The following is a 72089-nucleotide window of genomic DNA, read 5'->3' as shown; positions in this document are numbered from 1 at the left end:
AAGAAAGGAATGCAAGTCCCTAGGCAAGGTAAAACATTTTCAGATCGAAGGATACATTGAACCTAGTCAAGTTTGAAGATCTAATGGCTAAGATTGATCATGGGAAATGTGATCAAGGAGATTAAGCGGTTAGAATTGTTTATAAATAAGGAATTATTGATAAACAATGCATGTGGGCAAGTGTAAGCATAGGGATGCTACATAGTGATTGCCAAGCACAAAAGCTTGAAGACCTGTTTTGAATAACAGAGTAAGGAGCCCAACAGAGGGACAAGATAAGTTCTATGACAAGATTGTTTTGAGCAAATAAGAATTTGCTTTAGCATTTTAGATGTGAAGTTGTAGATATATATTATTACTATTGTTTATTTTGTAAGTGATGGGAAATCTCTTAACCGAGTGGACCTAACAATCTTATTTGTAAATCCTCTAGCATGGTGACATTCTAGTTTAGTGTTTGAAATCCTTTAACAAGGTCACTTCTAACAAAGTGAAGATTCTAACAGATCTGAGGGAAATCCCTTAACCGGGTCACATCTAGCAATGTGTTTGTAATCTTTAACATGATTTGCTTTTAACCGAGCATACTCTAGAAGAGTATATTTCTTAGTGGGTCCAAAATCCCACAGTGGTTTTTCCCTATTTGGGTTTCCATGTTAAATCTAGTGTTATATGTGTTATGATGATTATGTGTTTATGAGTTAGCATGTTTAGCAATTTTTGGTTATATTGTTGAAGTATAAGTTACCGAGGTTGAATCTGTTGATTTTAAGGAGGATTAAGTTTGTATGATTCACCCCCCCCTCTCATCTTCTTAGTCTTTGGCATCAGAACTTTACAATTGGTATCAGAGCTTTGGACTTCGGAAGAAAAGTTTAAAGGTACTTGAGGCAAAGATCCGAAGATGTATAAAAGGGATGCACCAAAGCTGAACAAGTCAAGCTTCTCCACATGGCAGAAAGGGATGAAGCTTCTTTTATCAGGAATTGGAGAATATGCAACATATTATTTGGAGAATGATTACATACCACCAAGAACCAACCCGATGACCTTGGAAGAGATAATTGCAAAGCAAGAACATATTCAAGCTATGATTGAAATAACATCAGCATTGACCGACTCGGAGTTTAATGATCTAGAAGGCTGTAATGATGCAAAAGCAATGTGGACTAAGCTCATATCTGTGTATGGCGGTGATGAATAGTTCAAAGGAGCAATTAGCAGACATCTTCACAAAGCCATTGCCAAGGGACACTTTTGAGTATCTCAGAAGCAAGTTAGGGGTCCTACCCCTATCTTCTACTCACTGACATAGTTCGGTGAAAGCATCAATTTGATGAATCTAAATAATATTATGTGTGGATTGATGTTGATTTACGTACTTTAGGAGGTCGCCTAAAGTTGTACAGGAAATAGTGAATAGAGACAAGTTGCTCTGACCGAGACTGAAATGATACGTGTGTAACATAGCAAGGCAAATCACTTCACAGGGGAAGAAATCATGATTTAGTTCTTTTACTTTTCGGCATTGTTGTCAATGGGGGAGAAGACTAAATGGTTGATTGAATGGTAAAGCCCTAAATGACAAAAATAACAGAAGACTAATGATAGGGGGAGAAGATTACAAAAAGGAGAAGACTTCAGAAGATTTTAACAGCTCAGAAGACTCAAGGATAACAAGAGAAGTCTAACAGCAATCTGAATCCAAATCAATTTGAATATCTTGTTGGTATTACCATTTAATTGTTGGTTTTGCCATCAATGCCAAAGGGGGAGATTGTTGGCATTTCAATAGAAGGAGATTGTTGATATTCATTAAGTATATTGAGAAGGTTGTTGGAGATTATTTGATATAACTGAAAAAGGATGATAACTATCTTTATAACATTATTTTGTCATTGATGTCAAGAAATTGACTTTGTGATTCGGTATGATGTTGACATATCTTGAGAAGATTGATTTGAAGAGAATTAAGATGTTGGTAAGTGACACGGAAAGAATGTGATGAATAAGGGGAGAAATTAGTTATTCAATGGGCAACTATTACCGAGTTAGACAATGATGAGATCATGATGTTTAGATTGTTTTGATATCCTACATATGTTGTTGATTGAAAGGTTAATACTATACTATGTCACCGAGCAAAGAACCTAGTCGGTAAACCCTAAGGTTATTGATATCGGTTAATGAAGGCAGAATGTCTACCGAGTAAAGTTCAGTATTTACCGATTTGCAACCGAGTTATGACAGATCACATTGGATGGATAAAAGCATTATTTAATGAAGGATGATGATGAGATGGAGTTGTATAAATGATTGGTATGCCGTGCATAATTTTGTTAAGGATCTACGGCAATGGAAGATCGGGAGGAAGATCTACAACTCAGATTGAACTGCAATAACCTTGTGCAAGTTCCAAGAAAGGAATGCAAGTCCCTAGGAAAGGTAAAACATTTTCAGATTGAAAGATACATTGAACCTGGTCAAGTTTGAAGATCTGATGGCTAAGATTGATCATGGGAAATGTGATCAAGGAGATTAAGCGGTTAGAATTGTTTATAAATAAGGAATTGTTGATAAACAATGCATGCAGGCAAGTGTAAGCACATGGATGCTACATAGTGATTACCGAGCATAGAAGCTTGAAGACTTGTTTTGAATAACAGAGTAAGGAGCCCAACAAAGGGACAAGATAAGTCCTATGACAAGAATGTTTTGAGCAAATAAGAATCTGCTTTAGCATTTTAGATGTGAAGTTGCAGATATATATTATTACTGTTGTTTATTTTGTAAGTGACAAGAAATCTCTTAATCGAGTGGACCTAACAGTCTTACTTGTAAATCCTCTAGCAAGGTGACATTCAAGTTGAGTGTTTGAAATCCTTTAACAAGGTCACTTCTAACAAAGTGAAGATTCTAATAGATCTGAGGGAAATCCCTTAACCGGGTCACATCTAGCAATGTGTTTGTAATCTTTAACAGGATTTGCTTTTAAACGAGCATACTCTAGAAGAGTATATTTCTTAGTGGGTCCAAAATCCCACAGTGGTTTTTCCCTATTTGGGTTTCCACGTTAAATCTAGTGTTATATGTGTTATGATGATTATGTGTTTATGAGTTAGCATGTTTAGCAGTTTTTGGTTATATTGTTGAAGTATAAGTTACCGAGGTTGAATCTATTGATTTTAAGGAGGATTAAGTTTGTATGATTCACCGCCCCCCCCTCTCATCTTGTTAGTCTTTGGCATCAGAAATTTACAAAGGACATGGTGTGTAAATTGCATAAAGCACTATATGGTCTAAAGAAGACACTAAGAGCATGGTATGAGAGATTACATGCACATTTGATCAAAACTGGATTCCAACGTACTAGTGAGGACAACAACATTTATTTGAAGACTGATTGAGACCAGATGCTGATAGCAGAAGTGTTTGTAGATGACATAATTTTTGGTGGAAATGATGATATGTGTATGGATATTGTTGATATAGTGAAAAAGAAATTTGAAATGTCTCTAATCGGTGAAATAAAGTTCTTTATTGGGTTATAGGTCCAACAATTGGATGATGGAATCTTTATTTATCAGAGCAAGTATATCAAAAAGGTGTTGAAGACTTTTGGTATGGAAGACTGCAAACCGGTAGGAACACTGGTGGTAACAGGCTGCAAGTTATCAAAGCAAGATGATTCCCCTAATGTTAGTGAAAAAGAGTACATATCTATGATTGGAAAGTTGCACTATGTTTTTCATAGCAGATTGGACATTGCTCATGTTGTTGGATTAGGGGCTATATTTCAAAAAGAGCCTAAGGAGAGTCACATGGTTGCTATGAAGAGAATTTTTTAGTATCTCAAAGGCACATTAGACTATGGTTTATGGTATCTTTATAAAAGAGATTTTACTCTGGATGTCTTTACTGATGTTGATTGGGCAAGTAATGTGGATGATTGAAAAAGTACAACCGGTGGAGCTTTTCTACTTGGTGGAAGATTAGTGGCATAGACAAGCAAGAAAAAAAATGTGTTTCTCAATCTACAGCTGAAGCAGAGTATGTAGCTGCATCCATGAATTGCACGCAGGCAATATGGATGAGACATGTGCTTGAAGGATTCAAGATAGATATGTCTGAACTGGTAACTATCTATTGTGATAATACAAGTGCAATAAATATTTATAAGAATCATGTCCTTCATGCTATTACCAAGAACATTGAATTGAAGTATCATTTCCTAAGGGAAAGATTTCAAGAAAAACAGATCAAAATGGAATATGTGAGGAGTAAAGATCAGTTAGCTGATATCTTTACTAGGCCCTTACCAAAGGCTACCTTTGAGTTTCTTAGAGGTAAACTAGGGGTTAGACCCCTACACCAGAAGAAATAGAATGATGAAGATGCATCAATCCTATGGATTTCATGTTTATCTTTCATTAAGGATTGATGAAGGTGCAGGATACTCCTTTGGGGGAGCAAGTTTGATGTAAAGCTCTGATTTAATTTTTCTGATTTGATTAGCAGCGATGATGGAAGAGGGAGAAACAAAATTGAAGACAAGTGATACATTTACACCTTTGGATTGTTGTCAAAGGGGGAGAAGAAAATAAATCAAACATGGGAGAAGTTGAAGATCGGATTGAGATAAGCATTGGTTAAATGGGAGAAGACAAAAGAAGGAGAATCGTCAGATAATGTGATACCGACAAGCAAGTTGTAGATGATGATGTTACTCTGATTGTATATTTGATTGGTGTTGCCATCAATGCCCAAGGGGGAGAATGTTGACATTTAGCATAATTTATGTAGAATGAGATGATGTAGGCGATGTAGTTGAAGATGGATTACTGGACCGATAGAGGATAGAAGACTATTTGTGATGAAGAGATTGAGATTTTTAATCCTACGAGGATCCGATTAATACTGAGAGGAGAGTGAATCAATATTAACACCATTTACAAGATTAAATCTAAATCAAATTTATATCAGATATGAAATCATTTATCAAAATATCTCTTCTTTTATCAGATGTAATAACCTCTTTATCAGATTTGCAAACACATTAATCAAATCATTTGCCACATCTATCAGTTCTTCACCACTTAAGCAATCATATAAATTTGATCATTTACCAACTCATTATCCTCATCTATTAGATCAAACACTTTCTCTACCAATTCTTATCAGTACCAGTAACCTTTGATAAAATTCTAATAAAACATCATAACCAGTGTACTCAGAAATAGTGCATGAAATGTAACATAAACAAGAACATCACATGAAAAGCATTCCACAAATGAGCACTATAATTTTCAACCTTGTGAGAGGATTTACCACTCTTTTTGAGAGTTTCCCTATTATGGGACTTAAATGCTTAAGGCCTGTTAGGACCTACCTAGTTAAGGGATTTAACCTACCACAACTATTAGGGAACAACAGTGAAAAAGTGATATGTTACTTGCACTTCTCAGCTTGCTAGATCAGATCCAGTTATGTTCAACACTCTACAACTCTCAAGAATATCTCACACTACTCTTGGATGGCTCAGCACATTCTCTTAAGACCACTGACACTATAAACATCAACTGTGCCATCCTAAATAGCCACCTCAACTAGGTCGGCCACTAAACCCTAATTACATTATGAAATTATAATACAAATCATAAGAGATTATATCAGATCAATATACAATTCATTACATCAAATTACAATGCAATATCAATTGTTGGTTGATGGAAACCCATCACGAAAATCCAATCTGTACCAAAGTCAAAACCTCAAAAGACTCCACTAAGCATTTCATTGTTTACCAAGAAATTCTTCCATGAATCGTGCCAAACCAGCAATCAAACATTTCACATGGGTTGTGTCATGTTACCACCTTCATGTAGACTCACTTTCGATCACCACCATAACAAAAGTCATTACCGGTTTGATGATTTCTTCACCGGTCCTTAAACCCTACTAAAACCCTAGCAAAACTTCATCATAAATTTGAAACAAGCCTTTTGGTAGTCATCACAAGTTCTAGTTTCGATCATATACTCCTTTCCATTATACAAGATCACATTCCAAACTACAAAACACAAATTATCGTCGATCACCCAATTCAACAAAAACATCTTTGCTTTACCGGTTAAAGACATATTTCACAGACTTATGCTCTTTGCCGGTAAACCCTGTCTTCCAGTAAACCAAATCACTTAGATGACAAAACAAAATATCAAGAACATCAGTAATCATCTTTTGACATCAGTTGCCATCAATGACAACATAAATAACTGATCAAGTCATCTAATCACAAAATCTCAATCTCTTCATCACAAATAGTCTTCTATTCTCTAACGGTTTAGTCATCCATCTTCAACTGCATCACCTGCATCATCTCATTCTGCATCAGTTAATCCTATGAGGATCTAGTTAATACTGAGAGGGGGGGGGGGAATCCGTATTAACACCAATTTATAAGACTAAATCTAAATCAATCTTATATCGGATCTGAAATCATTTATCAAAATATCTCAACTTCTTTTATCAGATCTAACAACCTCTTTATCAGATTTGAAAACAAATTAATCAAATCATTTACCACATCTATCAGTGCTTTCACCACTTAAGTAATCATATAAATTTGATCATTTACCAACTCATTATCCTCATCTATTAGATAAAACACTTTCTCTACCAATTCTTATCAGTACCAGTAACCTTTGATAAAATTCTAATAAAACATCATAACCAGTGTACTCAGAAATAGTGCATGAAATGTAACATAAACAAGAACATCACATGAAAATCATTCCACACATGAACACCATAATTTTTTGATGTGGAAACCCAAATAGGGAAAAACCATGGTGTGAGTTGGCACCCACAAATATTTGTACTCTTTTGAAGTATGCCCTGTTAGGAGCTTACAATATGCCCTGTTAGGAGCTTACAGTATGCCTTGTTAGGAGTCACCCGGTTAAGGGATTTCCCTAGCAAACCGGTTAGGAGCTTGATGATTTGTTAGGATCAACCTCGTGAGAGGTCGTGAGAGGATTTACCAATATTTTTTAGAGCTGCCCTGTTACGGGACTTAAATGCTTAAGGCTTGTTAGGACCTACCTGATTAATGGATTTAACTTGTCGCAATTGTTAGGGAACAACAGTGAAAAAGTGATCTGTTACTTCAACTTCTCAGCTTGCCAGATTAGATAAAGTTATGCTCAACACTCTGCAACTGTCAAGAAGATCTCACACTACTCTTGGATGGCTCAACACATTCTCTTAAGACCATCGATGTACTATAAACATCAACTGTGCCATCCTAAATAGCCATCTCAACTAGGTTGGCCACTAAACCCTAATTACATCATGAAATTATAATAAAAATCATAAGAGATCATATTAGATCAATATACAGTTCATTACATCAAATTACAATGCAATATCAACTGTTGGTTGATTGAAACACATCACGAAAATTTGATATGTACCAAAGTCAAAACCTCAAAACACTCCACTAAGCGTTTTGTTGTTTCTCAAGAAATTCTTCCATGAATTGCGCCAAACTAGCAATCAAACATTTCACGTGGGTTGTGTCATGTTACCACCTTCATGTAGACTCACTGTCGATCACTGCCATAACAAAAATCATTACCAGTTTGATGATTTCTTCACCGGTCCTTAAACCCTACTAAAACCCTAGCAACACTTCATCAGAAATTTGAAACAAGCCTTCTGGTAGTCATCACAAGTTCTAGTTCCGATCATATACTCCTTTCCATGATACAATCTCACATTCCAAACTGCAAAACACAAATCATCGTTGATCGCCCAATTCAACCAGAACATCTTTGCTTTACTGGTTAAAGTCCTATTTCACAGACTTATGTTCTTTGTCGGTAAACCCTGTCTTCTGATAAACCAAATCACTTAGATGACAAAATAAAACATCAGGAAAACCAGTAATCATCTTTTGACATTAGTTGCCATCAATGACAACATGAGTAACTGATCAAGTCATCTAATCACAAAATCTCAATCTCTTCATCACAAATAGTCTTATATCCTCTACCGGTTCAGTCATCCATCTTCAACTACATCACCCACATAATCTCATTCTGCATCAATTATGCCAAATGCCAACATTCTCCCCCTTTGGCATTGATGGAAACACCAATCAGATATACAATCAGAGTAACATCATCATCTGCAAATTGCTTACCGGTATCACATCATCTGACGGTTCTCCTCCTTTTGTCTTCTCCCCCTTAACTAATGTTTCTCTCAATCAGATCTTCAACTTCTCCCATATCTGATTTATTTTCTTGTCCCCCTTTGACAGGAATGGCAAAGGTGTAAATGCATCACTTGTCTTCAATTTTGTTGCTTCCTCTTCCATCATCTCTGCTAAGCAAATTAGAAAAATTATATCAGAGCATTAAATCATATCTTTATATCAGACTTGCTCCCCCAAAGGAGTAGCCTGCACCTTCATCAATCCTTAGTGAAAGATAAACATGAAATCCACAGGATTGATGCATCTTCATCATTCTAGTTCTTCCAGTGTAGGGATCTAACCCCTAGTTTACGTCTAAGAAAATCAAAGGTAGCCTTCGGTAAGGTCCTAGTAAAGATATCAACTAAGTGATCTTTACTCTTCACATATTCCATTTTAATCTATTTTTCTTGAACTCTTTCCTTTAGGAAATGATACTTCAATTCAATGTGCTTGGTTCTAGCATGAAGTACATGATTCTTAGAAATATTTATTGTACTTGTATTATCACAATAGCTAGTCATTGGTTCAAACATATCTATCTTGAATCCTTCTAGCACACATCTCATCCATATTGTCTGTGTACAATTCCTGGATGTAGCTACATACTCTGCTTCAACTGTAGATTGAGAAACACATGTTTGTTTCTTTCTCGTCCATGCCACTAATCTTCCACCAAGCAGAAAAGCTCCACCAATTGTGCTTTTCCAATCATCCACATTACCTGCTCAATCAGCATTAGTAAAGACATCCAAAGTAAAATCTCCTTTATAGGGATACCATAAACCATAGTCTATTGTTCCTTTGAGATACCAACAAATTCTCTTCACAACCACCATGTGACTCTCCTTAGGCTCTTTTTGAAATCTAGCCATTAATCCAACATCATGAGCAATGTCTGGTCTGCTATGAACAACATAGTGTAGCTTGCCAATCATAGATCTGTACTCTTTTTTCACTAACATCGAGGGAATCATCTTGCTTTGATAACTTGCAGCCTGTTACCATCGGTGTTCCTACCGGCTTGCAGTCTCCCATACCGAAAGTCTTCAACACCTATTTGATATACTCACTCTAACAAATAAAGATACAACCATCAAGTGGCCGGACCTGTAATCCAATAAAGAACTTTATTTCACCAATTAGAGACATTTCAAATTTCTTTTTCATTATATCAGAAAAATCCATACACATATCATCATTTCCACCAAAAATTATGTCATCTACAAACAATTCTTCTATCAACATCTGTCTCCATTAGTCTTCAAATAAATGTTGTTGTCCTCACTGGTATGTTGGAATCCAATTTTGATCAAATGTGCATGTAATCTCTCATACCATGCTTTTGGTGCCTACTTTATGCAATTTACACACCATGTCCTTATCACCAGTCAAGGAAAATCCATCCAATTGTTCAATGTATACTTCTTCCTCTATAATTCCATTTAAAAAAGGTTGATTTGACATCCATTTGATAAACTTTGAATCCCTTATATGCAGCAAATTCCAGCAGCATCCTTACTCCTAATCTTGCAACTGGTGTAAATGTTTCACCATAATCCTCACCTTCTTCTTGAGCATACCCTTTGCAAACTAACCTCGCCTTTTTTCTTACAATTTTTCCTTATTCATCCAATTTATTCCTAAAAACCCATTTTGTTCCAATTACATTCTTATCCTTTGGTCTAGGAACAAGTGACCATGTCTGATTCTTCTCAATTTGATCTAATTCTTCATTCATTGCATTCACCCAATCATCATCCTTTAGTGCTTCCTTAATTGTCTTGGGTTATATTGTAGAAATCAAATATGAGTTCTCTCGGATCTTTCTCCTGATTCACACACCTGCATTCTTATCACCAATTATCTTCTCTTGTGAATGTCTAACATATCTAGGTATTTCCTGTGTCGGTTCTGCATCTTCAGCATCAGGTTCTTCATTTTCGTCCTCACTGTCATCGCTTACCGGTTGAGCATCTAGTTCTGCATTTGTCGGTTCTTCATTATTCTTTGCCTCTGGTTCAATGATCACAAGTTTTCCCTCATTATCATCATTTTCAGGTTCTGATCTACTTGTACCTTCAAAATTATTAGATAGATCATCAACTTTTACATTAGCACTTTCAACAATTTTCTTAGTTCTTTTATTGTAACATTTATATGCCTTACTCTTAGAAGAGTAACCAAGAAAAATTCCTTCATCAGATTTTGCATCAAATTTCTCAGTGTAGTTATCTCTCTTAATAAAACATTGACTTCCAAATATTTTAAAATAACTTACACAAGGATTTTTTCCATACCATAGTTCATAGGGTGTCTTATTGTTACCTCTCTTCACTAGTACCCAGTTTAAAGTGTATACAACAATACTGACTGCTTCTCTCCAAAACATTTTGGATAGATCACCCTATAATAGAATGGTTCTTGCAGCTTCAACTATTGTTCTATTCATCCTTTCTGCTATGCCATTTTGTTGTGGTGTCCTCAGAGAATACATCTGTCTCTTGATACCCTATTCATCACAATACTTAACAAATTCATCATATGTGAATTCGCATCCCCAATCTGGTATTAAACACTTCAGGTTCTTACCAGTTTCATTCTCAACCAGAGCTTTAAATGATTTAAATTTACTAAATGCTTCTAATTTTTCCTTCAAAAATGTCACCCACATCATTTTAGTATAGTCATTAGTGAAAATCATGAAATACCTATCACCGTAATAACTCTTTGTTCTCGTAGGGCCACAAAGATCAGTATGTACCAAATCTAAAATATTCTCAGAAGTAAAATTCTTTCTCTTGAAAGAAATAGAGGTCATCTTACCGATTTGACAATATTTGCATATCACATTATCCGGTTTGACAATTTGTGGCAATCCTCTTACAACACTTGAATTTCTTATCTTAACCAAATTATCAAAATCAACATGACAACATATTTTATGCCATAGCCAATTGTCTTCCATTGTTGCAACTAGAAAATTGTTAATATTACTATTCAAATGGAATAAGTTACCTCTAGTTTGATTCCCAGTAGCAATCAACTCTCCATTACCTCCAAGAATTTTGTAGACTCCACTTTTAAACTCAAGCAAATAACCTTTATCATTGAGCTGACCAACACTTAAAATGATTCCTTAGACCATCAACCCAAAATACATCATCAATATTACTCTTCCCATTTAGATAAATTGAACCTTTACCTTTCACCATGCATGGAGAGTTATTTCCAAATCTATCAACACCTCCATTAAATTCATCAAGGGTTATGAACTTAATTTTGTCTCTGGTCATGTGGTGTGAGGAGCCATTGTCTATAATCCATTCATCACTATTCTCCATATGAGATACTAGTGCCTTTTGATCTATCAGTTCCTCCTTCATGGCTACAAACACAATTTCCTCATTGTCATCTTCACCTTCAGACTCCTCATCAGTCACAACTTCATCTACTACAACATAACAATATTTCTTGCTCTTTCATTTGAATCTCCTAAACTTCTCTTTCTTATCAGTGTTAGGGTAGCTAGAAACAATATGACCAATTTTACTACAAGAGAAACACTTCAAAGGTAGCTTTCCTTTATACTTACCGGTGCCTCTTGGAAATATTTTTGCTAACAACACCTTAAGTTCCATCACTTGATCTTCATTGTCTTCATTTCCCTGGTAACTTCCATGACTTGACCTGCACTCATGATTTTGACATATATATTTTCCTTTTCTAGCAGATGAATTGGTAACAAAAGCTTTAAAGGCAGATTCAGTAGATTATGTCACACTATTGTCAAAACTATTTAACTCAAAAATTTTGATCTTAGCAATCAATGAATCAACAGTTACCTTATCCTTTGAATTAGATCTAAGTTCTTGGATTGCAGATACTCTTATAGCATACCGAGGTTGAAGAGTTCTAAGAATTTTACTTACTATTGCATCATCATCCATTTTACCTCCAACACTCTTTATGCCACCAACAACTTCTTTGATTCTCTAACCATACTGTGTAATATTTTATCCTTCAAGCATTCTCATATCATAGAACTTTCCTCTCAAGCTTTCTTCTTTGGCTCTTTGAACATACTCATCTGCTCCATATATTATATCTAACTTTTCCCAAACCCCGCCTGTAGTTTCCAATCCTTGAACATCAATATATTCTGAATCAGCTAAAGTACTAACAATAGCTTCTAAGGCTTGCATGTTATCTTGTTGTTCTTTGAGTTCATCTGGTTTTAAGGGAGTAGTAATAGGAGTAACATATTTTGTTTCAAGTTGCTTCCAATATTATGCACCAAGACCTTTGATGTAGATCTTCATTCTGTCTTTCCAAATCTTGTTGTTATCCTTGTTGAACTTAGGACCCTCTTTCTTCATCATCTTAACTTCCTCAGAATATTTTCCTCAAGTGGTTAGGCTTTCTGCACACAAAGGAGCAAATCTTTGATACCAATTGTTAATCCTATGAGGATCCGGTTAATACTGAGAGGGGGGGCAAATCAGTATTAACACCAATTTACAAGATTAAATCTAAATTAAACTTATATCAAATCTGAAATCATTTATCAAAATATCTCAACTTATTTTATCAGATCTAACAACCTATTTATCAGATTTGCAAACACATTAATCAAATCATTTACCACATCTATCAGTTCTTTCACCACTCAAGGAATCATATAAATTTGATCATTTACCAGCTCATTATCCTCATCTATCAGATCAAATACTTTCTCTACCAATTCTTATTAGTATCGGTAACCTTTGATAAACTTATGATAAAACATCATAACTGATGTTCTTAGAAATAGTGCATGAAATGTAACATAAACAAGAAAATCACATGAAAAGCATTCCACGCATGAACACCATAATTTTTTGACGTGGAAATCCAAATAGGGAAAAACCATAGTGGGAGTTGGAACTCACAAATATTTGTTCTCTTTTGAAGTACGCCTTGTTAGGATCTTACAATATGCTCTATTAGGAGTCACTCGGTTAAGGGATTTTCCTAGCAGCCCAGTTAGGAGCTTGAGGATCTGTTAGGATCAACCTCGTGAGAGGATTTAACACTCTTTTTGAGAGTTTCTCTCTTAGGGGACTTAAATGCTTAAGGTCTGTTAGGACCTACCCGATTAAGGGATTTAACCTACCACAATTGTTAGGGAATAACAGTGAAAAAGTGATATGTTACTTGCACTTCTCAGCTTGCTAGATTAGATCCAGTTATGCTCAACACTCTACAACTCTCAGGAAGATCTCACAGTACTCTCGGATGGCTCAACACATTTTCTTAAGACCACTGACACTATAAACATCAACTGTGCCATTCTAAATAGCCATCTCAACTAGGTCGGCCACTAAACCCTAATTACATCATGAAATTACAATACAAATGATAAGAGATCATCTCAGATCAATATATAGATCATTACATCAAATTACAATGCAATATCAAATCTTGGTTGATCGAAACCTATCACGAAAATCCGATCTGTACCAAAGTCAAAACCTTAAAACACTTCACTAAGCGTTTCACAGTTTGCCAAGAAATTCTTCCTTGAATCACACCAACACAACAATCAAACATTTCACGTGGGTTGTGCCATGTTACCACCTTCATGTAGACTCATCGTGGATCACTGCCATAAAAAAAATCATTACCGGTTTGATGATTTCTTCATCGGTCATTAAACCCTTATAAAACCCTAGCAAAACTTCATCGGGAATTTGAAACAAGCCTTCTGGTAGTCATCACAAGTTCAAGTTCTGGTCAAATACTCTTTTCCATGATACAAGCTCACATTCCAAACCGCAAAACACCAATCATCGCCGATCACCTAATTCATCCAAATTTTTTTTTGCTTTACCGGTTAAAGTCCTATTTCACAGACTTTTGTTCTTTGTCGGTAAACCCTATCTTTCGGTAAACCAAATCACTTAGATGACAAAACAAAACATCATGAACATCAGTAATCATCTTTTGACATCAGTTGCCATCAATGAAAACACTAATAATTGATCAAGTCATCTAATCACAAAATATCAATCTCTTCATCACAAATAGTCTTCTGTCCTCTACCAGTTCAGTCATCCATCTTCAACTGCATCAGTTATGCCAAATGCCAACAGATGATACTAACCCTACTTCATGATGATGATTTTATAAGATGTGTTTTTATTGGGTGATTGCCTTCATGAAAGGGATGATGCCTTATCACTCATCGTGAGCATGATAAGGTGTTGCGATTCTCTTTCACTTGCTTGCTACTATGATCTTGGATATATATGTTCTTTTGTATTTATCGGTGGATGTGGGATTGTAGGTACCGGACATCAACTTCACCTAGTCTCACAGGTCTGAGCGTGTCCTAATACCAATGGCAGTTGTTGGAGATGACTTGGTTTTCCCTCACCTACTCATGGTCTAGTATGTTCACCTTGTCAGTCATGTCAGGTGTAAGTGTTGTCTAGTCTTGAGTCGGTATCTTGTCCTATCTTTGTGTGGTTGGTTGTGTGTGTGTGTATGATTTATCATGGATTTGATTAATTATCCTATGTTTGGATAATGTTTATTTATTTAATTAATTAATATTGAGTAATAGTTATTAAAGTTATAATTAATCAATTAATTAATGGATATTTAGTTTATTATTATTGAATTTATTAATGTTTGATTTATTAATTAATTGGTTTTATTTTGGATTTAATTGATTTGTTGACTATTATTTTATTTAATTAATTTTATTCTTTGATTTTATTTATTGTTGATTGATTTATTTTAATTTATTTTAAATAGAGTTGTTAAGTTGATTTTGATTAATTAATAATTATAAATTTATAAAGCCTATTTCTATTTCTACACTCTTAAAAAGTAATAATATTACTATATTGTTTTTTTTTTAATCGGTAATAGGTTTAATATTTGTATTGATTGAAAGGACAAAATTACATGCCTTCAGCTGCTTTGCAACTTTTCCACTATCATAAGACTATATGGGGTCTCGCCCCTACAAAACTCAAAATGAAACCTGAGACAAAAAAACAACACTAGCTCTGCCAACCACTAAGGTTACATTCCTTACATCAGTGAAAAACCACCAAAAAGACCAATGACCTACTAACAGAAAATTCCTCATGAAACCATCCTATCAGAGCCATCCAAGGGCCTCCTCCTTGGAGAAATTAGGGATGGCATGACTGGGTCCTGCATTAGACTGCACCATCCCAACACTGGTCATGGTTCCTGGCCATCCTCCTCGCAACTCGTTGTGTTCCACGATCTTCGTAATCTTCTATGGGATTTGATGTCGCACCATCGGCTGCCCATCCTCATCAATCAGAGCCTGTGACTTCACCAGGGTCTTCTTGCCATTCAGTTTCGACTGCTTCGTCAGACCCATCTTCCGCACAAAGTCCAGCAGATCCCTCCACCCTTTCCTTGCATCCTTCAACTGGGTTTCAACTGAGGGAGAGGCCGACCACACCACCAAATGCTACACTGCATCATTCTGCCCGCCTAAGAGCCTCCACAACCCTTGCTCCATTCGCAAACCCACACCAATCTCCGCACGTTCCACCAACTCTGCCAGGCCAACCAATCATTTTGGTCTCAGAAGGAGAGACGCCACCCATGTCACCTCCTTCCTTGAACTTCCCACCATCAGCGCCAGTGCCACAAACATTGATGATACAACCAAATTAGTTCGTGGGCAACAATCAGTGTTCAGGAATTCATCTCCAAACATCAAACGAACAACCTTCCAAAATTCTTCCTCGTCCACCCTAAATACATGCTTTAGATGATGGCTTGAAATAGGGCCTCGAAAGGTAGGAATTTATCCCAGAGTGAACAACAAGAAATTCGCTTCCATCGTTCCCTTGCCACATAGCCTAGAAACAACACTCGCAAAGGAAATTGCAATCCCTCTTTGAAATGCCAAAAACCGAGGACCATAATGTCACAAAACGTTGCCACCCCTTCTATTTATTACTCCACATGCACCACTTCACACCGCACATCGCCAGCAAAACCAAAGTACCATTCCCTACCATAATTGCACCTACGCCGCCATTTTCTCTACTTGCTGCCATTGCAGTGTACTCAATCCACATAAGCCTTCCCCACCCCTCAACATGCATATCTAAAATGGGTTCACCTTTCATACTCAGTGTTTCTTATACAAATTCTAAGGGATCCAAATCCCTTAAGTCTTCAAAGAAATTAAAATGTTCAACCAAGGAACCATTTGCACCTACATTCGAGAGCACATTAGCTTTTGCGTTCACTTACCTTAGAACATGCGATACTTTAAAGTCCTTGAACCCAATTAGAAGGTCATGTATTCTTCTAATATGTTTATCCAGGTGCCAAGCATCCATCCTACCCCTAGCGATACCATTCACCACTATCTGGGAGTCCCCTTAAAGGTGTAGTTTTTTCACCTCCAATTTTTTCACCGTAAGAATTGCTTCAATTGTTGCCTGACACTCAGCTTCATTGTTAGTGCCATCCACCAATCTCTTTGCTCCAAATACTAAAATACTACATTTCTCATCTCGAGCAATGATCCATGCACCAGAGGTCCCGAGATTCCCCTTGGATGCCCCATCAAAGATAATTTTGATCCATCCCCTATCTGGCGGCATCCACACATGACTTTTTTCAACAACCCTAGGAGGATAATCCCTCAAAATCCCATTAGCAGACCTGTACTATATTGCTTTTACTATGCATGGGAGGTGTACAAATAAAATAAAGTTAATTTTACCTACCCTCCTAATTGATTGGGTGAGTTGGAATAATAGGTAAGAAATATAATAAAATATTCTTACCTTGGAACTATACAACATAGGTAAGAAATATTGATTTTTGGATTATTTTTTATTGGCTGGGATTTTTGCATAGTTTGTTGTGTATTTTTTATTTATTTAAAATTTATGGATGGTTGTCGGGTTACCAGTTAGCAAGATTTTGTTTGAAGCTTTGAGATTTTGGCTTGGATCTTGGTTTGCATTTAGATTTTGGAAGATTGGATTGTGGAAGCTCTTCTTCACTTTTCATCCTTGGATTTGCAATCTCTAGGTTGGAGTTCTTCTTTCATTTTTAGATTTTCTAAAATTTTGTCTTCCTGTGAAAATGATTTGTTTGTGATTGTTGAATGGATGGGGAAAGAAAGACATTGTAGTTTAAATCCTTTGGAATTAAATGAATGAAATGGGGAAATTGCAGATTGCTCCTTATGTTTGAGTGAGATTTTTGAGTTGATTTGTTTGTGTAAGTGAATAGTGGATAAATGCATATATGCATTTACATTTTCTGTGTGTTTGTAGAATGTTCTCATTGTTATTTATTGTTCATTTGGGTATTATACTCCTTGTAAACTCCTGGTTATAATAGGGGTGGTTTTTATAAGTCTTGTGTGCTTCTGTGACTATGTAAGAGCTCATGAAGCTCCCTGTGACTGTCTGTGGCATGTTTCAGTCTATTGTAATCATGTTGAAAGTGTGTTTGGGTGTTTGGAGTTGCATTTGTTAAGTCCATTTGGTCTATGCAGAGTTAGAGTTATCTCCCATGCACCTAGACTCCCAAAATGCAGTTTTGGCCAAGGTGCTTATCCACTAAGTTAAAAATTCATTCCTGTGAGTTTTATTTGATGCATAAACCATGTGTATACCCTTTTTGATGCTTATACAACCTCTTGGTCATGCCCTTGAGTTCATTTTTGCCTCATGAGTCAATCTGGGCAGTCACCTTACCTTCAGGATCCTTCAAACTTGAGATATTGCACACTTTACCAGAAACAACACCAAAACTACCAGGAATGTCACCATACTAACCATGAATACTACCATATCAACCAATAATTCCACTATGCATACCAAAAACGTGATAGTTCAGACCTAGAGAGGTGACAAACTAACCAGGAGAGCTAACCTTCAGACTGAGAAAGCTGACCTAGAAGCCCAAAACGCTAACCAATGGACCCAAAACGTTGTGCAATCAACAAAAATACTATGCAATGTTCCAAAAATGCTACCCTACCAACCAAAAACACTAACCTGCATACCAAGAGAGCTAAACTGCTCTAGAAGGCACAAAAAGGTCAATTTTAGTGTTGTAAAGTCCTAGTTTGGATTGTGTGATGTTCCTATAGGCATGTGAAGTTTGTGTTGAGAAATTTCAAGTGATTAATGATATTATATGATGTTTCATGATGTATTTTTTTCTCTGGTAAGTGGGATTATGCCCTACCATTCAGGAGTTTTCTTATGCAGAAGTTGCTCCAGCAAGAGGTTATTGCCTTGCTGTTTGAGGATTGCTTCTAAGGCTCCTGTGGGATGTTTTGTACCCCGTTGTTGAGGATTTTAAGTAGTTTATTATGTGGTTATGTTTCATGTTCTTGCATTGGTACTATACCTATGAGGAATTGGTGAAGGCCATATGCTTGTAATGGTTCATATGCATGCTCTATGTGCAGTATTTTCTCGGTGATGTTATGTGATTGTGAAAGTCTTTGGCGAGCATTATTTATGTGTTGTTATATCATTTTATGTGATACCCTATGGCTTGGAATATGATTAGGGGGAGTGGGCTTCCTTGTAATGACCAGGGTCATGTGAGTTAGGTTGTGTGGTACCCAGACCGCCAGGGCACAATGAAAGTTTTCCTTTTTATAAATCAATGATAACATTTAATAATTGATTGGGTTGGGTTTCACCTAATAAGATAATTCTATTTGGTTGGTCCATATGAGATGGCAAGTCAATCTCCCTTCTATTCACATAGGTTGATATGGCTCCACATGTCTGTTGAGGGATTGTTTTCACGAGGGTAGCTTGTATGACTATTAGGAGTATGAATTGTTATTCTTTGTGAGAATAGCATACATGTCTACTATGGGTGCATATTTACCTTCTTTGTGAGGCTAGCACATAGGAGCGTGACTAGTAAGGATGGCCATATTCCCTTTTATATGAGGACAACATGTGATGACACTCCATTCCTACATGTGACCATGTTCATATGCCATGATTTATTGCATGCCTTTGGAAGAGTTTATTGTTGACTTTTAGCCTTGTGTTATCATGTGATTATTGTTGGGTTGAGTTCATTATGTGATATGTTGAGTCCCATGGTCGTTAGGTATCAACCTAGGTCTTGAGTGAGTGTTGGAACCCCATGTCATCTCCTAGCATGAGGGTGGTTCCTATTTGGTTCCACATTGTCGGGTGGTTTGATGCCTTCTCTCATTGGGATAGTCTTCATTGTATGTTGTGTGCGTGGACTTGGATTTCTATTAACTCTTCATTTGGATGTATATTAGAACATAATCTATGTAATTATGATTGATATCATGCGGTATGTAACTCAAAAGGATGCAATTGTAAAGAAAGCCATGTAACCAATATCTTGGAATATGTGTAATGAGACTTGTAGAAGGTTGATTTCAAAATGAGATATATAGGATAAGATTATTGTAAATGGATATTCATGATGAATGTAATTTCTAGCTAGCAGGAGTTAAATGATTGCAATGATTGTGTATATCTTGTGGATGGTAGTGAATATAACAATGATCATGTATGCCTTGATTTGAAGGATGTTAATCCTTAGTGTCATTTACTCTTGGGATATGCAAATGAATGAGTAGTTATAGATTTGTATGGATTCAATTATTCTCTATTATGTGCTTGAGTTATGGAGCTGATTGCTATCCATTAGGGTTGATATTGTATGATGTTGATTTGATAAATGTGGATACAAAATATGTTCTCTTGTGATTCATCATATTTTGTAATATGATGTTGAAATATTATGACCTTTGAATGTATTAAGATAATGTCATGCCATGTGATCTATATTGTGGAAGTGTTCATTAGGAATGGGTTTGAGTTAGACTATTTATGTGTTAAGAAGAGTTATTACTTGTTGTTATGATTTGTGTATGATCATGTGGTTAGTAATCTTGATGTGATGATATGTACCTTTAATAAATGATCTAGTTTCACTTATGGAGTTGGATATGCGGTTTCATTCTAAGTTAGATGACTCTTGTAATATTGTGAATGAGAAGCATTGTTAGTGTCATAAATGATCTTAGAGATTGAAGTAGAATGGAAATTGTAATAGTGTGTTGTTGACATTTCATATGGTATGTGTTAAGGGATGCTATTGTGTATGGATTGGATGGAATTGATATAGGTATCTTAGGTGGCATCATGCAACTAGAATAGTTAAGCATTGATGTTATACTTCATGTACCTGCATAAGTTAGTAATCCTATTGTTAGGCATTGTGAATCTTAGATTATGATCTAGTACTATATTATGAAGGGATATGCGTTTAGATTCATAATGAACATAATGGATGTGTAATGATGGGGACTTGGAATGTTTGAATTGGTGCTCTAAAATGAACTTAGTTTATAGGATGTTACTCTTAAAAGTAGTGACATTGAGATACCCTAGGAGAAATAATGATATGATGTTTTATTCCGCTTGGGTAGTTGTGTTAAAATGTTCCATGCTTTGTTGTAATTAGCAAAAGATGTAATTTGTAATGATGCATTTAGTGGATGATGTATTTTATATGCATTAGATGGATGTTATAGATGTATGTGTTGTTTAGTATATGAGCTTTAATTTTTTTTTATCTCTATTTGTAGTTAAATTAGGTGTATTTCTCTAGGGTATTTTGGCGGGCATTACACTTATTCTTACTATCAATTGAAATATTACCTTTGCCACAAATAGGTGCATCTTTCTCACCTACAAATTTTATTGGTCCACTATCATACTTCTCAAAATTAATGAAATTTCCTTTATCACTTGTCATATGATTGAACATTTGGAGTCAATTATTCATGCCTTAGGCTATACATTTGCATGTAGTGTAGTCTTCACATTCACTAGGTTTTCACTATTCTTTAGATATTTTGGTTACTGGACCTTTCATCACTCTTCTCCTCTATGGCTAAAAACAACGATTCTTCATTTGAGTCATCACCATTTTCTTCTTTAAATGAATGGGTCTCTAGTGAATATAAATTCTTCTTAGGTTTGTCTTTGTCATCTATTCTCTTATTTCTATTATTCCTTCTGTGATTATCTCTTCCCTTGTTATCATCATAATGTTTTTTACCATAATATTCCCTATAAGTACATCTAGAAGCATAATGACCAATTCTTCCACAATTGAAACACTTGAAGGGTAACTTACCTTTGTATTTTTCAGATCCTTTCTTCAATCTTCTCACAAAGTTTGATTCTATCTCATCCATGTCATTGCTTGCTTCAAGTTCATCTTTAGTCTTCTTGGTAATTTTGAATGTTTTCTCTTTCTCTTTCTTCTCTTTCCACAAATCATGTAGCTCAACAGTCTCAAAGGTAAAGAGCAAGCCACACAACTGATCCAAGGTGTATCTGTCCATATCATGGCTTTCTTAAATAACATACTTCTTATGTTTGTATAATTTAGGTAATGTCAACGTCACCTTTCTCACAACTTCACTTTCTTCTAATTTACCATCAATACCTCTAATTGCACCCACAATTTCATTTACTCGATGTAGAAATATTTCAATGTTATCATCGTCAGATATTCTTGGATTCACAAACTTATGCTTCAAATTTGTCAACTTTGCTTGAGCTTTGTCTTCTGATCACCTTCATATACACTACTCAACTTCTCCTAGATCTCTATAGATAACTTCAACCCTATAACTTTAGAAAAAACTAAATCACTTAAATAGGTGATAATTGCAACTTTAGCATTCACATTGTTCTCATGTGCCTTAACCTCCTCCAAAGTCTAAGAACCCTTTGTTGGAGTAGTATACCCCTTTTGGATACTCTCCCATATTCCAATTGGTAGGGTTTCCAAATGGAATTCCATTCTTTCCTTCCAATAAGAGTAACTTGTGCCATCAAAGTTCAATGCTTTGTAATTTACTTCATGTCTTATTTCAGGTCTTCCTCAAGCGGTTAAGATTCTCTAAGAGGAACCAAGCTTTGATAGCAATTTTTAAACACACCACAAGACTAAAAGGGGGGGTGAATCAGTTTAGACCTTATAATACCTTATTTATGATCAATTAAACTTCAAACCATAATTAACTTATTATTGCAATTATGAAATATGAAAGCACAAATCCCAACAAACACACAAACACCAAATTTACATGGAAAACCCTGAATAGGAAAAAAACACAATGAGAATAACACTCACAATATGAATAATTGATTACAATGTTTACAATGAAGGATAAGGAGCTCATTGGCCCTAAAAGGACTTGCAAGACTAAGGCACAAAACCTTAGGGCAAGATACAAAGGAATTGCAGTACTGAGAATCATTGTCTCAGGGCAAGATACAAATGAATGCACTAACCTCCAAAAGGAGCACAACTTCTTTAGGAAGGTGTAGAGGATTAATAAACTGAAATGAACAACATCTCTTGATCATAAAATTGTCCTTGAAGCACTGTGTCAAGCGACCAATATCATGGCAAACACATCCGACCTTCAACATTGTCTCAAAGCTCTTCACAAACTATCTTTCGCACTTCTGCTATACCAAATCTTCTTGTGCATCATTCATATCAACTTCACATAAATTCACATACATACAATTCTCAAATCAGATATTTTCAATCTAAAATATATACAAGATAATTCATTAAAACTCTAGTTGAGGGTCGACCACAAACATAATAAACACCATTACATAAATTTAGCCACCCAGACCTATAACATCCATTGTGGTCCACTCCAGGAGATTAAAGGGACCCAAACACATCATTCCCAAATGATTCCAATGAACTGCACATGCTAACACATCCTCCAAGATTGACATCAAATGAAATGCATAGAAGTACAATGTATCACACCAACCAATCGACCCAAAAATTTTCTCCAATGCACAAAACACAATGCAAATCTACACACACTGTGGTGAGACCCACATCAACATCCAAAATCAACCACCGAAGCATATCTAGACCAAAAGGGCATGGTCCATATGGGATACACCACCTCACTCAATCAAAAACCAACCTAGCTAATAATACAAAACTTAGAACATCATAACTTCAATTGCCAATCAAACCATCACTAGAAAGTTGAATTGGAACACTGCAAAAACCAAATGAACATGTCCTCCAAGATGCAACATGGAAAACCACATATTAGACAACCGCCAAGCATTCTTCAAACTAATTATGATAGACACTCCATTGTTGAAAACAAAAACAACTAACTCCACCGTCTGAGCAATAGAGGACCTGCAAACTTCATAGTACAACATACACATATCATAAATATTGTATCCATAATTGCACTCCATAATCTTCAAATAGAAAAGGAATGCAAAACATTCTTCCACTTGAAGATTAAAAACTCTTTCTTGCATATATAGTATTTCCTGCATATTGAAACTTTCACTACACCAACCTTCCCAAAAAACCTCAAACTTACTCAATATCATTAATAGACCACAAAATAAAATCAAAACCTTCACTTCTGGACCAACCACAACATCTATTCAACATAGAGTGACATCAATGAGAAAACCAAATAGGTTGACATCAGTGACAACACAACACAACAACTCAAGTTTCCAACAAGAAATATAATATGAAATAAATTCATGTTAGAATGAAGAACACCTACATTTTTATCTAAAATGGGAAGAAGCATATCTTGATACCTTTGGAGGAGTGCAAGAGTGAAATATGCAATAATGCTAGAATCTATTTGGTGGAAGGATAATTTTTGGATGGAAAGAGATGAAAATATGCATTTTTCATTAATTTGAAGAGAGTATGAAAATCAAAGTGTCCTTAAGAAATTTCACCATAAAGAAAGAGGGTCCACCATATAAGGAAGTATCTAAACTTCTGATAGAGTACTGATATATTGTATTAGAGAATGTGCTAGAAGGATTGCCACCAATATGGAGTATTAGTAATCAAATATACCCAATACTTGGAGCTAGTTTTCCAAAAAATCGGTACATAGGATGACACCAATAGAGAACATTAAGCTAAATAGACAAGTGCAAGAGTTGCTGAGAACAACCTGTTGATCTAGGAAAGTCTAATCCCATGTATGATACCAACAATGTTAGCACCAAATAAAGATATAGAATGAAGGATGTGCAAAGCTTGTCGAGCTATCAACAAGATCATTATCATGTATATATTTTTATTGCCAAGGATGGATTCCATCATGGCTTATTTGAGTGGGGTGAAGTACTTCATGAATATAAACATAAAGATCACTGAATATAACCAAATTAGAAATAGATAGGGAGATGAGTAGAAGATCACATTCAAGATAAATGTGTGGCTGAATTAACTTGTTTAGTCATGACTTTTTTATTAATGAGTTCACACCAATCACTTTCATGTGGTTGATAAAAAAAGTCTTGAAAGAATTCTTGGGTATATTTTTTATTGTTTAATTGGATGATATTTTGATTTTCAATACAACAAAAGAACATTTGTGGCATGTTTAGATAAAAAATTAGAAATTGAGAGGAGAAGTTGTTGATAAACATCAATAAGTATAACTTTATGAGAATAAGGTTTTTATATTTATGATTTGCTATTTTTGTACAAGGATTAAAAATGGACCCTGAGAAAGTAAGGGTAATTATATAGTGGCGATATCTTTTGATAAAGTATTTGAAGTTTATTGTTATGCTACTAGAAATACAATTGGTACAATATTAAGTTAAGAAGGTAGACCAATAACATATTTCAATGAGAATTTGAATGATGTTAGAAGGAGATACTTGGTCTATGATAAAAAATTCTACACTACAATTAAAAAGCCTTGAAGAAGTGGAGACATTAAATTTGTTTCCAATAAATTTTATGTTGTATATTGACCATCAAGTCTGAAAATATTTGAATATACAAGGTAAGTTGAACTAGAGAAACATGAGGTGACTAGAATTCATGTGGAACTATACATTTGTATTGAAAAATTGGAGTGGAAAGTCATATAAGGTAGTGGATGCATTGAGTAGAAGAAGAAACTTTTTGACATAGATGAAGATAATAGTAATAGGATTTGAAGAACTGAAACACTTGTATGAAGATTACCTAGATTTTGTAGAAGCCTAGAAAGTAAGTAAAGAGCCAATAGTGATATATAAAAGCACGTGGTTCGATTATTTTATCTAGGATGATATGTTATACAAGGGAAAATAATTATGCATTATCATTATTTGAATGTAGGATTTTTTGATCGAGGATAAATATAATAGTGGATTAGTAGCACACTTTTGCATAGATACGACAACAAATTTGGTAGGTGAATATTATTTTGGCCTTAAATTTATAAGGATGTACTAAAGACTCTACCTTCTAGGGGATTCTAATACTACTCCCTCTCCTTAAGATCAAGATAAAGTAGACCAGTTAATGAGGAATCCCCTCCATAGGTGAACATGTAAGGTGAGGATGGAGAAAAAGAGAAACATGAAGAAGTGTTGCAACAACAAGAGGAAGTGCATCTTGGGGGTTCTTGAGATTCGGAAAAAAAAAGGATACCTTCTCCACATTGGTTTCCTACACAAAAACAACAACAATGTAACAAATTGACTTTATAGTAGTTATAGTTTCTCCTTCTTCTCCTTCAAAAGCTTCAAAGAGTGACACTTCTAGCCTCCTAGTGTGGCTCAACCACACTGTATAGAAAAGGAAGAAGACATATGTCCAAAATAAGGAATATGATTTTGTAATTCTGTTGAAGAATTTCAAGGCTTCAAATAGAACGAGGAAAAGAGCAAGGAGACTATCGACTATGATGGTAGATCAATGAGGAAATCAAATTTCATGTGGTAATTTCTACTATTGATAGACTAGAAGTAGATATGCAGCTGGAGGATTACCAAATCCAACAAGTGGATTTGGCCAAAACAGGGTAGAAGAGAAACAATCCCTACAAAAAGTTGTAACAACAATTTTGAGCATAATGTAAAAGGGCAAAATATACAAAGGAAGAGCTAAAAGAACAAGTCACATAACTCATGTCATATGCCAATAATTTAGTTAGACCAATTGATTATAGTACTCCTTTAATTTACAAGCAACTCTAAATAAGGATGCTCAACATCCAGAATTAGAAGGCCTCATTTAACTTATGCAAGAATGGAGGGGGAGTCTACAAGCTTTGGGAAGTTGTGTTATCAGAAAAGCAATAAAGTATTATCACTTAATTAGCGATGGAGTAATCCTAAATCATCAAATGGAATTAGAGATAGATGAAGAAATGGTGACATGGGAAGATTACATGCTAATTTTGTAGAAGAATTGTTACCAAGTTTTGATGAGTCAAGTGCTCAAGGCAAAAATGTTTGAGCAAGAGGATTTTGATATACCAAAGGAGTGGTTACAAGCTAGTCAACTCAGAATAAAAGCTTTGAAGAAAATTATAGATAAACTTATTAAAAATAACAACTCAATTGATCAAGCATTAACTAATATCTAGAAATTTGTTGAAAACCTATCTTTAACATTTTGGAAAACGCCCTCTTTGGTTAGATCTCTATCGAAAGTAATAAAAAAGTTTTCAAGCTACCTACATATAGAGGAAATCATAGATGAAATAATGGATAACAAGTTGAAGATACAAGCCTTTTAGGATGAGTTGACCAATTTTGAAGAGTTATAGGTGTGGCTAGCAAAGTCCATATTTTCACAAGGAATCAAGTCCTAAATTGAGTGATCTCCTTAACATGATCAAGGCCTTCACCAATACTTGCATTAGTTTTAGAGATATTAGCTTTTGTAATAAATCAATTTAAACTTGATAATTTTGTGAAGTTGACTAAAACTAACAATCACTTCTAGTTCTCTTTTTTTTATCACCTTATTTTAGCCTTAGTTCAAGACATTCAAGATCCATAATTCATGGGGTTGTAAATTCTATTTATTTTTCTTTCAATGACAATTTTAAGGGTTAGAAATGATTTTGGTTGTGACAGACAAACAATTTTATGCAAATTTTGTTAGGGTAAATAGGGACTTTATCAGACTAGTTAGCTATAAGCATACCTCAAGATAGTCCTATTCACATTGCTTAAGTTGACTGTTAGAGACTTTTAGGCTTTTGTTTCACCCCATCTAGTTGAGACATGTGTACTCACTTTGTGAGACACCTCTTCATACACACTTGCCACTCACTAGAATATTTGCCAAGTGAGTTAATAAGTATCTCATCCTTGGAAGGATAGTCATGTCTGACTCGCCTACCTCCACTAGCTTGCCTATATATGTAAGCTTACTTTGTACGTTCAAATTAACTCTTTGATATTATTAATTTAGTTTGCTTTTGTGTGCTCATAATTTATGGAAGTTTGGTTGTTGCTTGTTGATTTTCAAAATCCCAACATGATATCAAGCCATGGTAGCGAAACCCTTCCAAATCCCACACCTAACCTAGTCAAGAGTTCCTCAAAGAACTATGGTTACATTTAAATGCTGATTTGATTTTTTCTCCCCATTTTGTCAATTTGGATAAAAATCCATATTTGGAGGTAAATTGTTGGCCTATTCGGAAGCTTTTTCAATTGTGTTTGCAGGTGATACTGTGACCCATTCGACCTCTTTGCTAGTTTGGGGGCATCTCTCATGTTCAGTAGTCAAATTTGTCTTTGTTGGATAGTGAGTAAATTCAGCACAAGTATATGCATGCACGACCCCTATTGTTATTTTTGCATGGCAAATATACTACAACTTTTCTAGCAACGTCACATGTGGACAGCAAACCATTTCCAATCAAGGCATCTATTCACTCCTTTTGAATCGGTCAGTTTTATTTGTAATGCTTACTTCGATGCTAACATATTTTTGTTGTAATAACAAATGATTGAGTGTCATATTTACTGTGAACAGCTAACGGTTAGTCAACCATGAAGATTGTGTTAACCATCAAGCTTATTTAAATGCTTGTAGAAGGAAGCTTGTTTCATTTTGTCATAATTTCATCTACAAAGACAAAATTTGATAAATTCATAGTCACCGGAAAGTATTTTTTGCGTCAATTTTAAAAGTTTGATTTCATCTTAGATCATGTTTTCTAGATTCAAGCAAAAATCTATAAAAAATAAACCTTTTATGGAAAATGAATTATTAATAGATTTTGATCGGTAGCTTGAAATTGATCAACTGTTTTTTTGAAAAATTTAATGTTTTGACATTCCTTATACAAAGGACTTTGATGGATTGTAAAATGTACTAAGTTATAAAGTGCCAAAAATATCGGGGGGGGGGGGGGGGGGGGGGTAGGGGGAGGGAGTGGAGGTGGGAGGAGGTCACCTAATATTGAATCAAGGAGGGTGTCTTGAATCATTCTTCTGGGCACTTGTGTGAGTCATTGTCATGAACACTTCCACATTTCTCTTACTTTTATTCCTCTTGTAAGGTTGTCTTGAGATGTCTTTTTGTCCACTTCCATGAAGTTGTGCCTTTGAACATTGTCACACCTCCTTAAACATTATATAAAAATGAACAATGTTGTTATTTGGCATGCATTGCAATCTCATTACTTATTGCTACATATGAATCTAGAAATGCTTCATAGAAATCATTTGTGATTCCTCACAAGAAGCTAAGAATACTAGATTTCAACACTATAGATTTGGAAACCAATATGACGACATTCAATCTTTGGATCATGTACAAACTTTAGAGACATTCATATCACTTCCTACACATCTAGAATGGCAAGTCGTCTTGCACGTATTTGTGGTGTTGTTAACGAGTGTGGATCATCTTTAGTATCTAGTGTCGAACATCTACCAATAGTAGGGGTGTCACATTATGGGGGGCAATGTAGCTTCTTATTTCTCTCTTAAGGGGAGAACATTCATTGTAAATTGTGATTAGAACTATTTCTTAGAGGGTCTTGATCATTCCATCTATCACTTATCTTATTCACTTGTACATTCACGTTGTATCATTTCTCTTTTGGAGAGGAGTTTTGTTCCTAGTGGGTTTTCTCCTTTACTCCATTTTACAAATAAATTTGTATATCAATATCCAACATGACTAGTAGTTAGAAGCCATCATCAGCATGCATACATTACTCTCTAAGTTACACTTAAGGGGGAAATTTGGTGTATATAGGGACTTTATCAAACTAGTTTGCTATTAGCATACCTAGAGATAGTCCTATTCACTTTTCTTAAGTCTCCACCTAGAGACTTTTTGGCTTTTTTTTTCATCTCATCTAGTTGAGACATGTGTATTTGATTTGTGAGACACCTCTTTGTACTCACTTGCCACTTGCTAGAACAATTGTCAAGTGAGTTACCAAGTGTCTCATCTTTGGAAGGATAGTTAATCATCGAGTTTGACTTGCCTACCTCCACTAACTTGCCTATATATGCAAGCCTACTTTGTACATTAAAAATAACTCTTTGATATTATTAGTTTGGTTAAATATGTGCTCCTAATTTGTGGAAGTTTGGTTTTTACTTGTTGATATTGAAAATCCCAACAAATTTTAGCATGTAACTTCTATTGGATATTATATAATTTTAAAATTTCATCAATATAAGGATAACACCTATCTATCTTTGATTGATGTTTTGATCATGGTAATGACATTCTTGATTTAATTGATTTCAATTGAACAAATTGGTAAAATAGTAGTTTTATTTGCTCACCTATGGTTTTTCTTGACTTTGTGCATGTTTTAATGGTGATTTGATTTAATGAACCTGAAATACCTGATATTCATTTTTCCTTTGGTGATTGCATCAATGCTATGTTTGGTTGTGTGAACACTTACCATTTCAATCTACTCAATAGATTAAAAATTATTTGTCTAACTTAGTTTATGTTGTTTATGTATATATGTGTATGTGTATGTGTATGTGTATGTGTATGTGTATGTGTATGTACATATATGTATACATATATATATGTATGTAGATACACACACATAGAGATATATATACATTGTATATATATACATACATACATATATATATATATATATATATATGTATGTATATGTATGTATATATGTACACACACACATATACATACATATACATACATATACATAAATGTATGTATGTATGTATGTATGTATGTATGTATATATATGTATGTATGTATGTACATATATACATGTATATGTATATATATACATATATATGTATATATATACATATATATGTATATATATACATATATATGTATATATATACATATATATGTATATATATACATATACATGTATATATGTACATACATACATACATACATATATATATATATATATGTACATACATATATACATATATATATATACATACATACATATATACATACATATGTATGTATGTATGTGTATATATATATATATATATATATACATATATACATATATATATACATATATACATATATATATATATATGTATATATGTATATATATATACATACATATATATACATACATATATATATGTACATACATACATACATATATGTATGTATGTATGTACATATATATATGTATATGTATATATGTATGTATATATATGTATGTATATATATATGTATGTACATATATATATATACATACATATATACATACATACATACATACATACATACATATATATATATATAATGTATATGTATATATATGTGCATACATACATACATACATACATACATACATACATATATACATATATGTATATGTATGTATGTATGTATGTATATATATATACATGTGTATATATATATATACATGTGTGTGTGTGTGTATGTATATATATACATGTGTGTGTGTATGCATATACATGTATGTGTATGTGTATGTGTATGTGTATGTGTATGTATATGTATTCGTACACACACATCATGTGTGTGTGTGTACGCACACGCATAGGTTAAAATCTCTTTTGTACACATATTTGTTGTAGCTTTTTCTATTAAAACCAAAATTTCTTTAGCTATCTAATATGAGAGCACAAACCATAAGTTGAAAGCTCTAAATGTGTTCAAAACCATTCAACTTCACCAGTTGACCAAGGGCCCGATGAACTTTTCTAATACTAAAATATTAGCAATATTGATGAGTACCCTTTTAGGGATGCCGATGTGTCATTTGAGGATATATTTTGTTTGGTCAATCCTTTGGAATGTGTGTAAACAATCAAACCAACACTTTTCATATACACATGTGCTCCCAGAGTGCTCCTACACATCTAAATTTCTTTTAGTGCACTAATTAGAGTGTTGCAATGCAAATGGTATATGAATACACTTAGAGATGAAGAGAGGTTAAATGAATACCACTGAAAGCCTTTAAATACTAGTACATGCATCAAATTGTGTCAAATGAGTACTTAGTTAGCTCAAGACAAGAAAATGAAGGGGACCAATTGACCAAAATTTACATTTAAGATGCATATAGAAATAATATAGTGGCTAAGTCCATAACCATATAAATGATATGAGATGGACAAATGGTTGGATTCATGTAATAACCCACCATAATTAACTCAACAAAATTGACCATTCTTTTTTTTTGTTTAATTTAATCATTGTGTTTGATTCAATTGCATACTTTGGGCATCCATCCTATTTGGATTAGGCATTCATCCATCCGGGATGAGCATCTAACCATACGGGACATAAGATTTCATCTATCTAATACGAGATAGGCATCTACCCATACGGGGTAGGCATCGGTCCATACGGGACATAAGATTTCATCTATCCAATATGGGATAGGCATCTACCCATATGGGGTAGGCATCTATCCAATCAGGATAGGAGGTGCTCTGGCCAGAGACTTAGACTCATCGGGACCATTCTAGTCTTGAGCCACTCACTAAGTACTACACTCTTCTAACAGAAGTGCACCAAGGTCGTCGTCCTTAGGAGTAATTAAATAACATAATACAAGCTTGAATTCCGCCTCAGAATTTGGTTTAAAGCCTCGGGAAGTCAAGCGAATCCATACGGGATTCCTTCCAAGTATGCATTGAATTACTTTTTCCAATTTAATTATCTTATTTTTCAAAATAGGATTCTTACTCAATCTTTCTTTTACCAAGCCTAGACCCCACTCACGAACACCTGAGTACGAGGGACAACTCCGTCCCAAGGCTGCCTACATACTTGCTTCGGCATGGGATCAAGGCATAAAGTATGTAGTTCTATTTTCTATTCTATGGTTTGATGTAAACTTATTAGTGGGTACGCAACCCTTTCTAGGGTCAATGTCCCAAACAGTTTCTCTGCAGTTGCTACCCACGATGGTAGCGCTTAAGCAAAGGCTCAAGATGGCCTATTGTTGGTGGCCTAAAACAACTAGATCCTAATTCTTATCATGAGCGTCACCCTTGACCAATTGTCAATCACCAATATCTCTTCAAGATTTAATTCCATAAAAGCATTTTTACTTAACCAACCCTAAAGGGTGTTTACTATGGTTTAACTCAACGGATGTAAAATCATTTGAAAATTATCTTATTAGATTATCGATCCAAGGGGGATTACCCGCCCCCTAGATTTTAACTTCCAAGTGTCCCTTATTACTCCCCGACGATTTATAGGGATGATGCCACAAACGTCGTTGATGTAGCTTTATTAGGCATTAAGTGCAGTAGTTCAACATGACATCATTACCCGTAAGCGTGACCCAAAGGCACTGTATATACTAAACGCTACTAGGTTTTGGTTTTCCAACTTCCTTTATTTAATTTTATAACTTATGATAAACATCGTGCTTAAAAAATAATTATGAATTTAGACATTGCAAAGCTCAAGTACTTGAAATAACTACTTGATGAATTACATGGAATAAAAACCATAACATTATTTATTATTCAAAACTTGAAATATAACTTTGCATAACAATGACCATCATGAAACTTGCATATACATGTGTACTTGCATGAAAAACATCAATAAATGTAATTAATCTATAAGTATTTGCATGTTATAAGAATAGTGCAACTTGCATGAAAACGTCAATAAATGTAATTAATCTATAAGTAATTTGCATGTTATAAGAATAGTGCAACTTGCATGAAAACGCCAATAAATGTAATTAATCTATAAGTAATTTGCATGTTATAAGAATAGTGCAACTTGCATGAAAACGTCAATAAATGTAATTAATCTATAAGTAATTTGCATGCATGATTAAACAATCCAGAAATAGCTATTAAATTTAGGCATTTGATTCGAATCATATTAATGTGAATTATTTGCTTAATGCCAACTAAGTGCCCAATGGATCTTAATAGATCGAATGATTCTAATTATAACATTTGATATAATATAATTTACAAGTATTTATTATAGATAAGTTAATCGTGAATTCATTCCTCAATAATCCCCAATATTTATTAATTTTCTAAGTTAATTTAATAACTTAAAGTTAATACAAAAAAAAATTTAACAATTTCTAAACTGCATCTTATACATAAAAAAAAAAAGTGAATATAAAAAAAAGGATAGGCGAATTTTTGTTTAAGGGATGGTGGGGAGTGGGACCCACGGGTCCCATCACCACTACGGGTCTGCGAAAGCAGGCCCGCAGTGATGAGGGGACCCCATGGTCCCCTCCACTACCCTCTAGCCACTGCCGTGATAGTGACCGCAGGGGAAGTGGAAGGTACCACTTCCCCGACGGTTAGCATAACCGCCTCCCCCATGCATGCCGCCCAACATTTTTTTTTTGAACCATTTTTTTTGCGAAAATAAAATCACTTTATAACGCTTAATGTATTTTATCATTTGAAATGAATTTATGATATACATATATATCTAGTTAACATTCAATTATTTAATGATATATATATATATATATATATATATAAACAAAAAGAAAATTTATTTATGAAAATAAGAACATGAATAAAATAGATGATCAAACAATTGTTTTAGATTGATTTTACAGTTAGGAAGTTAATATTTACAGAGAGAGAGAGAGAGAGAGAGAGAGAGAGAGAGAGAGAGAGAGAGAGAGAGAGCTTATTCCACCATTCGCAGGGAGGAAGTTTATTTCCAGATTTCATAGGGGAATTGTTTATTTCCAGTATTCGTTTCCAGTTTTCATAGGAGGATTTTATTCAACTAATATTCATAGATATTCGATTCAAAATACTCACAGATAGATAGAGAGATTTAAAATAATCATAGAGAGATTTAAAATATACTCACAGAGAGATTTCAAAATAATCACAAAGAGATTTATTTAACTAAAATTCACAGAGAGCTCTTATTCAACTCACAGGGAGATTTATTTAGTCTAATAATCATAGGGAGATTTATTTAACTAAAATTCACAGAAAGATCTTATTCAACTCACAGGAAGATTTATTTAATCTAATAATCACAGAGAGATTTATTTAACTAAAATTCACAGAGAGATCTTATTCAACTCACAGGGAGATTTATTTAATCTAATAATCACAGAGGGATCTTATTCAACTAAAAATTCACAGAGATTCAACTATTATTCATAGAGGGAAATAAAATAATTTAAATAACTATATTTTACATGCACTATATGAAAGCATCATCATTACTATTTATCCTCAATAAAAGATTTAAAATCAAATAAAAGATTTTCTTTATATAAAGGAAGATCTATAACTATTGATAATACGAATTCCTCATAAGTAAATGTAAAGATAAACAACGAGGAGAGAACCTAGTTTATCGAGCTTGATGTTGAATCCACTAGCTACCCTTATGATCCTTCCTTGCAACTTGAGAGAAATCCTAAACAACAACTTAAAATTCCTGCAACGAAAATGAGACTACCAAAAAGATCTATTTCTAAAAACTTGAAAAATTTCCTTCAAAACATAATCAACTCCCCTCTTTGAAACTTGCATATAATTTTATAAGAAAATTCCCTCATTCCACTATCTAGAAAATTTAATTAAAAAATGAGATTCTTTCCCAATTTTGGACTCCATGCAAATTGATTAGACTTAGTGGAGGAGTTACATGCAAGGTGGTGGAGAATCCTCTAGAAGCTTCTTATTCTTCCTACAACATGTGCCATAATTGGATGTGGAATTTAAATAAATAAAAATAATGTATATTTTCCATGTGTGTGTGTCATTATTTTTCATTCTTTTTATAACATTTACTCTAATCATTTAAATAGCTTATCCAAAGATAAAATAAAATTGTGATTTAAATTCAAAAGTGATAAAGGAGGGTTGTGACAATTCAAATGCATAGTGATTACATATTGGTAGGTATATGAATAAGCATAATAAAAGTAAGGTTTTGGTGAATGTAATGAGCTATGTACATATAGACATAAGATAGTGGCTTTATATGAGAATTTGGATATTTTTAAATTTTGAGAATAAAGTCAAGTCCACAACCATATAAATGATACAAGATGGTCAAACGGTTGGATTCAAATGCATAATTATTACATATCAGTAAGTGTATAAACAAATATAATAAATATATTAAGATGTACATATATAAAAATAAGATAATGGCTAAATATATGAAAATGTACATATTAAAGATTAGATAAATGAATACAAATTAAAACAAAAATCTCAAATTTATTAATATATACATAGTTAAGACATTTTGTCAAAATAGATGCATAATAGAAATGATCCCAAAAAAATTGCAGATTTCCCTACTAAAGTTATGTACTTAACTTCTGTCATACAGTTCTCACTGCTCCTTTTTCAGTATATCATGCCAAAAAAAACTTATCAAAAGCTAACGAGGAAATAAAATTTCTTATACCATGTTTACTTCATGTCATCAATTGTCAAGCAATATTTATGAGATAGCTTTCTTTAAAAATCGCGCACTTCGTGAACTAACAGTCTCAGAATTTATTATCCCAGATGAAATACAAAGTTACAAGAATTGGAACCTCAAAAACCCAATTCTAACTTTGGTCTAGAAAAGCCTTATATATCAGAAACCAGATCTGCAGTTGCACCCAATTGAATGTGTTGACATTACAGTAAAAGAAGTTACATCAATCAAATTTATAATGTTTGTCAACAGCAATAGATACGTCCCATGTGCAGCTCAATCCTTTTGGAAAGACAACCAAATCGCCTGCACCAAACTCAATGTAGTCTGAACACCCTTTTGGATAAGCCTTCACTTTCCCCTTCACAAGATAACAGGTCTCTTCTGCATCAAATGTCAGTGGAAACCTGCCTGGGGGGCAGCCCCACCTGTGTCAACACAAACACAAAAACAACACTAGTCAAACCATGGCCCCAAAAACATTAAATACACTGTACCCAGACTTCAATAATCACTCAGACAGGAGAACCCACATTGTGAATATTTTTGTAAACCCACTTTTGATCTGCTTAATAATTGTATATATATATATATATATATATATATATATATATATATAATATGATATCAGAGGCACTGAATGGGAGAAAAGAATTCAAAAACACCATTTACATTTTAATATCTCCAACTACTTCTGAAGTGTGCAGCATGTGCCAACAAGGTTAGTTCTAACTAGATGTTTGGACAGAAACAGCTGGTTTCAGCTTTCACACCCATGAACAACACTAATTCCAGCTATATCCAGCTTTTCACATGCCATACATCAAATGATGAATATATCTTAGTCACATCATAAACTCACAATCTAAATAATAGGAAAAAACAGTAATTTAGTTCAAATTTTCAAACAAAGAAAGTGATGATAGATCACAGAGTGTGATCCGAAATGTTGATGCAAAAACTAATACACAATCAAATTCAGAAATTATTTTCATCAAAAAAGTGTCAGTTGTTTAAGATCAATCTATCTGATCATTGACAAATACATTAAAAATTAGATTAAAATGTGATCTAAAATGTTAATGCAAAACTAACACAAGATCTAATAAAAAAAATGGTTATATAAGCATTTTCATATGCAAAGATAGGCCAGACCAAGATAAAGAAGCTTTCGAAAAAGTATGGTCAAAATGGTGAAGGTTACCCTGTACCTAAAAGAATGTACCTAAAACAAAGAATATACCTAAAAATGATTGATTACTGGCAAAGTCGGTGGATCCTTGGGAGCCATCTTTTCCTGTGTTGTCTGGTCAAATTTGTAATCAGTTTCAATGTACTTCCATTGGATTTGCAGCCAGACAGCAGGAAAGAGCATCTAATCTTTAAGAGCTGCAGAGTTTCTTTCTCTGTGTTCTCTTACCTCGAGTCTATTCACGACATACCCATTGAAAATGATGAACAGTAACATTATTTTAATATTTTCTGCTCACCTTAATGTTTACAAACCATACATGAATGAACAAGAACAGACCTGAATGTCAAAAAAACAGAGCAACCTTCTAAGGATGTTTAAACTTTATAACTTGCAGAAGCCAAAGCCCATCAAGGAATACGCTGGATTTACCACTTACCCAATAATGTTTAAGGCTCTTGTGGCTCTCTCATTTTTTAGGATAACATTACATTCCATGAGCAGCAGAATAGCTAGAGCAGGTTGTATGAAATTCCATGTATTCAAACTATTACAGTAGATAACCAGTTCCCTGGGCCTTCCCTATGTTGAATAACATGTGTTAACACAGTTAGAAACAATAAGCTGAATAAATGACTTGTCATAAAGCAATAACTAATGTTCTTTTAGAATACAGCATTTATGTACCAAGATATGGAATTGTATGAGATTAAGCTAGTGAGAAGTATATAGTAAACCATCCTATTGCATAGTTTTTCTAAAGCTTCGCCAGGACCTCCAATTTTTTTGGAAAAGCTTTCTTGTTCTTAGAATGCACCAATATATAAACTATGGTATATAAGGGTAATTTATACATTGGTGCATTCTAAAGACTCAGATAGCCATTTCCCAATTTTTAACCAGATGCTATGATATATAAGGATAATTTATACATTGGTGCATTCTAAAGACTCAGATAGCCATTTCCCAATTTTTAACCAGATGGAAGCTAAGAAACGCATCTGGGTGTCTATGTTCAGGTGAGTTTTCGTTGTTGAAACTCTTTCCTTTTATAGCCAGTTAGACTGAGTGACCTGAAAAATTAAAATCTATCTGCTAGAGCTGGTGAACAACAAAGACAATTCCATAAAGAGTTTGTAAAAATGAAGACATGAGAATTGGAGCAGCACATACTTAGGCCAGTAATGGATGCCAAGATCTGACAAGCGAGACTGAGAAGGATTTCTCTCAATTCTGATTCCAAACCTGTCCTCAACATTGCAGCTACTACTCTCCACCTTCTTTTCCATTGCAAGTCACTGAAACTTTCTGCCAATTTAGATTTTCTCAAAAGCAGTTGCAACATCAATTTTCCTTATAACATTTATACAAGAAACAAATCATTACAGTCAACATTTCACACTAGATAATGCCAATATCAAGCCTCAAAGCCCTCATATACAACCTTCTTCCAATATAAATAATACAAACACTACTAGTAAGCCACCATGTATGAATACATATATATGTCTATAGTTTATGAGAATCTGCAGCTTTGAATCCCAGTTAGCTTGTGAGGAAGAAAAAAGATTAAAAGAAGTTTAAAAACCAATCAAAATCATAGAAAAATAATGCTTAAAAAATCAGTCAAGATCATGGGTATTGGTGTCATGAAATGGTCAAAAGTTGACCAGAGAAATCGTGGGAAAAGGGATCATACAACTGGAACTGGCGGCCATATTGTCCATAATGGATATCAATCTCATCAAGCTTTGACCCATTTGACTGAAGCCTGTCTAACAAATCTTTTTGTATTCTTTATAGTGTCAGGTTATCCTTGGAAAGAACATGCTTCTGAGTTCTGCCCGTATTTTATACCTTAAATAAGGTATATTTACAGTATTCTACTATGCAGTACGCTGTGAACTGTTGTGACTGGTAGATACTGTTAGTGGTGCACCGTCAATTCATTTTTATAATTATTAGTATTTAATTAGCTTACATTGTGACTACTTTATGATACAATTAATGCCCTTCATATATAATCAGTTAGAAGGATTATGTAATTAATATTGATTTTCTTAACTATGATTTCAAATTTGATTATAGATTAAAGTTAATGTATTATGTTTTGTAAGATGTTAGTTCTCAAAATAATTTTTTCAACAATTTTAAAATACATGTCAAAACTCAAGCTTGAGGGACGTCACTTGAAAAAGGTAGATGGAATTATGGGCCAATGCACAAAAGTGGATGAACTCTCCTTTGCCTTTTGGGCCAAGGGAGATATTCTCTAAGGTCTTCTCCCAAAAGGATGGAAGACTTATAAGCTAGGTCTTAAGCAACCACATCTAAAGCATTACAAACTCTAAAACGTGTAATTAAGTACATATGTGTAGATGTTAGTTACTAACATACCTACTAAGGCCTTGGAATAAGAATCGCATAAAAATATGCACTACAACTAGTATAGAGGTAATCATGTCTACACAAATCTCTTACTTTTTATTATTTGAGTCCCTATGATTTATGACCAAATCCATATGAGACCCTAACCACACATGTATATGAAAACTTAAGTTGTCTACAATCAGTTATTGCAACAAGGTCTACATTAGAACACAAAAGGAAATACAAAATTCAAAATAAAAGGATTGCAAACATATGGTATATATCCTTTGAGTAGAATGAGGATATCACACCAAAGGGCATTAACATAGAATTATAGTGACAAATATATAGAATCTTTATGAGTCAACCACACATCTAACCATTATAAACTATAAGACATTTAATACCTAACTCAATCTATGAGTCACAATTGTGTTTCTTTACCTAACCTAGTTTTATAGACTATACTAATTTCTTTAACTTAATTAATTATTCTATTTTAAATAATGCTAATATTAATAAATTCAACTATACTTATTTCCTAGAATTTTTTTTTTTTAAAATAAGTGGAGACTTAACTATTAACTATTTTTAAATATAGGTTCAAATGTACTAAGTTATTAAAAACTATCCTTTTAATATAAATTCAACTATCATTAAGTTTGATTAATTTTAGTTGTCTTTAATAAATTAAATTATATCTTTTGAAATCAACCTTTGTAGTATAAATTTAGTTAATTATTCTATAATTTTAATTACTTTCAAATGACAATAAAACAATAATAACTGCTAGATTATCACTATTTGTCCTTGAAGATAATTTAATACTAATTATTTTGCAAATGATTTTAAAATGTCTTTAAACATAATTTTTTATACTATTTATTTTTTACAATAATGTAATACTAAATACTCCCTTCATTTACATTATAAATTTATCTAATACTTTTAGATTTAGACTATATTTTTTTTCAATATTACTTTAGGAATAACAATGAAAATTATCTTACAATAAACGTTTATCTATCTATAAGCAAAACTAATGCTAGTTACTTAGGAATTAAAACTAGATATTTTTATAATTATAACTATTATTATTTGAAATAAACAATAGTAATACATCTAATTATTTTAGAAATAAATACTATTAATTTTTCTTCTAGAATTAAATTGATCAATGAATTCAATTAGTAGTGAAAAAAGATAAAACTTTTAAAATACAAAGAATGCTAAATTAAATAATCTGGAATCAAATTTAACTAATAATATTAATTAATATTTTTTACTTGAAGTAAATGTTATATTTATCCATTCACCCATAAATTTATGTAGTTTGAATTTGACTCATTAATTATCTTAGAGATGAAATAAATACGAGATAAATTGAAAATTCTAAAAATAGATTCAATTTAATTCATCCATTTATCTAGTTTGAATTTGACTAATATTAATTACTCTTCATAATGAAATGTTCAAATAAATATTAGTTGTATTGGAAATGCTAAAAGTAGATTCTAATAATTCACCCATAAATTTGAATTCAACAAACATTAATTACCTTTCAAAATAAAATGAATTAAATACAAGTTATATTAGAAATTCAATTAAGTCACCCACAAATTTATCTAGTTTGAATTTGACTATTATTAATTATCCAAAAAAAAAGGAAATGAAATAAATACTAGCTAAAAATAAATTCCATTAATTTATCAAGTTGAAGTTATGAATTAAATATTATAAGATCTTGCATGTAAAATTAAATCTATTAAATTTATTGTATGAAAATTTGATGACTAGTTATATACTTGATTATTGTTTATAAGCTTTCCATTTTTTCAGATTTAATATTTAAATTATTAAAATTTCTAATAAATTTATCATTGCCTCAAAATAGAATAATTTGAATAAATAAATTAGATCTTGAATTGTTTAATGATAATAATAATTATTTATGTATTACCATTTATCCATTAATATAAACAATAAATTAATATCTAAATTAAAATGATATTTAAATTAAAAATATCTTCAAATTAATATATTATTTGAATTATAAAATACTTTTAAAACATTTGAAATAAATTATAACTAGCATTTAAAATATAAAATTTAAAATGCAATCAATTTTTAAATTACAAAAAAATTATAATAAAAAAATTAAATAAAGGGGGCCATATATAGGTACGCGGCCCCAACTTGCATGGGGTCCGCGCCCACTTTAAGGGCCGACGGCCGTTCAAATCGCCGCCCATAAAGATAGGGTTAATTTTATTTATATATATATACACAAAAAATTATTTTAATTATTAAATTTAATAAAATTAATATTTTATTAATATATTAATATATTAATTTTATATAATGTAGTTTTTTAAACAAAATTTTAATACATGCCTGATTTATATCAATAATATTATTTTTTAAAGTTATTATATATATTTTAAATAAATTATATACAATTAATTTAAATTGATATATACAAAATCATTAATAATTAAAAGATATATTTATATATATATATAATTATTAAATATTTTATTTTTTAAAGTTTGTAATTATTATTATCATCATTTTTTATTTCAAGAAGATTTTTTTGAGTGGATAAAAAATCAAAATTTGTTTGAAAAATCTTGGTTTCTTTTAACAATAAGTTTTGTTTATCTTTTCTAAAGATTTTATTTTATAAAATAATTTAAGAAATTAATCTTATTATTCAAAATAAATTTTCTCAAAGATATTAGATGAGTTAAAAAGAACTTACCTGGAATGCAAGATCTTGTACAAATCAAATAAAAACTTCCTCCTTTCTTTCCACTTTGATGATGCCTTCTTCCTTTCTTTTAAATAAGACCTACAAAACAAAAGAAAACTTCTCTAAACAAAGCATGTTGTATACTCCTAAAATCTTCTTAATTTATAGAAGTTTGAGGATAATTTTGTTTGCAAGAAATGAAAGATAATTCTATTATTAAGAGTTTCCTTTCAAAAAAATAGCATCCATTACTCCATGTCATAGATTAAATATTAACTCCTATTTTGTCATAAGGGTGCTAATATTATATTTTTTCTTTCAAAAAGAAATAAATGTTGTAATTCCCATGTTGTCATAGAATATGCTAATAATAGATTTATTCATTGCTTTGTAACTCCCCTTCTCTATTATGCCAAGTGTTATGGTCTTTCCCTTTTCCTCCAACACCATGTGCTTAATTATAATATTGAAAAATAATATTTGCATCTAAGTAATATTTTCCTAGTAAAATTAAATATAAAATATGTATTTATTTATTGTTTAAGCCTTTAATTTTTTTTTATATTGCATATAAGGGGTAAATTGATACAAAAACTTGTCTCCAACAGTATCTAATTGTTTACAACTATGTGTACATATGGATCGTAGATCCAAACACTCTTAGTGTCTATGCATATATCTACAAAAAACTAGTCTGTAGTATGAAGTGGCCAGATCACATGGGTATGCTAATACTATGGGCATGTTCAAACATCATTTCATCACATCTATTCATGGTCCTGAAAGGCCGCCATCCAAGTCGTCCACCCCAGAGGGCCTTCCATCCATACTGCATGCTTTCCCTCAAGTAATTGGCTTAGCATCTGAATATGCTCCAACATTGGGTCTCTAGCTTTCCCAATCTCAACCCCAAGACTCTCCAATGTTGTATCAATGGACTTGTGCTCCCCTGCGGCCCGCCTCTATTTATACCCATTCTCTAGCTCATGTATGAACATCTTGGCTTGTCCATCTTTAAGGAACCTAAGGAATTTGTTCTTCTCTATCTTCATTGTAACAGATACTTGCAAAAAGATGCGCTGGAGAGTGAGTCCACGAAATGACTCAGTAAGGGCCCTAGCTTTACCTTGGAACTTATCTTCATTTCTAATTTTCCAGATATGCCATAAAATCTCAGTAGATAGAATATGCCAAAATAGGTTAGTATCCTTTTCAACCCCTTAATGTACCCAGTGAGAACATCTAAGATAAGAATCTAATTAGGAATAGAAATACCAAACAACAACCAAATTTCTCTAGCAATATTGCACTAAAAAAAAATGTGCCTGACAGACTCAGGCACTCTACACACATTACATATATCATTATTATTATGATCTTTTTTGAAAGGCAGCTTATTAATAATCATTAACCATCTAAAACATTTTTTCTTAGGAGTGGTAGGACTGCTCCAAAGCCGTGTGAATATCTTTTGCCACTGTTTTACAGAGAAATCTGCATACCACAAAGTGTTAGCATACTTTATAATAGATTCATCATACGAGAGGGTATTATAGACATTAATAACTTTGACATTGGAAATAAAAATATTATTATTTCAAATAAGATCAGTGCACCTTTCATTATTCATCTTACAACTTTTAGGCAATTGCAGATCAGCACACACATACTTCACCATATTGTAAGTTCTCTTTTGGGAAACCTGAAGATCATATATAACCCTAAGGGTATCCCAGTTAATAAGTCTATCATTCTCAATAATGTCTTTAAAGCAGCAAATGCCTTTAATGGCCTAGGCTCTGGTAGAGCAACCTTTAGTAAGCACGAGAGGTTTAAAGGAGTGGAAAAGGTTCCACCAAATAGACCTCTCCCCATGAATGTGGTCATTTTTGCTGGCCCTACTATTGGTGATGTAAGGTCTAATACATTCTCAGGCTTTCTAGATAGACTTAAAGACACACGAACCTTGCACTGAGACTGAAAATCCTCCAGCCACTAGGTCACAAAAGGGTAAAGATTTCCAGGATTTAGCCTTCTTAGGAACAACTCTCATGATGTTGTTTCTGACCAAGACTTTCCACAGTTCACTGCCTTCAAATGCCTAGAAGATCCATTTTGCAGCAAGAGCAACCCCTTGGATTCTCAGGTCTTTTAGTCCGAGCCCTCCCATACTCTTCTCAATGTGGCACCACCCCCACTTAACAGAGTGTATCTTCTTGTTTCCTTTCCCATCAGACCATAAGAACTTCCTTATAGCTTTCTGTATTTCCAGGATTTGATAGTTGGAGAACATCCAAACAGAGGAGTAGTAAATGTTGTACGAAGATAGAATCTTTTCACAAACTCGCACTCTACCAGCAAGCGATAGATATCTATTATTTCACTTATTGAGCTTCTTGTCAATTTTATCTCTAACCCATATCCACATTTCCTTAAGGGAGGTGGAGATGGAGAAGGGTATCCCCAAGTATCTGTCAATCTTATTAGCCCCCCCCCACTGGATTCCAAACTAATGTAACCATTCTAGAGGTTCCTCTCTCCACCCAAACAAGGTAGATTTAGCATGAGAGATTTTTGCCCCTGAGATCTCACCTAAGAACTTGATTTTGCATTCCAGGGCTTCCATGTTTTGCTTGGTAAGTTCAACAAAAAGTGCAGTGTCATCTACAAATTGAGTATTGATCAATTTTGGCCCATCAAGAAGCACAACACCTCCTATTTTAGGGGATATGACATGTAGTCTCTTAATATGTAGTATAGAGCATCAGAAGCAATAATGAATAGCACAGGGGCAAGAGGGCATCCCTGTCTAATAGACCTACCAAGTTTAATGACCTTAGTGAGAGAGCCATTAATCTCCACCTATGCTGAAGTGTTTTTAAGGAGAATCTTCACCCACTTACAATATTCCACGGGAAATCCAAAGGCTTCTAGCATCATCAAAATAAAGTCCCATTCAACCATGTCATAAGCTTTCTCAAAGTCTAAAAGAAACATGGCCACATTCTGCCCAGAAGCATTAGCCCATTCCATCACCTCCCAACTAGTAATTAAATTCTTCAGGATGAATCTTCCCTCAATGAACCACATTTGAGTGGGACATATGAATTTGGGCAGCACATTCTCAAGCCTAAGAGAAAGAACTTTGGCTAGAATTTTATATGACACATTGAGGAGTGTAATGGGTCTCCAGTTTTTGATGAGGGACTTGTCCCCCTCTTTGGGTAATAGCTTAATAATCCCATTATTGATAAGTTCTCCTAGGGAACCATTCTCAAAAGCCTCAGTATATAGCTCATGGAGGTCTTGGAAAATCCATTCCTCATTAGCTTTATAAAACTCAACAGGCAGTCCATCCGGGCCCGGAGCCTTGTCATTGCTAAGGTTTCTAATGGCATTTTTCACTTCACCCACATAAATAGTTTTTTCAAAGATTGTGACTCCTCCTCTGTAATCCTACTAGGAATAATTGCTCTGCATTTCTCTATGGCTTCTTGAGACTTGGGGGAATCTTCCGAGGAGAAGAGTCCTTTGTAGAAAAGGCAAAATGTCTCTTTAATATCTTCTACTTCCATTACCTCTTTGTTGTCAACCTAGATCCTATCAATCTTTTCTCTGGTCTGTTTTTGTTTAAGCATATTGAAGAAGAATTTAGACCCTTTGTTACTGAATTGCATCCACTGGCTTCAGGCCCTGATCATTGCACCTCTAATCTTAATCTGTTGGTGCTTCCTCAAAGCATCTCTAGCCTGAGCAACTCTATTGGATAGTTCAACTTTGCTCGGGTTGTTCTGGACATCTACTTCACACTGGTATAGTTCATCGGCAAGTGTTTTCTCCTGTGATCTATAATCTTTAGCTTTGTTCTGCCCAATAGTCCAAAGAAGGTTCTGCCAACTCTTAACATTTTGATTCCATCTATTGACATGTGATTTCAAATCCTTGTTTGCCTTGTTGAGAAGTCTAATAATTTTAATGAAGACCAACACATCCAGATGCTTAAGAAGATGGATGTTGAGGATGAATTTATTTCCTTCTTTCCCTTGCTTGGTTGGAGAGTTTCTGAACCTAATTAGAGAAACCACAAGGTGATGATCAGAGAGTGAAACCGGCCATACTGTCACAGCATTATCCTGATCATCTGGTGTAAAGGAGAATTGTTCTTTGTCTGCATAAAACCTATCCAGTCTACAATAAATTTTATGTTTGCCTCTTTGGTAATTGCACCAAGTAAACCATATTCCTTTCGCAACCTTCTTGTTACCAAGTAGGGGGTCAAAGAGCTTCTTACAATTCTTCATCCTTTCCATTCCATAGCTACACCACCGCATATATCCTCATGACTTTCGATCATGTTGAAGTCTCCCCCAATAATCCACGGAATTTTAGGGATGGAGGCAATCCAATCCCATAATTCAGTCCTTTCCCTATAATCATTGGTAGCATAAATTGAGCAGACTCCTATGGCAGCATTGTTAATGTTAAGTGAGGCCCAAACTGCTCTGTTACATGGCGAGCGACCTTGGTTAATAATGTGATCTTTCCACTTGGGGTTAATGAGTAACCCAACTCCCCCTCTCCCTTTATCATGGTCCGAACAAATCTTAATAGAGTCTTTCCAGATGAATTCCAAATTAACCTTCAAAGTAAACTTAACTGATTTTAATTCTTGTAACATGACGACATCTGAATCTTTATGTTGGTTAACAAACTTTCTAACTATCTGTTTCTTGACTGGTGACTCTAGACCTCTAATATTCCATGAAATGCACTTCATTGTAACTAAATGAGAGATTGTTACTCTTTAGTATTCTTAAAACTGCTAAAGCACATGGGGAGATCTTTCCTCTCTTCTGCTTTCCTTCTATTGGATGATCCCTTATTCTTGGACCCTAGTGGTCTACCTCTTCTTCTTCTGGGTTTAAACTCAATGTTCTCACTATCAACCATCTCCTCCCCTTCATCGCCAATGTTATCATCATATTGAGAATCATCCTCGTAATCTTAATCCTTATTGGGATCAGGTTGATTGGGGGCCTCTCCATTCTCAAAACAGGGTTTGTATGCCCTCAAACTATCACAATTGCATATGGTCTTATCTTCATTTGCAGATGGCTTACTAAGACTGGAATCACCTCTATTAGGGTCAGCAACAATGACCTCAATAACACAGTTATCCTCAATTTCAACAAACTTCTTAGGGGGAAGGGAGATGACCACCTCGAAAATGGATTTTGTAAGAGAGGGGGCTCCTATAACATTATCAGGGGTACAAGTTAAGGCAAACTCATAGGAAACATCCATATCTGTAGAGTTCTTATGAGTAGCATTTAAACCTAGTTCCCCACTAGGGCTCCCTCCCTTACCTAATTCACTACTAAAACTGTCCCTCCCTTCAAAATTCTTAACTAAGGATCTAACAAGGGAGGAGTTTGCATTCATGCCCGAGAATCTCCTCTCTGGGGGGATTTCCTGTGCATCATCTTCCATAGGCGAGGCCGAGTTGTTCACCATAGAGGTTTTATCTTTTCTATATTTAATGCTATCCGGGTTAGCCGCTCTAATTTTTTCCAGCACCAATTGTTGGGCGTTTTTCCTCCTTTTTCTAGGGTTTTTTCCAACCACCTAGAAACCATCCTGTTGATCTTTACCCATTTACTCTAGGGCTTCAGATATTGCAGAATGAGGAGAGGGTACTTACACACACACCCAATTTGATTTTCTAATGGTATTACTTCTAACTCACTTACACAATTTGATTTTCTAATGGAATTACATCTAACTCACTTATAAAATTAATTAACTAGTTTAATTTACTTATTAATTTTTAATTTATTTCTCCCTTAGTTTAACTTTATAAATTACTTTTATTAAATATTATTTCAAGTCTTTCTCACACTTAATCAAAGAAGATTCTCAAAGGTTCTAGGGGAGAGGGTTGTGACATATACAGACTTAGGAACTACCACTCCAATACCAAATGATGTATATTACTCCCCTAAACACACATTATCACAATAGAAATTCAAAACTTCTATGAAGGGTACTCCCCCTAAAGAACATACACAACAATTGTACTCTTTACAACTACACAAGATGCATACAAACAAAATTTTATATTTTCATTAAATAAATTTCTTCAAATCTGAAATTATAGTAAAAAAAGGGCCTCAAGATCTCTTGTTACAGTAGCAAGGGTTATTATACATCACTCATTTGGGTTGGAACAACAACTATGCAACTTCACTACAATTTTTTTTGTATTAAATATAATATGAACAACTTACAAAAAAAGGATCATAGTATCAGAACAACGACTTTGTCAACTGTACATATTCAAAATATGGATCACAACATCAGAGTAGCTCGAGAGTATACATATTCGAAGTGTGGAAAAAATCTATATCAAACTGCCCCAGTTTAAGCATCAATTCCTAGGATCAACCCAAGTAACCATGCCCAAAGGACAATCAGTCCAATTCAAAATCTTGTCATCAAACTTAAGAACTGCATCTGGGTCATGGAACACATTAGCAGGTGGAATAGGAGGAGGTTCCCGTGACAACTCCTAAACCTCTTCCTCTTCTTCCTGAAGATCTGAAACAATTGCAAGAGGGGTGACAACAACTGGAGGTGGAGTCTCGATCTGCCTATCCATCTTCTCTGCAAGTTAATCCAATTTCCTCTTCAACTTCTCTTTTATCTTCTGACTCTCCTCCAAGATATTCTTCAGTTTGGTGTTGAAATCATCTTTCTCTTGCACTGGCTTGTTCCCTGTAAATCCATGAGCAATCTCTACCTTAAACATCCTAGCATAGCCTTCAGTGAGAAGCTCCTAGAACTTGTCTTCATCAATATTCATATTTATATTGACATGCATAACAATGTTATGAAAAATGAGCCTCCGAAGAGACTCAGTAAGACTCCTACCTCTACCATCAAAGATATCATTGTTATGAGCTTTCCAAATGTACCCTAAAATAGAAGGAGATAAAATAGACCAAAAGCCTCAAGAGTATTTCTTGTGCCCACCACATTTTCTAGTAAGCATATTCACATAATCAGAATTATAGTTTACTTCCAACCCAAAAATCCTCCAAACTTCTTTGGCAAAAAAACACTCAAACAAAATATGAGAAATGGTTTCACAACATCTACAAATCTTACAAATATTAAATTCTTTATTAGGGTTCTTAACATGCAACCTACATAGAAGGGACTACCACAAAAAAAAATGATCTTAGGCTCCACAGGAATGTTCCACGGGGACTTAAAGTGTGAGGACCAAGTGGGGGGGTCAAAATAAAGGTTCCAAGCTCGATTGACATGCATAATGATTCCAAGGTTATTTGAAAGCAGCCAGTAGATGGTCTTTGATTTAACAACAGGAAGAGGGGAAGACTCAAGCCATTCTAGGAGGAGGGCTCTAGTGTTAGGCTTGGAAAAAAGTTTAGGAAGTTTAAGAGGGGAATAGGCTTCTTTGATCAAAGAATAGGTCCTCCAATGCGACTGGGGGAGATTAAATTTGGCTACTAGTGCATCCCAATTGATGAGGCAATATTTAACAATGATGTCCTCCAAGGTTCTAATTCCTCTATTGGCCCAAAATTTTGTTGAACATCCTTGAATTAGAGCTAATGATTTTCCTTTGTGGAAAAGGTTCTAGCATATGCTCCTTTCCCAACAAAGTTTATCATCCTTATCAATAAGACAATCCCCCTTAATGAATTGAGAGATAGAATTCCAAGCTTTCCAAATGGCTTTAAAAACATTAGATCCTGCATCTTTCAAATCTAGTTTTCCTGTAACAAGGTCATTAATATGTAACCCTTTCCAATAAGGAGCTTTCCTGGGATAAGCTCGAGCAATATTGTTCCTGATCAGGATCTTCCATGGTTCCTCTCCTTCCAAGGCTTTAGCTACCCACTTAACAGCCAGGGATGCTCTTGCATCCTAAGATCTTTAAGCCCAAGTCCACCAAGATCTCTATCCATACTGCACCACTTCTAGTTGACTCCATGCCTCTTTTTGCCTCCCTTTCCATCAGACCATAAGAAGTCTATGATCTTTTTCTGAATCATATTGAATTGAGCTTGAGACAATAACCAAGAAGAGGAGCCTCTGTGAACCCTATGGGTGAGGATGTAGTCACTGTGGATACTACTGTGGATGACATGGAGTCAGATATCTTGGACTTCACTACAATCTAGAACAAAAATATTCATAATTAGTGATATTCTTAAATGTATCAAGGTGGATTGTAATCCACATGGATTACTCTCCACTGCAACCTTGTTAGCCTCCTCTCAAGAATAGTCTTCTAAATATAAAAAAACAAAAAAAAAAATTGGTAAGAAAAATCCTCAACCTATTATGAACCAAGTAAATACTATATTGCCACATTCTTCTTTGAGCCTAACAATATCCTTACAGCTTCAATGTAATTGATGATTCACTAAGCTTTTTGACCCATGAATAACATTCCCCATGAACTTCTATCCTAAATTTTTTTCTAGCTTCTACCTATTTGACCTATAGATACCAACCTTTTCCCTCCCAAAAATGTATGATCCTAAAGAATTTTGTCAATATCATAAATATTCTTGGGCATGGCTAGAAGAGGTGAAGCACTTGCAACATGTTATAAAATTTTCCATTAATTCTAAAATCATCCAAGTTATGGAAACAAATGATTATGGTAATCAATAGTTTCTCTCAAAGATAAAACCTACAAATATTTAGCAACCTACTTTCCTACCTTTCTAACTCCAATTATATAAATTCTATAACCACATCATCTTTTATCCCAACTCTTGAATCCACCCATGACGCTTATATGCCCAATATTAGAATCCTCCTTCCAATATTATTTCATTTTAATAGGTTATAGGTGCTATAGAGGTTGGCCATTCTTATTCTTCTTACATTCCCTCATTCCCTCCCAACTATCAAATTACCTTCTCCCAAACAAGATGCCTAATGATGATTACCATGGTCATCTATATACATAGAGGGGATAGTGAACCAAAATCAGATTCCTACTATCTTTATTGACCCTATAATACCTATTGATATCATTACTAAAGAATGCTTATACCACTTTTCTTCATCAAGATTCATATAATTCCTCTAATATTTTCATGTTTTTATATAATGAAATATCTATTCCCACTCTTGGTTCAATCAAGTCTTGATGTTCTATGTCATGCTATTTCCTACTATAGACACTAAAAAATGGTCAACACATGTGTCTCCTAGTTTTAACATATCATGCACATAGTCTTTATTGACCTAATTCTCTCAATTCTTCCCATTTTTGACCCAATTTGACCTAATTTGACCAAATTGAGGTTTCTGGATGTTAGTTTGACTACTTTAGCCTCTTAGGTTTAATTAATTAATTAAACCCCCTTTTACTAACAATTCTTCTAAGTACTAAATAAATAAATTAAATAATTTATTTATTTTTCTCCTTTTTCATTAATTAAATAAATTCATTTTATTCAATTAACTAATTCATAGATATGAGCAATAAATTAATAAATCATATTTTTCAATTTATCATATTTATATTCCTCCAAAATAATAATAAATTTTATTTATTAATTCATCTTTATTTGCTTTTTGTGAGGATATAATTAATAAATCTTGTTTATTAATTACCTCTATTTATCTTCTCATGTGAGGATATTTCTTGCTTTTCTTAATTTTTTTATTCTTTTGTTTTATCCTCTCATGTGAGGATATTTTATTTATCTTAAATTCTTCTATTTATCTTTTCGAATGAAGATATTTAATAATTTTTAATTATTAAAATCTTCTTGATCTTTTCAACTTGCTAATTTGGTATTTATGAGAAGGTCATTAAAGATTTTATTATTTATTCTCATAGTATCTTCCCATTTGCTTTCTTCTATCTTCATCCTTACTCGAATGGGAACTTTGTTGTGCACTCAATCAGGTCTGTCCATCTCACCAAAAATATTTTCAATCTTAGTCATCCAATCAATCCCAATTTTTTTATAAATTGAGCTCTCATTGCTCATTTTTAACAACCACGTTTCAAGTATCCTTACGTTGTCATTTTCAATTTACTTTTGTTATCATCTTGCTTGCATCACACTTTCTTTGTAGGCAAGATCCACACATAAATTGTGTAAGGACACGCTAGTCCTAACCTTAATTAAACCATCATAATTAAATCCCATCATCATTAACATAAATGCAAGATTCAACATTCATACATAAGGAATGGAATTAAAGTAAAGTAAGAATATGAAATATAATATCAAAATTGACAAATAATGCAACCTATAGTCAATGTGCATACGAAATAGATAAATCTATCAACCTTAATTTAACATCATCATAACCATCCATCCCAAGCATCAAGAATTCATAAAGAAAACACATAAGAAATGAGCCATACACATGATTGACACATGTTAGTAGGTTAGTGGGCTAGTTATTTTCCTTATTTTTTGTTAGTTACATTTACTTGGCAACCTCCTTTCACATTTACATCATTAGACCTCATAGGTCATTTTCATAGGTCATATAACTTACTCATGAGACCACATAGGTCATTTAAAATAATGATACAATACAATATATACATTAGTTTATAGCTATATATATATATATATATATATATACTAGCTCTAGATGTAGTGTCTCCATTGCCATCAGACTCACCTTCATCTGTAGTATGGAAGATGAAGATATGACCCAGGCGTTTTATCCACCCAACTAAATGAAGCTTTTTCTTCCTGATGCTCATGATAAGCTCCCATCCCTCACGAAAAAGTATCCTAGCAAACCAGAATCAATTGTCAGGAATGGAACTTGTGCATGCATGTACTATCTAACAACCAAAGTATTGAAATTAGCTACATGTGTTATGGCATGAAGAAATTAAATAAGTTATTGGCCAATTTTAACCCTTTTGGGATAGGTGTAAACACCCTTCCCTAGTTTGTCCCATAAACAAGCACATCTTTCCAAATATCCATCATAGACAATGAAATCAAATTACCCCTCCTAGGTAATTTTTTTTTATATGAAATATAATAGGTACATCAAGGAGGTTCCATTCAGTTATGATCTGTCACCTGTATAGATCCAAAAACAACAACGAAGAGCTTCCCATGGTTTACATCATTAAAAAAAATATATATATTCAAAATAAACCTAGCCAAAACATCTCTAATATTGATCTACCCATGCAACCCTTCTATCTGAACCAACTGTCCACTTGAGGACCTTGTTGCCATGTACAAAGACATATGCAGGATCAGCTAACTCTTCTACAATCGGTACAAGAAGAGGGTGAATAGTCATCCCCTGTGTGTTTTCCCCTTCATCCACCAGCCTGGGAATGGTGGTAAGAGGGGTAGCAGCCATAGGAGGTGGGCCTTTAGTCTTCCTGTCCACCCTAGGGTCCAACTCATATAGCTTCTTCCTCAGGTTCTCCTTGATTTTCTAACTATGTTCCAACATCTTCTTCAGGGCAGTGTTGAAGTCTTTTTTCTCTTGGAATGGCCTATTCACTATAAAACCATGAGCAACTTCTACCCTTACCATTCTAATCGATCCTTCATAGAGAAGTTCCCTGAACTTATCCTCACCAATCTTCATTGTGATATTAACCTGCATAGAAATGTTATGATAGATGAGCCTATGAAGAGACTTAGTAAGACTCCTACCTCTACCATTAAAAATATCATTATTGCGAGCTTTCCAAATATACCATAAGATATAGACAGATAAAATAGACCAAAATATTGAAGAGTGTTTTTTGTGCCCACCACATTTTTCGGTAAGCATATCAATATAATCAGTGCTGCAATTAACTTCCATCCCAAAGATCCTCCAAACCTCTTTGGCGAAAAAATAGTCAAATAGTATATGGGGAATGGTTTCACAACACTGACAGATACTACAAATATTCCATTCTCTATCAGGCTTCTTAACCGACGGCCTGTGTAGAAGGGATTGCCAAAGAAAGAAATTAACCTTAGGTTCCACAAGGATATGCCAGAGGGACTTAAACCGAGAAGACCAAGTATAGGGGGGCAGATCAAGATTCTAGGAAAAGTTGATGTGGTTAATGATGTCAAGATTATCAGCAAGCAACCTATAAATAGCCTTGGATTTAAAAGCGGGGAGTAGAGAGGAGTCAGGCCATCTCAAAAGGGAGACTCTGGAATCCGATAAGGAGCAAGGCTAAGGGAGAGAAAGGGAAGATAAGGATTTTCTAATAAGGGCATAGGTCCTCCAATGAGACTGGGGGAGATCAAATTTAATAGCCAGGGCTTCCCAGCTAATCAGGGAATCCTTATCCATAAGATCCTTCAGGGATTTGATACCTTTACTGGCCCACAGTTTGGAGGAGCAACCTTGTAATGGGGCTAATGGCTTCTCTTAATGGTAGATATTCCACCAAATGCTCCTCTCCCCACATAAGCAACCCTTCTCATCAATGATCCTATCCCCTTCTATAAACTGAGAGACATAATTCCATACTTTCCAGATTTCTTTAAAGACAGTGGACCCTGAAACCTTCAACTCTACCTTCCATGAGACCAAATCATTAAAATGTAGTCCTTTCCAATAGGGAGCTCTCCTAGGGTATGCTCGGGTGATGTTATTTCTGACCAGGATCTTCCAAGGCTCATTACCCTCCAAGGCTTTATCTATCCATTTCACTACCAAAGATATACCTTGCAATCTTAAATCCTTCAAACCTAGCCCACCTCTGTCTCTACTCATACTGCACCACTTCCAGTTCACCCCATGCCTCTTCTTACCTCCCTTTCCATTTGACCAGAGAAAGTATCTGATATGCTTCTATATCAAACCAAATTGTGCCTGAGTAAATAACCAAGAGGAGGCATTATATATTGTGTACGAAGATAAAATATTTTGGCACACCTGGAATCTACCAGCCAGGGATAGATATTGTTTATTCCAATTGTTCAGTTTCTTGATAATTTAACCTTGAATCCAATCCCACATTTCTTTGAGATTAGGGTTAACTAAAAAGGGGATCCCCAAATACCTCACTATCTTTCCAGAGCCCCCCAAGCCAAATTAAACTTAGAGTACCATGGAGATGGTTCTTCCTTCCAGCCCAAGATGATGGATTTGGGCAATGAAATTCTACTACTGGATGCCACACAAAAGAGATCCAGTTTCTTTATCAAATTATTAATAATATCCCCTCTCATATAAAAAAGGATGGCTATATCATCAGTAAATTGCACATTAGAGAGTTTATCTCTATTAGGAAGGGTAATACCATCAACCTTTGGCGACAAGGAATCATCTCTCAATATGTAAAAGAGAGCATCTGTTGCAATCACAATCAAGGATGGGGCTAATGGGTATCCTTGTCTGATGGATCTGGTCAGTTGAAAGGGGGCAGATCTATACCCATTAACCTCAACAGAAGCACAAGCCCCATTCATCAAGGTACTTATCATTTGACAAAAAAATTGAGGAAATCCCAATGCTTGCAGCATCATCAGAATAAACGTCCACTCCACTCTGTCATAGGCTTTCTCATAATCAAGAAGGAGCATATAAGCCTGTTGGCTAGATTCCTTTTCCCAATATATTGCTTCCCAACAAGTAATCAAGTTCTCCAAAATATATCTACCTTTCACAAATCTTGTTTAGGTTGAATTAATGACTCTCGGGAGCACATCTGTCATTCTCATTGCAAGGACCTTAGCAAGGATTTTGTAGGAGACATTCAACAAGGTTATTGGCCTCTAGTTCTTAATTTGAGCTCTATCACCCTCTTTGGGGATTAACTTAATCAGCCCTAAGTTAATATCTCTACCCAGTGATTGTTTCTCTATAGCCTCCTCATACACTTGCAATAGATCTTCACTAATCCAATCAATATTTTGTTTGTAGAATTCAATGGGCAACCCATCAGGCCTTGGTGCCTTATCATTGTTCATGCTCTACATATCTCTCTTGATCTCAATTAGTGAGATAGGAGTTTCAAGAATGTCCCCATCTACATCTGACAGTCCCTTAAGAATGATCCCACTGATTAAGCCCCTGTCAGTTTCCATCCCAGAGCTTGCTTCATTTGAGGAGAAATGCTTAGAGTAATAAGAATCAAATGAGTTAAGTATCTCTCCTTAATTGGCCATGACATTGCCCCCTTCACACAGAGCCTCAATCATTTCCTTGGCCTCCTTGTGTCTAAGGATCTGAAAGAAGAATTTAGAACCTTTATCACCATGACTAACCCACTGAATTTTGGCCCTAGTTTTCGATCCCTGAATTCTAAAATTTTGGAGTCTTCTCAAGGTATTCCTCGCTAGGTCTACTTCTACAACAACATCAAGATTCCCAAGATCCCAGGATCCCCTTGAAGAGTTTTCTCAGTCTCACAAAGAACCTATTGCATTTCATCCTCAAGATTCCTCCTATCCTTGGCCCTCTTCTTACCAACAGTCTGGAACAAGGTCTTCCAACTAGAAACTACATTGCACACATCTATCAATGGTATTGCAGTGGGGGAGAAACCCTTATTGTACCATCTAATGATGTCAATGGTTGTCCTTATGTCTTCATCCTCTAGGAGGCCAACATTCAGAGGAAAATGTTTTGGTCTATTCTTAGGATCCTCCTTTCTAGATAAGGGGAAGAAGTTGGCAATAATGAGGTGATGGTTTGATAAAGTATAAGGAACAACCTCTACATTGACCCCCACCGCTCTAGGAATGCAACCAAAGAACTCCTTGTTGAAATAATATCTATCAAGCCTTCCATACATCCTCCTACCACCCTTTTGAAAGTTGGACCAAGTATGCCAAATTCTCCTATGATCATCTTTGTGGTCCTTTAGGGGGTTCAAAAAGACCTCTCTGAGCCTTTCCATTCAAACTTATTACCTCCTAACTTATCTTGGGGACCTTCCATCGTATGAAAGTCACCTCCCATGATCCACAAGATATCCCTAAGCTGAAATAACCATTTCCACAAATAAATCCTTTCCTAGTAGTCATTAGATGCATATATAGTATAGAGACCAAATTCCTGCTCATTCTTCTTAATAGTGACCCAAATAGTTCTATTACACAAGGAAAATCCCCATCTCGAGACATATTTATTCCATTGGGGCCCTATAAGAATGGTTGCACCCCCTCTACCTTTAGGATGCTTAGTTACAAATGAAGTGACATCTTTCCAAATGCATTTGAGATTGATGTCTAAAGTGAAACCAACAACCTTTAGTTCTTGTAGAAACAAGGTATCAATGTCCCTATTCATTAGCTTGAATATTTTAATAATGCATTTCTTGTCTAGGGACTCCAGCCCCCAGACATTCTAGCTTGCACATTTTATCTCCATGCTCAATTTTGAGAGTCAGTTTCCATTGGATATTTGAAGCTCTTGAAGCACTTGGGGGGGTGCAATCTAGGTTTCTTGGCAGGTCTAGCATAACTCAATGTATACGGCCATCTTCCCCTTCTCCTTTTGGGGGGGACCTCAACTTTCTGTGCCTTAAAGACAAATTTTGTCATTACCCTCCTGTTGTGAGAATCCTGCATAGTCACATTCATCCATCACATCACCACCTTACAATTTATTACCTGGCTCAACCACATCTCTCCCATTCCCATCTGAAGGGAGGAAAACTTGGAGGGACATAACCCCCCTAGTGTGGATAACAAGATGGATTCGGGGGTGAGGCAAAGGAGGTGGGGTAGATATCACCACAAGAGAATAATTGCTAAGCCTGTCCTCATCATAGGCCTTTTTAAGTGAGTCTAGACCATCCGAGCATTTTTCAAAATCAGTGATATCCACTAGATCCTCAAGTACACCCTCAGGGTTCACTTTGTCATTCCCACCTGGTTGGGTACTTCCCCCAAAATCATCTTCCTTGCCCATAAAAATGGATGTGATGTCTTCCATGGACTGGGGATCAGATGATCCCTTTAGTCCCAACTTGTTTCCATCATCTGTGATGGGGCTAGGAGGAGAGACTGGCTTCTTCTCAACATGAGTCCTTCTAATATTTTCTAGTGCTAGTTGCTGAGCATTTTTGGTTGTATGTCTCCCCTTGGGGCGAGGAGAGTCCAATCCAAAGTTAATAGTCTCAGATTTAGGCAGATTATTAAGATCAGACAACACATCTTTGTCTTTTAATGCAGGAGGGAGTTCATTCTTACCAAAGGATTCTTTAAGAGAATCAAGGGAATCCACTAATTCTTTAGAGGTAGTAGGAGGGTGATATTGAGATTCAATTGTCTAGCTACTTCTTGAATGGAGGACTCAGCCCTATCAGAACCAATGGGCTCTAAAGCTGCATAGGTATTTAAAGTCTTCTCTTTTGGGGGAGTTTTCTTTTTACGGATCAGACAAGCCACTCACATATGACCATCCCTTATACAAAGGAAGTAGAAATTGATCCCACCAAGGAATGAAATAGGGCATGAGACTTGTTATTGTTCAAACATGAATTTAATCTCATTGGGGATATCCAGACTAGGGGATAATGCAATCAAAACCCTAGCATCGGTATGGGGGAGTAATGAATCCATGGAGCCCAATTTGATAACAGAGCCAATAGGTTCTAGAGATTGGGGAATTAAATTCCATAGGTATGATGAAACATTGCCCACTGTAAGCCATCTTAGGGATGAAAAGGCTAGAATCTCATTATGGACTACATTGGGAGACCATGATAGTGCCTTGAAGTTGTAGGAGCCTATTCTCCAAAACTGCCTACGAATAATTTCTTTCTAAGAGCTAGGGTTTACAAAGAAAATAAGAAAAAGACCTTTTTGCACCATCTGAAAGTAAGTAAACAAGAACCCTAGCTTTATAGCCCACACATTATGCAACCATTCATTAAAAAAATCCCTAGAAGGAAACTTGGAGGGATCATGGGCTATAAGAAAAACCATAGACTCTTTCAATCTATTTTTTTCACCTCTATAGAAATAGAAATTTGGACATTGGGCTTAACAATGATAATATGGTTAGAGGGAACCTTACCTCCATTCTGGTCTCCAGTAAAGACTTCGACAGAAACCTTGAGGAATCTAGAACCTTCTGGCGCCTTGAATCCATTCTCTAAGGCTTGCTTAAAAGACTTGATTTCCTTCTCCTTCTCTCCTCTTGTTCTCACCGCTTCTTGTGCCCTATCTTCGCTAGCAACACTCTCCTCCGGGCTAGGAGAGCCCATAAACCCACCAACTCTGGGAAAAAGGACTCATTCGCACAAAAAGAACCAGAGAGGAACCCAATCTAGGTGAAGGCCTCCTCACAAGAATCTAGGGCAATAACAGAGTTACCACCTTCTGAATCCACCTCCCGGGTAAATTCAATATTAGCTTCATTTATTATTAAGATATGGTTTCAAATCATTTAAACTACAATGACATATGTACGTGAATATATATATGTAGTGTCATAAAATAGCGATCCTCACAATTTTTGACCACATTAGGGTCCTCACGGATGTGAACTGAATCCCTAAGCCTGATCGGAGACTGGAGACTTCCTCGACACCTAAGAATTTCATCTTGCTTGCCCTCCGCACTGCCTGAATTACATTCTGTCCTGCAAAAAAAGGCAGGACAGGTGTATGACGCCCCTGTCCCTTGCCCTATTTTGGGGCAGGACCCTTTTCAAATGTGCTTTGGAGGTTGCACATTGAGCGGGAAGACTCCCCTAGTGTCAGCATGCGACGAAAAATCAGTCAATTAACCCTAATTGATGAGTATATATGTCGCATTTGTCCTCTCATTTGCACAAGTTGAATAAGTGGGATGAGTGGGAAGTTTACATGAGATCAAGCATTTAAGAGCATTCAAGCATTCCTTTCCAGTATTGAGCATTCTCAAGTCTCCCTTCAAGGCTAGGTGTTGCATTCAAGTCAAGGATTCAACCATTGAAGAGGAGATTCATTCCAACATTCAATTCCACACAAGAAAATCTACCTACATTCTATCAGAAAACTCCCTTGAGGTGACTTACATTTAAGTCTTTCATTTACATTTACTTGCAAGTACTCTCTTTCATCACTTAGTTAATTCCAAAATTGGGGTTTGACCTGAAGGCAAACCCCCAATCCCAAAACCTTTCCCTCTCTTTTCTATGTGTAGGTTGCAGGTCCGCAACCATACTTTCGGATTCGAGCTCCATTTGCAGAGGCAGAAAAACCCTTTGTTTCACAAATTTTTCGGAGGACTGTGTACATTCCTGCCATGGTCCAGGCAACTTTTTCCCAAATTCACAGGACGACTTCGTTTTGACATATTATTGCCAAATCCAGGTGCACAACTTCATCCTATGATTCTATCTTGAGTTATATTTAGATTTTTATCACTTTTACACTTGATCATAAGTACACAATTCAATCAATTCAAATCTCAATCTCAGAAGAGGGGATTCACTTAACCATCACTCAAAATTCAATCTCTTTCTCTAGAGGTTGAATCTAGTGTATTTTCCTCCCTCTTCTAATGTAACGTGGAAAATGTGTTTGAAGAGAAATCCGAAGTGAAACTTTTATCTCTCCTTGGAGGGAAGAAAAGATTCCCTCTCGATATCTCCATCATTCACCTTTTTTCCAACATTACATTTTGGTGAACCCGATGTCTTACATGCTTTATTCTGAAAATCATTGCATATTTTTCATTTGGAAGTTTAATTTTTCTGCAAACTTAATGGTTAATTCATTCAAAACCCTAGTTTTGAAAATTGAAATTGAACTTGTGTTTTGCAAAAATTGCTTGTTGTTGTCTTAGATTTGAAAATTGCTTTGTTTGTCAGATTCAATTTCTTCATTGCCTTGTCCAAGTTGCAAATCAAATTCACAAAATTAAGAAGTTTATTGTCCAAACCCTAATTTTTAAAAATCATCTTGAAATTATGCAAAAAATGAATTTCGATTTAATTTTCAGATTTGTGTCTATTTTCAGACTAATCTTTTATCCTACAATTCAAATTTTCAATTTCCCTCCTTTTTTAAAATTCCAAATTTCAAAAATTAAGTGGTTAGGTCATAAAACCCCAATTTTCAAATTTCATTGGATTTTGTGCAAATTTCAATCAATTTATTTTAAATTCAGATTTCTAAGCATTTTCCAAGGTGTCCCTATAGGTGTGACCCTTTTCAAATTTGCAATTCAATTCCTCTTTTTCTACAAAACCCTAATAGGGTCCTACTTCCTCATTTGAACCTTCATTTCGCCTATCTCAAAATCGTAAAATTTGCCAATTTTTGGGGGTTAGCTTTAAAATCATCGTAAGATTCATCCCTAGAATTTTTTTAAAAAGTTGGTCGGACTGTGTGCGTTCCCTCCACGGTCCTTGACTTTTTTCTCAAAATTTTGGGAGACTGTTATGACTGTATTTAATAGCCTAAATCCAGAAGATTGACTGATTTTCTCGATTTTTGGTCCCTCTAACATCAAAAATTACCTCCAAAATTCAACATTTTCAATTTCAAGAAAAATTTCAAAGTTAAGAGGTTAATTATAATCTGCCTTGATTTTAAAATTAAGTGGTATTCCCTTGGCCCCAATTTTAAAATTCCAATTTCCTTTCATTTTTGGAAATTGTGTCATCCTCTTCTTCCAACAAAATTCAAATTGTTTAATCAGTATTCTCTTAAATTTTGCATTAATCAATTTTGTAAGCTTTGTTTTGAATTCAAATTTTCATTTCCCCCTCTAGTGAATGAGTTTCACCACTATTAGTCCTACCTACACTATCCCCATTAGATGAAGCATTAGAATTAAGGCATCCCAAGGTTTAATTACTGAGGAGATGGAACATAATTTGGGTGACTTCTTTAATGAGGATAATTTTAATTCCTCCCATCCTAATCAAGTCCCTATCTATCCAATTGATGAATCTTTTGCTTCACACGTTTGAGCTTTGACTAGAGTTTTCATAGATCAACTTTAAAAATTGGACAATCAATTTGATAACTTTCAACAATGGATGTCCCAAGAATACCCTAATAGTGAATCTCTTCCATTAATTGAAGGCCTTAAACACATGATTCAAAGTGGTAAGAATGGAATTGATAAATTGTGTGGCATTGCTCTTATTGTTGATTCTAATGTCATGCCTATCAAGAGTTGTGCTAAGAACTTAGGTTATTCACAACCTTCAAATCAAATCAATTCTTCTATTCCTTTAATGGCTAGTGTTCCTACTTTCACTTCAAACATCATGGCTACATCAACTCAAAATGTAATCCCTATAACCATTGGTCATGTGGGCAATCCCCCTTCTTCATTTAATCCTCCATCTTTACCTATGTCTTTCATAAGTATTCCTATTATCCCTCAACCAATCAATGTGACACAAGGGGGCAATTCATTCAACAATTTTAATCCTCCTTTGAGTGTCCCATTTCCTACACAATCATCACCTATGCCTACTTATCATAATGTCCCACCACCTTATTCTCAATCCATTCCTTCCTTCAATAACACCACACCACCTTCTCAATCAACCATGTCTAAGATCAATTCTTCTACCGAAGCAACAATTAACAATCTTGCTCAAACCGTGTCTTCCTTACAACAACAAATTGCTTCTATGAGTCAATCTGAGTTTAGTGTGCCTACCTTTGATGTTGTGAGCACTCTTTCTCTTGATATTGTTAAAGTCATGCCACCTAGGCATGTGGAGGTCCTTCAATTGGAACTCTATAATGGAAAGGGGGACCCTCTCACACATGTTAAAACATTTAAAACCTTGTGTACTGATTTTGCTTATGATCAAAGATTTCTTGTAAAACTATTTACAAGTACATTAAGAGATAAGGCTTTACAATGCTATTGCTCTTTGCCTTCTTATTCCATCACTTCTTTTCAACAAATAGCAAATGCTTTCATCCAACAATTTCAAAATAACATTGGTCCTAAAATCACTTTGATTGATTTAATGCATTGTAAACAAGGTGTTAAAGAAAAAGTGACTAATTTCATTGGTAGATATAAGCATTTGTGTGTTCAATTTTTTTTCAAGTACCTGATAATGATATTCAATGAATTTTCATTTCTAATTTGCAAAAAGATATTAGGGAAAAGCTTCTTTTGTCTGAGTTTACTTCCTTTCCGCAGTTGTGTGCAACACTCCACAATTATCAACTGGTCATGAGTCAAATGGAGCAATCTACTCCTATGGCTTTGAGTGATAAGGGGGAGAGTGTTCAACAACCGCTTGCAAAGTTCAAACCAACAAAAAGCTTCATCAAGTTCAATGATACAATCAACAACAACAATGTGAATGCTACAACATGATAGTTTTGATACTTAATATAAGTACATATCCGATAGCCAACAAGATGAGAGGGGCGGGGGGTGAATCATACAAACTTAATCATTAATGAAAACATCATATTCAACCTTGGTAACATATATTAGTCATAGAATAAAAACTGTCAAACATGCAAATTCAAAAGCATATGAACAATATAGACCTCATAACACCAGATTTAATGTGGAAACCCAAATAGGGAAAAACTACTGTGGGATTTTGGACCCACTAAGAAATATACTCTTCTAGAGTATGCTCGGTTAAAAGCCAATCCTGTTAAAGATTACAAAACACATTGCTAGATGTGACCCGATTAAGGGATTTCCCTCAGATTTGTTAGGATCTTCACTTTGTTAGAAGTGACCTTGTCAAAGGATTTCAAACACTCATTTAGAATGTCACCTTGTTAGAGGATTTACTTATAAGACTGTTAAGTCCACTCGGTTAAGAGATTTCCTGTTACTTTCACAAGCTAACAGTAATACAATCTATCTGCAACTTGACATCTAAAATGCTAAAGCAGATTCTTATTTGTTCAACACAATCTAGACATAGAACTATTCTTGTCTATCTACTGGGCATCAATACTCTGTTATTCCAACAGGTCTTCAAGCTTCTGTGCTCGGTGATCACTATGTAGCATCCCTGTGCATACACTTGCCCGCATACACTGTTTATCAATAGTTCCTTATTTATAAACAATCATCTAACCGCTTAATCTCCTTGATCACATTTCCCATGATCAATCATAGCCATCAGTACTTCAATCTTGTCCAGGTTCATTGTATCTTATGATCTGAAAAATATTTTACCCTGCCTCGGAACTTGCACCATCATCTTGGAAGTTGTGTTAGGGTAATGCAGTTCAATCTGAGCTATAGATCTTCTTGCCAACTTTCCATTGCCTTAGATTTGTTAACAAACTTCTTCCACGGCTTGCCAATCATTGATCCGCTCTAGCTCATTAGCTTCTTTCATTAAATATCACATGTAAACATTTAATGCATTCTGTTATAGCTCGGTTACAACTCGGTGAATACTAAACTTTACTTGGTAGACATTCTATCTTCATTAACCAACTGTGATAACCTTAGGGTTTACCGACTAGGTTCCTTAGGGTTTACCAACTAGGTTCTTTGTCTGATAACATAGTGTAGTATTAACCTTTACATTTTACAACATATGTATGATGTTAAAACAATCTAAAATATCAAGATCTCATCATTGTTTGACTCGGTAGAGTTGCCCATTGAATAATTTATCCCTTTATTCATCATATTCTTTCCTGTGTCTTTACCAACTTCTTTATAATCTTCATATCAATTTCTTAAGATATGGCAACATCACACTGAATTAGAAAATCAATTTCTTGACATCAATGACAAAATAATAATATCAAGATAGTAAAACATCTTTAATCAGTTATGTCCATAATCATCAACAACCTTCTCAATATCCTTGTTATATTGCCAACAATCTCCCCCTTTGGCATTGATGGCAAAACCAATTGATTTGACCATTAAGAATTCGGATTGCTGTGATTCTAAAATGCTGAAATGCTCTCCCCCATACATCAAACTTCTCTTGTGGTTTTCTCTCAATCTTCTCGGGTCTTCTCCTCCTGGTAGTCTTCTCCTCCTTGGGTAGGTCTTCTCCCCCTGGTAGTCTTCTCCCCCTTTGACAACAATGCCAAAATGAAAAGAACTAAAAAATAAGTTGTTTCTGTAAGAAGTTATTTCCTGCTGATGTGTATCAACTGAGTCTCGGTTAGAAAATTTGTTTACAATTCCTATTCTCTATATCATTTTCTGTATTATCCCAATATTGTTCCAGTACACTTTCAGAAAAGCATTCTTAAAGTGTATCACTTCAGCATCAGCTCCCTAAAAGATATTCAATAGATTCATCGAAGTGATGCTTTCACTGAACTCGGTTAGTGAGTAAGAGATAGGGGTAGGACCCCTAACTTACTTCTGAGATATTCAAAAGTGTCCTTTGGTAGTGGCTTGGTGAAGATATCAGCTATTTGTTCCTTTGTGTTAACATATTCCAACACCACTTTCTTTTCATGAGCTTCTTCTCTAAGATAATGATATTTGATAGATATGTGCTTTGTCTTAGAGTGCATAACAGGGTTCTTTGAAATATTAATGGCACTAGTATTGTCACAGAATATAGTTACTGGCTTGGTAAATTTCTCATTTATACCTTCCAACAATTGTTTGATCCATGCAATGTTGGTACAATTCAGTGCTGCAGCAACATATTCAGCTTTGGTTGTTGACTGAGAAACACATCCTTGTTTCTTTCTAAGCCAACTCACTAGTCTTTCTCCTAAGAAGAAAGCTCCTCCACTTGTTCTTTTCCTGTCATCAATTTTGCCTGCCCAATCAGCATCAGTATAGACTTTCAAATCAAAATCATTTCCTTTCTGATATACTAAGACATAATCTTTAGTGCCTTTCAAGTATCTGAAAATTCTTTTGATTGTTGTCATGTGTATTTCCTTAGGATCTGCAGAGAATCTTGCAACAATACCTACTGCATGTGCTATATCAGGCCTATTGTGAACAACATATTGTAGTTTTCAAATCATGGATTGGTAGAGTGTCTCATCAACAGATGCAGATTCATCATTCTTTGATAGTTTGCAATTTGTAGTCATAGGAGTACTTACTAGCTTTGAATCCTCCATTCCAAATTTCTTCAAGATTTCCTTTATGTATTTGGATTGAGTAATGAAAATTTCATTTTTCATTTGCAGTATCTGTAAGCCTATAAAATACTTTATCTCACCAATTAATGACATTTCAAATTCTTTGCTCATTTCATTACCAAAGTTCTTGCATAAAGAGTCATTTCCACAAAATATAATATGATCAACAAATATGGCTGAGATTAGTATTCCATTTTCATCATTCTTCATGTACATGTTGTTGTTCTCACTTGTCCTAATAAAACCAATCTTAATCAAATAAGAGTGCAGTCTTTCATACCATGCTCTAGGTGCTTGTTTCAGACCATATAAAGCTTTGTTCAATTTACATACCTGATCTTTATTATTGTCTTCAACAAATCCTTCAGGTTGTTCAATGAAAACTTCTTCTTCTAATATTCCATTCAGAAATGTAGATTTGAAATCCATTTGATATACCTTGAAGTTTTTGAAAGCAGCATATGCCAACAATGTTCTAACTCCTTCAAGTCTGGCAACAGGTGCAAAAGTCTCACCATAATCAACTCCTTCTTCTTGGGCATAACCAATGCAAACCAATCTTGCTTTGTTCTGAATGACCTCTCCTTTCTCATTTAGCTTGTTTTTGAAGATCCACTTTGTACCGATTACATTTTTGTCCTTAGGTCTTGGGACTAGTGTCCATGTGTCATTCTTCTTGATTTGATCAATCTCTTCAGTCATAGCATTTATCCAATCTTCACTGTTGAATGCCTCTTTTACTATTCTTGGTTCAAATTCATATATCAAACATGTGTTCTATCTCAGTTTGTTTCTTGTCATCACTAGATCATCCTTATCTCCTATAATCTGACTTGGTGCATGATGTCTTCTGACATATTTGGCTAATACAGGCTCGGTAGGCTCTATATGATCCTCTTCATCACTCGGTAACTGGATATCTTCCTCATTTCCTTCAACAGTTATCTCGGTAGGACTTTTCAGTTGCACATAGACAAATTCATCATAGTCTTCTCGTTCTTTGGAATTCCTGTCATTAGTTCTTTCTGCAAATTCATCAATTTTCACATTTGAACTTTCTACTATTTTTTTAGATGATTTGATCAGACATTTAAATGCTTTGCTTCTAGAAGAATATCCTACAAATGTTCCTTCTTCACTTTTCTGATCAAACTTGCCATTTCTATCATCTTTATGAACATAGCATTTGCTTCCAAAGATCTTAAAATAACTTACGTTAGGTTTCTTGCCATACCAGATTTCATAAGGTGTCTTCAAAGTACCTTTCTTCAATTGAACTTGGTTCAAGGTGTAAATAGCTGTGCTTATTGCTTCTCTCCAAAATGTTTGTGGAACCTTCTTCTCAATCATCAGTGTTCTAGCACAATCCACAATAGATCTGTTTCTTCTTTCAGCTATTCTATTCTGCTGTGGAGTCCTCGGTGCAGAGACTTGTCTTTTAATACCATGATCATTGCAAAATAGATTGAACTCATCAGATGTGAACTCTCCTCCTCTATCTGATCTAAGACATTTCAGTTGTCTTCCTGTTTCATTTTCAACTCTAGCCTTGTACCACTTAAACATTTGAAAAGCTTCTGATTTTTCTTTTAAAAACATTACTGACATCATCCTTGAATAATCATCCACAAATAATATGAAATACTTATCACCATAATAACTTTGAACTTTCATAGGACCACAAAGACCAGTGTGTACAAGATCTAAAATTCCCTTAGAAGTGTAGGACTTACTTGTAAAGCTGGATCTTGTCATCTTGCTCATTTGGCATCCTCGATACATAGCATTCTTAGGTTTTTCAAGACTCGGTAGACCTCTTACTCTGTGCTTCTTACTTATCTTGATCAGATTTTCAAAATTAACATGACAAAACCTTTTATGACATAACCAGGTGTTATCAATCTTTGCATGCAATCACTTGTTGTGAGTAGAGTCAAGGTGAAATGTATTACCTTTTGTTTGTGTCCTGATAGCAGCTAACTTTCCATTTTTGTCATGAACTTTGACAATTCCTTTATGAAATTCTATTCGGTAACCTGTGTTGTTTAGCTGTGCTACACTTAACAAATTATATTTCAAACCTTCAACCCAATAAACATCATTGCATCTTGCTTTATCAAGAAGTGTTATGGATCCTTTACCTCTTACCGGACATGGTGCATCATTACCAAATCTAACATAGCCTCCATCATAATCTTCTAACATAACAAACTTGTGTTTATCTCCTATCATATGATGTGAGCATCCACTATCTATAATTCAAGAATCATTAGTGTTTATGTGAGATATTAGGGCTTTTTCTTCATACCTTTTTTCATCCGATCCATCCTTGATAGCCACATAAACAACTTCCTTTGTATCAATCTCATCTGATTTATCATCTTCAAATTCCTCATCAGCAATTAAGTAGATCTTTCTATCTCTTCTTCTGAAGTCTCGGTGACCTTTGTAATGATTATCTTTCCGTCTGTCATCTCGATAATCTCTCTTTTCAGTGAAATCTTTATCAGGACAGTTAGAAGCCATATGTCCAATCTTATCACAATTAAAACATTTCAAGGGTAGTTTTCCCTTATACTTACCTTTGCCTCTTGGTAACCTTTTGGCCAATAGTGCTTCAAACTCTTCTTGTTTTCTGATTTCTTCATACAGTTTGTGTACCTCCTCCATGTTCTTCCAAAATCTTTCACTTGCTCCACTATGATCTCCTCCAGAGTACTTATACTTTCTTTCATTGTAATCATTAGATTCATTCAGATGAAAAGAACTAAATACAGATTCAACTTTATTTATTGATGACCCACTGTTATCAAAATTACTTAACTCAAATGCATGTAGCTTACCAATAGTAGCATCTAAGGAAACTAGCATATTAGGTATAGACCTCAATTCATTGATTGCAGAGACTCGGATTGCATAGGCAGGTAGAAGGGTTCTTAACAACTTACCTGTCACATCCTTTTCTTCAATAGTTCCTCCTACTCCCTTGATTTGATTTACAATCTCCTTTAGTCTTGTACTATACTGGGTTAAGTTCTCACCTTCATTCATCCTCATAGATTCAAGTTGTCCTCTTCGACTATCAACTTTTACTCTTTGAACATGTTCATCTCCTCCATATACAGATATGAGCTTAGTACACATAGCCTTCGTATCATTGTAGCCTTCTAGATCATTAAACTCAGAATCAGTCAATGCAGATGTTATTTCAATCATTTCTTGAATGTGTTCTTGCTTTGCCTTTATCTCTTCCATAATCAATGGATAGGTGCTCGGTGTAACAAAATCATTCTCTAGATAGTATATAGCATATTCTCCAACTCTTGATAGATGTAGCTTCATCCTTTTCTGCCATGTAGAGAAACTTGACTTATTCAACTTAGGTGCATCCCTCTTATACATCTTTGGATCTTTAACTCAAGTGCCTTTAAACTTTCCTTTCGAAGTCCAAAGCTTTGATACCAATTGATAGTTCTGATACTTAATATAAGTACAAATCCGATAGCCAACAAGATGAGAGGGGGGGTGAATCATACAAACTTAATCATTAATGAAAACATCAGATTCAACCTCGGTAACATATATCAGTCATAGAATAAAAACTATCAAACATGCAAATTCAAAAGCATATGAACAATATAGACCTCATAACACCAGATTTAACATGGAAACCCAAATAGGGAAAAACCACTATGGGATTTTGGACCCACTAAGAAATATACTCTTCTAGAGTATGCTCGGTTAAAAGCCAATCCTGTTAAAGATTACAAAACACATTGCTAGATGTGACCAGGTTAAGGGATTTCCCTCAGATCTGTTAGGATCTTCACTTTGTTAGAAGTGACCTTGTCAAAGGATTTCAAACACTCATTTAGAATGTCACCTTGTTAGAGGATTTACTTATAAGATTGTTAAGTCCACTCGGTTAAGAGATTTCCTGTTACTTTCACAAGCTAACAGTAATACAATCTATCTGCAACTTGACATCTAAAATGCTAAAGCAAATTCTTATTTGTTCAACACAATCTAGACATAGAACTATTCTTGTCTATCTGCTGGGCATCAATACTTTGTTATTCCAATAGGTCTTCAAGCTTATGTGCTCGATGATCACTATGTAGCATCCTTGTGCATACACTTGCCCGCATACACTGTTTATCAACAGTTGCTTATTTATAAACAATCATCTAATCGCTTAATCTCCTTGATCACATTTCCCATGATCAATCATAGCCATCAAAACTTCAATCTTGTCCAGGTTCATTGTATCTTACGATCTGAAAAATGTTTTACCCTACCTCGGAACTTGCACAATCATCTTGGAACTTATGTTAGGGTAATGTGGTTCAATCTGAGCTATAGATCTTCTTGCCGACTTTCCATTGCCTTAGATTTGTTAACAAACTTCTTCCACGGCTTGCCAATCATTGATCCGCTCCAGCTCATCGGCTTCTTTCATTAAATATCACATGTAAACATTTAATGCATTTTGTAATAGCTCGGTTACAACTCAGTGAATACTAAACTTTACTTGGTAGACATTATGTCTTCATTAACTGACTGTGATAACCTTAGGGTTTACCAACTAGGTTCCTTAGGGTTTACCGACTAGGTTCTTTGCCCAATAACATAGTGTAGTATTAACCTTTACATTTTACAACATATGTATGATGTTAAAACAATCTAAAATATCAAGATCTCATCATTGTCTGACTCGGTAGAGTTGCCCATTGAATAACTTATCCCTTTATTCATCATATTCTTTCTTGTGTCTTTACCGACTTCTTTATAATCTTCATATCATATTTCTTAAGATATGGCAACATCATACTGAATTAGAAAATCAATTTCTTGACATCAATGACAAAATAATAATATCAAGATAGTAAAACATCTTTAATCAGTTATGTCCATAATCATCAACAACCTTCTCAATATCCTTGTTATATTGCCAACACAACAAGTGTGCCTTCTATTTCTAAATTTTTCAAAAGAGAAAGACAGTTTACTCCTTTGAATGAATCTTTACATAGTATTATGTCTCAGTTGTTGCACATAAATGTTATCAAACTTCCTCGTATAGAACAAGTTGATCCTTCTAAACTTGCATCCCCTTATTTTGATAACAATTCCTTTTGTCAATTTCATCGTTAGCCTGGTCATGATACTGAGAATTTTTTTGCATTGCAAAATAAGATTCAGGATTTGATTGATAACAATACTATATCTGTAGTAGGTGTGAATGATAAGGGAAATAAATCAGTAGCTCCTCCTAATCAAAATCTTAAAATTTTTACTGATCCTTTTCCTTCTCATACCTCTAACATGATTGAGACTGAGTATACTTCTTTCTCCTTTGAGGAATTCACTTCTATGGCTCCGAACCTGGTAAATATGGTAGAATGATAAGATTTGCCTAAGGATTCTTGTATTACATTTGACCCCAATGAGACCATTAGAGCACCCAATGGCCCTTTATACATAGTTGTGAAGGTTAAGGATATCCCTTTCCATGGCACTCTTGTTGATCCTTCTTGCATGGTTAACATCATCACTGAGGAGTATCTTTTCACTTTACGATTGAATAAACCACTATATGATATTTCTAATTTAGTGCTGAAGTTATTTGATGGCTTCTCTTGTCCTACCATTGGCTCTATCACCCTTCATGTTGAAGTTCATA

The 72089-nt window shown here is 34.6% G+C and overlaps 1 protein-coding gene across 1 annotated transcript; it reads right to left on the bottom strand.

The window, feature by feature from the left end:
* Nucleotides 1-36091: 36091 nt before the first annotated feature.
* Nucleotides 36092-38826, bottom strand: LOC131045819 (uncharacterized). Its single transcript, XM_057979475.2, has 2 exons — nt 38427-38826; nt 36092-36489 (listed from the first exon to the last, which is right to left on the bottom strand). The coding sequence occupies exons 1-2, from the start codon at nt 38540-38542 to the stop codon at nt 36285-36287; spliced, it is 321 nt and encodes a 106-aa protein (XP_057835458.1). The 5' UTR covers nt 38543-38826; the 3' UTR covers nt 36092-36284.
* Between the last annotated feature and the right edge of the window lie 33263 nt (nt 38827-72089).

This window comes from Cryptomeria japonica, chromosome 5, assembly GCF_030272615.1.
Source record: "Cryptomeria japonica chromosome 5, Sugi_1.0, whole genome shotgun sequence".
In the NCBI taxonomy this organism is placed as follows: domain Eukaryota; kingdom Viridiplantae; phylum Streptophyta; class Pinopsida; order Cupressales; family Cupressaceae; genus Cryptomeria; species Cryptomeria japonica.
The sequence above is the reverse complement of the archived record's forward strand: the minus strand, read 5'-3'. Positions and strand labels throughout refer to the sequence as shown.

Excerpts from the sequence above, each read along its gene's own strand:
- LOC131045819 (XM_057979475.2), bottom strand. The coding sequence starts at position 38,542 with ATGGAAAAGAAGGTGGAGAGTAGTAGCTGCAATGTTGAGGACAGGTTT. Across the intron at positions 36,490-38,426 it reads GGCATCCATTACTGGCCTAA|GTGGGGCTGCCCCCCAGGCA; the intron begins GTATGTGCTGCT and ends GTGTTGACACAG.